Source organism: Oncorhynchus nerka, linkage group LG13 (assembly GCF_034236695.1).
Source record: "Oncorhynchus nerka isolate Pitt River linkage group LG13, Oner_Uvic_2.0, whole genome shotgun sequence".
Classification (NCBI taxonomy): Eukaryota; Metazoa; Chordata; class Actinopteri; order Salmoniformes; family Salmonidae; genus Oncorhynchus; species Oncorhynchus nerka.
Genome location: NC_088408.1, coordinates 7,111,076 through 7,183,164, shown reverse-complemented (window position 1 = coordinate 7,183,164; position 72,089 = coordinate 7,111,076). Strand labels below are relative to the sequence as shown.

Here is a 72,089-nt window from a genome sequence, read left to right as displayed (position 1 = left end):
GCTCTACCTACTGGCATGCTTCAAAAAAACTCCTACTCTACATTACTGTACTCTTCTCTACTGTACTCTACTCTACTGTACTCTACTCTACTGCACTGCACTGTACTCTACTGAACTCTACTGTACTCTACTCTACTGTACTATACTCTACTGCACTGCACTGTACTCTACTGTACTCTACTGTACTATACTGTACTATACTGTACTCTACTGTACTATACTGTACTCTACTGTACTGTACTCTACTGTACTATACTGTACTATACTGTACTCTACTGTACTGTACTGTACTGTACTCTACTGTACTCTACTGTACTATACTGTACTCTACTGTACTGTACTCTACTGTACTATACTGTACTCTACCACACTGCACTGTACTGTACTGTACTCTACTCTACTCTACTGCACTGTACTGTACTGTACTCTACTGTACTCTACTCTACTGTACTCTACTCTACTCTACTCTACTCAACTATACTATACTCTACTGTACTCTACTCTACTCTACTGAGCTGCACTGCACTCTACTTTACTGTACTATACTGTACTCTACTCCACTGTACTGCAATGTACTCTACTGTACTATACTGTACTCTACTGTACTCTACTGTGCTATACTGTACTCTACTGTACTCTACTCTACTGCACTGCACTGCACTCTACTCTACTCTACTCTACTCTACTGTACTGTACTGTACTCTACTCTACTCTACTCTACTGTACTGTACTATACTCTACTCTACTCAACTATACTGTACTCTACTGTACTCTACTCTACTCTACTGCACTGCACTGTACTCTACTTTACTGTACTATACTATACTGTACTCTACTCTACTATACTATACTGTACTATACTGTACTCTACTCTACTGTACTATACTATACTGTACTCTTCTCTACTCTACTGTGCTATACTATACTGTACTCTACTATACTCTACTGTACTCGACTGTACTATACTGTACTCTACTGCACTGCACTGCACTCTACCTTGACACTCTACCGCACTGTACTATACTCTACTGTACAATACTCTGCTGTACTCTACTCTACTGCACTATACTCCACTGCACGCTACTCTACTATACTATACTATACTCTACACTGCACTGCACTCTACTGTACTATACTATATACTGTACTATACTGTACTCTACTGTACTGTACTCTACTGTACTATATTGTACTCTACACTACACTACTCTACTCTACTGTACAATACTCTACCTCACTGTACTCTACTGTACTATACTGTACTGTATTCTACTCTACTATACTCTATTCTACTCTACTCTACTCTACTCTACTTCACTGTACTCTACTGTACTATACTGTCCTCTACTCTACTCTACTCTACTGTACTATACTGTACTGTACTCTACTCTACTGTACTCTACTCTACTGCACTGCACTGTACTCTACTGAACTCTACTGTACTATACTGTACTATACTGTACTCTACTGTACTATACTGTACTATACTGTATTCTACTGTACTATACTGTACTATACTGTACTGTACTCTACTGTACTATACTGTACTATACTGTACTGTACTGTACTGTACTGTACTCTACTGTACTATACTGTACTATACTGTACTCTACTGTACTGTACTATACTGTACTATACTGTACTCTACTGCACTGCCCTGTACTGTACTGTACTCTACTCTACTCGACTGCACTGTACTGTACTGTACTGTACTCTACTGTACTCTACTCTACTCTACTGCACTCTACTCTACTCTACTGTACTATACTCTACTGTACTATACTCTACTCTACTCTACTCAACTGTACTGTACTCTACTGTATTCTACTTTACTGAGCTGCACTGCACTCCACTTTACTGACCTAAACTATATTGTACTCTACTCTACTGTACTCTACTTCACTGTACTCTACTGTACTATATTGTCCTCTACTCTACTCTACTCTACTCTACTGTACTATACTGTACTGTACTCTACTCTACTGCACTGCACTGTACTCTACTGAACTCTACTGTACTCTACTGTACTATACTCTACTGCACTGCACTGTACTCTACTGAACTCTACTGTACTATACTGTACTATACTGTACTCTACTGTATTCTACTGTACTATACTGTACTCTACTCTACTGTACTATACTGTACTATACTGTACTCTACTGTACTGTACTATACTATACTGTACTGTACTCTACTGTACTATACTGTACTCTACTGCACTGCACTGTACTGTACTCTACTCTACTGCACTGTACTGTACTGTACTGTACTGTACTCTACTCTACTGCACTGCACTCTACTCTACTGTACTCTACTGTACTCTACTCTACTGTACTATACTCTACTCTAGTCTACTCAACTGTACTGTACTCTACTGTACTCTACTCTACTCCACTGAGCTGCACTGCACTCTACTTTACTGTACTATACTATATTGTACTCTACTCTACTGTACTGCAATGTACTCTACTGTACTATACTGTACTCTACTGTACTATACTGTACTCTACTGTACTCTACTTTACTCTACTTTACTCTATTCGACTCTACTGCACTGCACTGCACTCTACTCTACTCTACTGTACTCTACTCTACTGTACTCTACTATACTCTACTCAACTATACTGTACTCTACTGTACTCTACTCTACTGCACTGCACTGCACTCTACTTTACTGTACTATACTATACTGTACGCTACTCTACTCTACTGTACTATACTATACTGTACTCTACTGTACTCTACTGTACTCTACTCTACTGTACTATACTATACTGTACTCTCCTCTACTCTACTGTGCTATACTATACTGTACTCTACTATACTCTACTGTACTCTACTGTACTATACTGTACTCTACTGCACTGCACTGCACTCTACTCTGAGACTCTACCGCACTGTACTATACTCTACGGTACTATACTCTGCTATACTCTACTCTACTCTACAGCACTATACTCTACTGTACTCTACTCTACTCTACTATACTATACTCTGCGGTACTCTACTCTACTGCACTGCACTGCACTCTACTCTACTGTACTATACTATACTGTACTCTACTCTACTCTACTCTACTCTACTATACTGTACTCTACTGTACTCTACTCTACTGTACTGTACTATACTGTGCTATACTTTACTCTACTGCACTGCACTGTACTCTACTGTACTATACTGTACTCTACACTACATTACTCTCCTGTACTGTACAATATTTTACTGCACTGTACTCTACTGTACTATACTGTACTGTATTCTACTCTACTCTACTCTGCTCTACTCTACTCTACTTCACTGTAATCTACTGTACTATACTGTACTCTACTCTACTGTACTATACTATACTGTACTGTACTCTAATGTACTATACTCTACTCTACTTCCCTGTACTCTACTGTACTATACTGTACTTTAAGCTACTGCACTGTACTTTACTCTACTCTACTGTACTATACTATACTCTACTCTACTCTACTCTACTATACTGTACTCTACTGCACTGCACTGCACTCTACTCTGATACTCTACTGCACTGTACTGTACTGTACTCTACTCTACTGTACTATACTATACTATACTCTAACTCTACTCTACTATACTGTACTCTACTGCACTGTACTATACTCTACTGTACTATACTCTACTCTACTGTACTCTACTGCACCGCACTCTACTCTACTCTACTGTACTATACTATACTGTACTGTACTCTACTCTACTCTACTGTACTATACTGTACTCTACTGCACTGCGCTCTACTGTACTATACTGTACTCTACTCTACTGTGCTGTACTCTACTCTACTGCACTGTATTCTACTGTACTATACTGTACTGTATTCTACTCCACTATACTCTACTCTACTTTACTGTGCTGTACTCTACTCTACTGCACTGTATTCTACTGTACTATACTGTACTGTATTCTACTCCACTATACTCTACTCTACTCTACTTCACTGTACTCTACTGTACTATACTATACTCTGTTCTACTCTACTTTACTATACTGTACTATACTGTACTGTACTGTACTCTACTCTACTCTACTCTACTCTACTCTACTGCACTGCAATGTACTCTACTCTACTCTACTGTACTCTACTGTACTATACTCTACTGTACTCTACTCTACTCTACTTCACTGTACTATACTGTACTCTACTCTACTGTACAATACTGTACTGTACTGTACTGTACTCCACTATACTCTACTCTACTCTACTGCACTGCACTCTACTCTACTGTACTCTACTCTACTCTACTGTAATATACTCTACCCTACTTCACTGTACTCTACTCTACTTCACTGTACTCTACTGTACTATACTGTCCTCTACTCTACTCTACTGTACTATACTGTCCTCTACTCTACTCTACTGCACTGCACTGCACTGCACTGTACTCTACTGTACTATACTCTACTCTACTTCACTGTACTCTACTCTACTCTACTGCACTGCACTGTACTCTACTGTACTATACTGTACTCTACACTACACTACTCTACTGTACTGTACAATACTCTACTGCACTGTACTCTACTGTACTATACTGTACTGTATTCTACTCTACTCTACTCTGCTCTACTCTACTTCACTGTACTCTACTGTACTATACTGTACTCTACTCGACTGTACTATACTATACTGTACTGTACTGTACTCTACTATACTCTACTCTACTCTACTGTACTCTACTCTACTGCACTGCACTGTACTCTACTTTACTCTACTGTACTATACTCTACTCTACTTCCCTGTACTCTACTGTACTATACTGCACTTTAAGCTACTGCACTGTACTGTACTCTACTCCACTGTACTATACTATACTATACTCTACTATACTGTACTCTACTGCACTGTACTGCACTCTACTCTGAGACTCTACTGCACTGTACTATACTCTACTGTACTATACTCTACTGTACTCTACTGCACTGCACTCTACTCTACTGTACTATACTATACTGTACTGTACTGTACTGTACTCTACTCTACTGTACTATACTATACTCTACTGCACTGCACTCTACTGTACTATACTGTACTCTACTCTACTCTACTGTGCTGTACTCTACTCTACTGCACTGTATTCTACTGTACTATACTGTACTGTATTCTACTCCACTATAATCTACTCTACTTCACTGTACTCTACTGTACTATACAGTACTCTGCTCTACTGTACTTTACTATACTGTACTATACTGTACTGTACTGTACTGTACTCTACTCTACTGTACTCTACTCTACTGCACTGCAATGTACTCTACTCTACTCTACTCTACTCTATTGTACTATACTCTACTGTACTCTACTCTACTCCACTTCACTGTACTATACTGTACTATACTGTACTATACTGTACTGTACTGTACTCTACTATACTCTACTCTACTCTACTGCACTGCACTCTACTCTACTGTACTCTACTCTACTCTACTGTAATATACTCTACCCTACTTCACTGTACTCTACTGTACTATACTGTACCTTACTCTACTGCACTGCACTGTACTCTACTCTACTCTACTCTACTCTACTCTACTGCACTATACTATACTGTACTGTATTGTACTGTACTCTACTCTACTGCACTGTACTCTACTCTACTGTACTATACTCTACTCTACTGTACTATACTCTACTCTATGGTACTGTACTGCACTGTACTCTACTGCACTGTACTCTACTCTACTGTACTATACTGTACTGTACTGTACTCTGCTCTAATCTACTGTACTCTACTCTACTGTACTATACTCTACTCTACTCTACTTCACTATACTCTACTGTACTATACTGTACTGTACTCTACTGCACTGCACTGTAGTCTACTGTACTGTACTCTACTCTACTTCACTATACTCTACTGTACTATACTGTACTGTACTCTACTGCACTGCACTGTAGTCTACTGTACTATACTCTACTCTACTCTACTTCACTATACTCTACTGTACTATACTGTACTGTACTCTACTGCACTGCACTGTAGTCTACTGTACTCTACTCTACTCTACTTCACTATACTCTACTGTACTATACTGTACTGTACTCTACTGCACTGCACTGTAGTCTACTGTACTGTACTCTACTCTACTGTATTCTACTGTACTCTACTGTACTGTACTCTACTGCACTGCACTGTACTCTACAGTACTATACTATACTGTACTGCACTGTACTGTACTGTACTCTACTCTACTCTACTGCACTGCACTGCACTGTACTCTACTGTACTATACTCTACTCTTCTCTACTGCACTGTACTGTACTCTACTCTGAGACTCTACTGTACTGTACTGTACTGTGCTCTACTCTGCTCTACTCTACATTACTCTACTGTACGCTACTCTACTGTACTCTACTGTACTCTACTCTACTGTACTCTACTGTACACACAAAGACACCATAGCCTTCATAGCATTGTAGTATTATATAGTATTTGAACAACGACTGCACAATATATTAAGGAAATTACAACTGCATTACATTATCTACTTTACAACCCTCTTCAGTACTCCTTTCAGAGAGAACAGACTAGATATCTGCTAGACCATTCAGAGGCTTTTATGTACCACGATGATGATGATGAGCCGAACACATGGACCTTTTGTCTGCTATCGTCTGTCTACCCTGGCTGCTGTCTGAGTGCTGATGCTCCTCTGATCCAGACAGCAGTAGACGACCACAGAGCCAGACTCCAAACAAACGCTTCACAGTTAGAGCTTTATGTCAAGTCAGACAGTGTTTTTGTTTGTTAAGTTAAAACATGTAATTCCATGGAACTGTTGCCAGAGAGTATATTCCATACTCTATACTCTTAACATTTTACAACCGTTATGTTGGGATGAGATTTTGGGCAAAGTTGAAGTGTCTCTCACGTCATGTCAGTTGGGCTAGAGCACCCTCTAGTGGCTCGAAGGACAAAATTTGAAATTGATTACTACCTGCGATTACATACAGATGCTGGGAGATGACTTCAGAGGTTTGGACCAAGAGTAGCACAGAGTTAAGATCAGTAAACTTTTTAAGTTTCTTCTCAGAGATTTCCTCATGTAAAAAGATCTACCACTTGAGAGAGAGAGAGAGAGAGAGAGAGAGAGAGAGAGAGAGAGAGAGAGAGAGAGAGAGAGGTGGCATTGAGCAGAAAGGTCCTCCTCGCCATTTCCCAGAGGCCTTTGCTTCTCCAGCCCAATAGAGGAAACATGGTTAACATAATTTTTATTTCAAAGAGTATGATTGAGACACTTCTGATTTTGAAACAATTTGGCTTGTTGGTTAGTACTGAATGGCTTGTTGGTTAGTACTGAATGGCTTGTTGGTTAGTACTGAATGGCTTGTTGGTTAGTACTGAATGGCTTGTTGGTTAGTACTGAATGGCTTGTTGGTTACATTTACATTTACATTTAAGTCATTTAGCAGACGCTCTTATCCAGAGCGACTTACAAATTGGTGCGTTCACCTTATGACATCCAGTGGAACAGCCACTTTACAATAGTGCATCTAAATCTTTTAAGGGGGGTGAGAAGGATTACTTTATCCTATCCTAGGTATTCCTTAAAGAGGTGGGGTTTCAGGTGTCTCCGGAAGGTGGTGATTGACTCCGCTGTCCTGGCGTCGTGAGGGAGTTTGTTCCACCATTGGGGGGCCAGAGCAGCGAACAGTTTTGACTGGGCTGAGCGGGAACTGTACTTCCTCAGTGGTAGGGAGGCGAGCAGGCCAGAGGTGGATGAACGCAGTGCCCTTGTTTGGGTGTAGGGCCTGATCAGAGAATGGAGGTACTGAGGTGCCGTTCCCCTCACAGCTCCGTAGGCAAGCACCATGGTCTTGTAGCGGATGCGAGCTTCAACTGGAAGCCAGTGGAGAGAGCGGAGGAGCGGGGTGACGTGAGAGAACTTGGGAAGGTTGAACACCAGACGGGCTGCGGCGTTCTGGATGAGTTGTAGGGGTTTGATGGCACAGGCAGGGAGCCCAGCCAACAGCGAGTTGCAGTAATCCAGACGGGAGATGACAAGTGCCTGGATTAGGACCTGCGCCGCTTCCTGTGTGAGGCAGGGTCGTACTCTGCGGATGTTGTAGAGCATGAACCTACAGGAACGGGCCACCGCCTTGATGTTAGTTGAGAACGACAGGGTGTTGTCCAGGATCACGCCAAGGTTCTTAGCGCTCTGGGAGGAGGACACAATGGAGTTGTCAACCGTGATGGCGAGATCATGGAACGGGCAGTCCTTCCCCGGGAGGAAGAGCAACTCCGTCTTGCCGAGGTTCAGCTTGAGGTGGTGATCCGTCATCCACACTGATATGTCTGCCAGTTAGTACTGAATGGCTTGTTGGTTAGTACTGAATGGCTTGTTGGTTAGTACTGAATGGCTTGTTGGTTAGTACTGAATGGCTTGTTGGTTAGTACTGAATGGCTTGTTGGTTAGTACTGAATGGCTTGTTGGTTAGTACTGAATGGCTTGTTGGTTAGTACTGAATGGCTTGTTGGTTAGTACTGAATGGCTTGTTGGTTAGTACTGAATGGCTTGTTGATTAGTACTGAATGGCTTGTTGGTTAGTACTGAATGGCTTGTTGGTTAGTACTGAATCACTTGTTGGTTAGTAATGAATCGATTGTTGGTTAGAACTGAATCGATTGCTCGTTAGTACTGAATCGATTGTTGGTTAGTACTGAATCGATTGTTGGTTAGTACTGAATCGCTTGTTTGTTAGTACTGAATCGCTTGTTGGTTAGTACTGAATCGCTTGCTGGTTAGTACTGAGTTGTGTGATCTCAAGTCCAAAATGGTCTCTTTCTCTCTCTGATTCAAAACCTGACTAAAAAACCCAACTAATCAACTTTCACTTATTAACCTAAACAGATGGGACATGTCTCTGATAGGACATATCTCTGATAGGACATACCTCTGATAGGACATATCTCTGATAGGACATACCTCTGATAGGACATACCTCTGATAGGACATATCTCTGATAGGACATACCTCTGATAGGACATACCTCTGATAGGACATATCTCTGATAGGACATACCTCTGATAGGACATACCTCTGATAGGACATACCTCTGATAGGACATACCTCTGATAGGACATATCTCTGATAGGACATACCTCTGATAGGACATACCTCTGATAGGACATACCTCTGATAGGACATATCTCTGATAGGACATACCTCTGATAGGACATACCTCTGATAGGACATATCTCTGATAGGACATACCTCTGATAGGACATACCTCTGATAGGACATACCTCTGATAGGACATACCTCTGATAGGACATACCTCTGATAGGACATATCTCTGATAGGACATACCTCTGATAGGACATACCTCTGATAGGACATACCTCTGATAGGACATATCTCTGATAGGACATACCTCTGATAGGACATACCTCTGATAGGACATACCTCTGTGACGCTGACACTGTCTTCACAAGCTCTTCTGTGTGCGTGCATGCTCACAATTATCAATTACCCATTGAGGAAGGGAGGGAACATCATTGAAGGATGCCAGGGACTGAGTTAACAACCTAAAATATCTCAGCATGAGGGGAAAAGACAAAGAGATCTCATTCCCTCTTCTCGTTTTTTTTTTAGGTTTTCAAAATAATTCCCAGGCCCATTTTGGGGCCATTTTCAGTTGTGATCATTCCAAACCAGCACAAAGCAAAGAGCCAAACATATGAAAGAAGACTTCGCTGGGATCAAGCGGTTGGAGCACCTAGAAAGGAAATTAATGTGGGAAATGATTTATACGGAATCAGGTGAGTGTTCCCATAACGTACATGGTGGGACAGCGGAGGTCCCAGATACCTAGATGGACGACGACCACACAGGGAGAAAATGATTATTTAATGTAGACGAATGATCACTGGCATAGTACCACAAACAACAACAAAGACTGGCTAAGGAGCTACAGTATGTCAACACAAAGACACTCCTTGAGAAATCACTGTGGTTTAACGTTCCTTTGCCAGATAACTGTGGTTTAACGTTCCTTTGCCAGATAACTGTGGTTTAACTTTCCTTTCCCAGATAGCTGTGGTTTAACTTTCCTTTACAGATAGCTGTGGTTTAACTTTCATTTCCCAGATAACTGTGGTTTAACTTTCCTTTGCCAGATAACTGTGGTTTAACTTTAATTTGCCAGATAACTGTGGTTTAACTTTCCTTTCCCAGATAACTGTGGTTTAACTTTAATTTGCCAGATAACTGTGGTTGAACTTTCCTTTGCCAGATAACTGTGGTTTAACTTTAATTTGCCAGATAACTGTGGTTTAACTTTCCTTTGCCAGATAACTGTGGTTTAACTTTAATTTGCCAGATAACTGTGGTTTAACTTTAATTTGCCAGATAACTGTGGTTTAACTTTCCTTTGCCAGATAACTGTGGTTTAACTTTCCTTTGCCAGATAACTGTGGTTTGACTTTCCTTTGCCAGATAACTGTGGTTGAACTTTCCTTTGCCAGATAACTGTGGTTTAACTTTCCTTTGCCAGATAACTGTGGTTTAACTTTCCTTTCCCAGATAACTGTGGTTTAACTTTCCTTTAACAGATAACTGCAGAGATAAAGGAGACAACACTCTGTGCACGAGAAAGATGAGAGAAAGAGAAGGATAGCAGCAGACAATAGTCACAAAGTGGAAAGACGTAAAAAAACATGTTTTTGCTAATATATTGAGAAAGAAAAATACTGAAATATCTAATTTTATAGCTAGTGAAATGCCATTCCTGCCCCATGATTGGGTCTAGACTAAAGTTCCATCTGACCTTTGACCTTAGAAGGAGATCTGAGAAATGTAACCAGCCAGTGGATACAGTATATTCTAGGAAAATAGATGAAACGATGCTGATGCTCTGTAAATACAACAACGTAGAGGACCTTACAAAATAAATATGCCGGAAAGAATGGATTTCATCAGGGATCATGGTTTGAGGTTCCTGAGTGTGCGGGAATCCTGACGGGACTCGGGGGTTGAAAGATGGACTCGTTTGGAAACTCTCTATTGGAGTAATGTCCCTGGAATTTCTAGTAAAGTGGATTTTTGTTATGCATTCCAAATTGCACCCTATTCCCTATATAGTGCGTTACATTTTGATCAGAGCCCTATGGGTGTCACTTGGGACTCAGACTTTGGCTTTGGTTCAGCTGATATGGAACAAGTCCACCTATCCTCGATGGTACAAACGATGGCGTATCGTTTACTAATTTATCTAGAAATGAACTAAATGCTTCTCGCTGAAGTACTATTGTGAGCAGCGATAAGGATACGACAGGGATGGGATAGCAGGCACTGCTTGGGGTCTGGTTTGTGTCAGACATGTTTCAATTTACAATACCTTTGATGTTCCACTAGAGGGAGTACTGTCTATTTTAAAAGGACAGTAAAGCAGCAGTTGATCGGTCCACCTTCGTTACCAAGTTAATTAATTACTGACGCCGCAGATGTTCTACCATTTTCCTCTAACAACAGTGATTAACGCAATCAGATCAATAAAAATCACCTCAAGAGTAATTGTATGCTATCAAAATAGCCTACAAGCAACATTGTAGCCTATTTTGATCCTTAGATTTTGATCCTGAGATTACTCGTTGGTTATTACTGCATTGTCGGAACTAGAAACAAGCATTTCCTTACACTCGCATTAATATCTGCTAACCATGTGTATGTGACAAATAAAATGTGATTTGAAGTAATAATAAAGTCATACAACTAAACTGTATCACTTTTAAACTATTAAAAAATATATAAAATATGATAAACGTTCAGAATTACATATGATATGACACATTGTATTGAACTGATAACAGGTTATATTTTGAGATTTGAGAACTTCTACACAGAATAGAGTTATGGTCATATGGGATAGATAACCTGTGGTCCTTCCTCCATCAAAACGTCACAGCCGTCGGTATAAAACAAACGCGAGCCCGTGCTGGAGGGCGCACAGCTCTGCAACGTGACGTTAGCCGGGCACTGTTAGGAGAAGGTGCGTGCGGGTCAGTGGCACGAAGTTGTTCATGACAAATACAAATAGAAAAAGGAAGGATGCGCAGTTGTGGGGCGAGTCGGGCGACCTAAGTGAACGACAAGGGTTAAATAGAAGAATGAGAAAGAAAAGTCAATAGGCGGTATGCGTTCAGTTACTAGAATGATGATTGAGACCGTTAGATTTTAGTTTGGCCCGCGCTTGGGATTTTATTCATTTGGAACGGCTGGGCGATAGATTTCTGATGGCTGAATACACACCTGGATTTCTATGGATCACAAACCAGCGAACATCCTTCCCCGGGAGAGAACATACGTGTATGACGAAGCCAAATGAAAGTGCGAGAAAATAGTTTTTGTAAACTGCTATGAAGTTGATTTTGAAAGTTTAAACATACTTTTACGCTTAAGGAAACTTGGGAAATAGTCACTGGTGGGAATCCGTTATTAGACTAAATTTGTTTTACCTAAAGTGGTTCACGAACCAAGTGCATCATTGAGCAACAGAAACATGTATCTCGGTAAAGCTCTTCTGTTGGTGCTTCTCCTAAACTACACGACTACCAGTCTTTCTCTGTCAACCTGCGCCACGGTGGATATCGATCATGTGAAGCGGAAGAGGTTCGAGGCGATACGGGGACAGATACTGAGTAAGCTCCGGCTGACCAGCCCGCCACACTCCCTGGGACCCAGTCAGGTCTCCTACCAGATCCAGTCGTTGTATAACAGTACCCGGGAGCTGCTTGAGGAGTTGGGGAGAGACGGGCAGCAAAGTTGTGGCCAAGACAACACGGAGACCGAATATTATGCCAAAGAGATATACAAATTCAACATGGTCCAGGGACCGCCAGAAAATAGTAGGCTAAGTCGTGTTATGTTATATTCATCTTAATGCTCTTTTGGTTGAAAAGCTATTTTATATTGTTATGTTTTGAGAAACTCTTATTGATGATAGTTGGGTGCTCCATTACGCACGAGATCAATGAACAGAGAACGTGCCAAATGCGTAATTTTGAAAACTTCCACGTGATCACAAGAGGGAGGGCTGTTACCTGAGTGAAGATCATACAATTAGTGGTTTATCTATTTGTCATGACAATGATGGGTCCTATCTGGGCTTTACATAGTTGATAGTTGACAACGGATATGAACCGATCAACTCTGACCCATCGGGCCTCGGGACCCCAATGGGTGCACGTTTTTCTTTCTCCCCCCCCCCCATAACACTACAAAGCTGCTGATTTAAAATGATTAAAGCTTGATTAAAAGTGAATTATTTGAATCAGTTGTGTAGTGCTGGAGGAAAAACCAAAATGTGCACCCCATTGAGGTCATGAGGACTGAGTTTGGGAAACCCTGTGAGTACCCAGCTGGAACCCTGTGAGTACTCAGATGGAACCCTGTGAGTACCCAGATGGAACCCTGTGAGTACCCAGATGGAACCCTGTGAGTACCCAGATGGAATGTGTCAGAAACGATCTGTTTAAGATCTCCTTAGATGTGCTAACTTCTGTTCACTTTATTGGCCGTATTCAGGAACGTGTCTAGGACTTCAGTGAGATGTGGGACTAGTAGAAGCTATGTTGTGGATGAACCTGGAAGTTGCCTCAGCTCTTTCCCCCAACCTATTTCAATCCAGAAGACTCACGTTTTGTGTAGTCGTTCCTACTCCTCCTATCTCACTCTTTCCCTCTTCCCTCCCTCTTTTTCCCCATGGACCCAGTCCCTCTCACCAGATGTGTCCGTTTTAGTTTCAGCCAGGCCCAAATGAGAGGGACATCTGCCCAAGCTGATTGGAACAGGGCTGGGGAAGGGAAGGGGAAGCCTTGCTGAGGGGAGACATGAAGCCTTGCTGAGGGGAGATAGGAAGCCTTGCTGAGGGGAGACAGGAAGCCTTGCTGAGGGGAGACAGGAAGCCTTGCTGAGGGGAGACAGGAAGCCTTGCTGAGGGGAGATAGGAAGCCTTGCTGAGGGGAGATAGGAAGCCTTGCTGAGGGGAGACAGGAAGCCTTGCTGAGGGGAGACAGGAAAAGTTAACATGGAGACAGGAAGCCTTGCTGAGGGGAGACAGGAAAAGTTAACATGGAGACAGGAAGCCTTGCTGAGGGGAGACAGGAAGCCTTGCTGAGGGGAGACAGGAAGCCTTGCTGAGGGGAGATAGGAAAAGTTAACATGGAGACAGGAAAACATAGCTGAGGGAAGGACAGTGAAAGTTAACATGGAGAAAGAAACAGTTAGCAGATGGAAGGACCTCCTCCACTCCTTAGTCAGAGAGCCACTCCCCACCACACACTATCTCCCTTTCCCTATCTCACCTAATTATCACCTTTATAGACATCCACTCCCCACCACACATTGTGAGGTCTGAGTAACAATTTCTGAGAAGAGAGGTGACAGGGAAGGGGGGTAGAGAGGTGGGGGGCGGGGGTAGAGAGGTGGAGGGGTAGAGAGGGAGAGGGAGGGTTAGTGTTTTTAAGTGTGGAAGAATTTGAAGAAGGCCTCTTGGGTCGACGCAAAGCCCATTGCATCGTGGTCCCTTTGAAATCAACAAGTGTTGTAGTAAAATGCCTCCCCCTCCCTCCATATAAAGTGCTCCTGACCAAAAAGCAACACAACATGGACAGATTGCTGCCTTTAGCTCCTACTACATCCTGAAGCCCAGTTAAAAACACAATGTAAACAAACATAATGAGTGATGCATATTGAGGAGGCTCCAGGGTGAAGGTTCTTCTAGGGACAAATCTAGGATCAGATTCCCATCCCTTAATCCTAACTTTAACAATTAGTGGGGGGTGGCGTGGGACTAAAATGCTAAACTGACCCAAGATCGGTGTCTAGAGGCAACTACACCCGACTCCCATTTAGGATACAACATTCCTCTTGTTTACAAAAGCTCTATAGCGTTGCAGTTTTTCCCTGGGGGGTCAAAGGTCAAACTTACCTTAATGATCTCGATCGACATCGATTGACGATCTTCCTCTTTAGCCACTTGGCTCATCCTAATAAACTATTATCCCTTATAGTGTATAGAAAAAAAGTGACAATAGTCATCTGTAACAGTATAGGTTGAAGTTTAGATTTGACTGAATATTCACTATGATTACTTTCATATGATCTCATACTCTGTATGAAAAGACGATTGTCAAACCCACCGAAATGCAAAAGATTCACATAATCTTGTTGTGGTTCTTTATTTAACCAGAGGTCACACATTGAGATTTGCATTTCTTTTTTTCCCAGGTGAGCTCTGACTAAGAGTGCTGCATATACATGATATACAACACAACATAACTAACTATAAATGAAAGTTAAAAACAGTGCAAAGTGCAAAAGAGAGCTTTAAAAGAGCAGGTTCAGTTGTCAATAGCGTCATCATGTGTAACGGATGTGAAACGGCTAGCTTAGTTAGCGGTGCGCGCTAAATAGCGTCATCTTGTGTAACCGATGTGAAACGGCTAGCTTAGTTAGCGTCATCATGTGTAACCGATGTGAAACGGCTAGCTTAGTTAGCGGTGTTCGCGCTAAATAGCGTCATCATGTGTAACGGATGTGAAACGGCTAGCTTAGTTAGCGGTGTTCGCGCTAAATAGCGTCATCATGTGTAACGGATGTGAAACGGCTAGCTTAGTTAGCAGTGTTCGCGCTAAATAGCGTCATCATGTGTAACGGATGTGAAACGGCTAGCTTAGTTAGCGGTGTTCGCGCTAAATAGCGTTTCAATCGGCGACGTCACTTCCTCAGAGAGGAAGATACCCCAGTTTTTTGTAAATGTCTTCCAATGCCAGGAAGGCTGTCTTGACACTGCTGTAGGAGCTAGTCTTTACACCTGAGAATTTCTAGTGACTTGAATTACTCAAAAAACACCAGTTCAACATTGTTATACAGTGGGAAGAAGAAAAAAAGGTATGTGAACCCTTTAGAATGACCTGGATAAATTGGTCATAAACCTTTATCTGATATTCATCTAGGTCACAACAAATAGACAAACACAGTCTGCTTAAACTAATAACACACAAACAATGATATGTTTCCATGTCTTTAATGAACACACCATGTAAACATTCACAGTGCAAAGTTGGGAAAAGTATGTGAACCCTTGGATTTAATACCTGGTTGACCTTCTTTTGGCAGCAATAACCTCAAGCAAACGTTTTCTGTAGTTGCAGATCAGACTGGCACAACAGTCAGGGGGAATTTTGGAACATTCCTCTTTACAAAACTGTTTCAGTTCCACAATATTCTTGGGATGTCTGGTGTGAACCACTCTCGAGGTCATGCCACAGCATCTCAATCAGGTTGAGGTCAGGACTCTGACTGGGCCACTCCAGAAGGAGTATTTTCTTCTGTTGACGCCATTCTGTTGTTGATTTATTTCTGTCTTTTGGGTCGTTGTCCTGTTGCATCACCCAACTTCTGTTGAGCTTCAATTAGCAGACAGATGACCTTACATTCACCTTCAACATGTCTTAATAAACTTGGGAATTCATTTTTCCATCGATGATGGCAAGCTGTCCAGGCCCTGAGGCAGCAAAGCAGCCCCAAACCATGATGCTCCCTCCACCAGACTTCACAGTTGGGATGAGGTTTTGATGTTTGTGTGCTTTGCCTTTTTTTTCACACATAGTGTTGTGTGTTCCTTCCAAACAACTCAACTTTAGTTTAATCTGTCCATAGAATATTTTGCCAGTAGCGATGTGGAACATCCAGGTGCTCTTTTGCAAACTTCAGACATGCAGCAATGTTTTTTTTGGACAGCAGTGGCTTCTTCCATGGTGTCCTCCCATGAACACCATTCTTGTTTAGTGTTTTACGCATTGTAGATTCGTCAACAATAACGTTAGCATGTTTCAGAGATTTCTGTAAGTCTTTAGCTGACACTCTAGGTTTCTTCTTAACCTCATTGAGCATGCTGCGCTGTGGTCTTGCAGTCATCTTTGCAGGACGGCCACTCCAAGGGAGAGTAGCAACAGTGCTGAACTTTCTCCATTTATAGACACTTTGTCTTACCGTGGACTGACTTTTAGAGATACTTTTGTAACCCTGTCCAGCTTTATGCAAGGCAACAATTCTTAATTGTACGTCTTCTGAGATCTCTTTTGTTGGAGGCGTGGTTCACATCAGGCAATGCTTCTTGTGAATAGCAAACACACATTTTGTGAGTGTTTTTTTTATAGTGCAAGGCAGCTCTAATCAACATCTTCAACCTCATCCTATTGATTAGACTCCAGGTTAGTTGACTCCTGACTCCAATTAAAAAAGTCATTAGCCTTTAGGGGGTTCACATACATTTTTCCAACCTACACTTTGAATGTTTAAATTATGTATTCAATATAGACAAGAAAAATAAAATAATTTGTGTGTTATTAGTTTAAGTACATTGTGTTTGTCTATTGTTGTGACTTAGATCAGATCAAATGTTCTGTCAAATTTATGCAGAAATCCAGGTAATTCAAAAGGGTTCACATACTTTTTCTTGCCACTGTGGTGCCATTGGCCAATCTGGTACCCCTGATTGTGGAAATAAAGAGAGCCGATATCATGATGACATTATATTAGTGTTAAGATGAACCTCCCTTTGCCAGATGAACTTCACCAGGTGCACAAACTTCCTCATATAAAGAGAATCTTTGAAGTTATTGACCCTTGACCCTTGATGCTTTCTACCTGACGAGATCTGTTCAAAGCCTTTTCTACTTCAGACCAGACCCCTCCTACTTCTGACCAGACCCCTCCTACTCCAGACCAGACCCCTCCTACTTCTGACCAGACCCCTCCTACTCCAGACCAGACCCCTCCTACTTCTGACCAGACCCCTCCTACTCCAGACCAGACCCCTCCTACTTCTGACCAGACCCCTCCTACTCCAGACCAGACCCCTCCTACTTCTGACCAGACCCCTCCTACTCCAGACCAGACCCCTCCTACTTCTGACCAGACCCCTCCTACTTCAGACCAGACCCTCCTACTTCAGACCAGACCCCTCCTACTTCAGACCAGACCCCTCCTACTTCAGACCAGACACCTCTTACTTCAGACCAGACCCCTCCTACTTACATTTACATTACATTTAAGTCATTTAGCAGACGCTCTTATCCAGAGCGACTTACAAATTGGTGCATTCACCTTATGACATCCAGTGGAACAGTAGTGCATCTAAATCTTTTAAGGGGGGTGAGAGGGATTACTTTATCCTATCCTAGGTATTCCTTAAAGAGGTGGGGTTTCAGGTGTCCCCGGAAGGTGGTGATTGACTCCGCTGTCCTGGCGTCGTGAGGGAGTTTGTTCCACCATTGGGGGGCCAGAGCAGCGAACAGTTTTGACTGGGCTGAGCGGGAACTGTACTTCCTCAGTGGTAGGGAGGCGAGCAGGCCAGAGGTGGATGAACGCAGTGCCCTTGTTTGGGTGTAGGGCCTGATCAGAGCCTGGAGGTACTGAGGTGCCGTTCCCCTCACAGCTCCGTAGGCAAGCACCATGGTCTTGTAGCGGATGCGAGCTTCAACTGGAAGCCAGTGGAGAGAGCGGAGGAGCGGGGTGACGTGAGAGAACTTGGGAAGGTTGAACACCAGACGGGCTGCGGCGTTCTGGATGAGTTGTAGGGGTTTAATGGCACAGGCAGGGAGCCCAGCCAACAGCGAGTTGCAGTAATCCAGACGGGAGATGACAAGTGCCTGGATTAGGACCTGCGCCGCTTCCTGTGTGAGGCAGGGTCGTACTCTGCGGATGTTGTAGAGCATGAACCTACAGGAACGGGCCACCGCCTTGATGTTAGTTGAGAACGACAGGGTGTTGTCCAGGATCACGCCAAGGTTCTTAGCGCTCTGGGAGGAGGACACAATGGAGTTGTCAACCGTGATGGCGAGATCATGGAACGGGCAGTCCTTCCCCGGGAGGAATAGCAGCTCCGTCTTGCCGAGGTTCAGCTTGAGGTGGTGATCCGTCATCCGCACTGATATGTCTGCCAGACATGCAGAGATGCGATTCGCCACCTGGTCATCAGAAGGGGGAAAGGAGAAGATTAATTGTGTGTCGTCTGCATAGCAATGATAGGAGAGACCATGTGAGGTTATGACCGAGCCAAGTGACTTGGTGTATAGCGAGAATAGGAGAGGGCCTAGAACAGAGCCCTGGGGGACACCAGTGGTGAGAGCACGTGGTGTGGAGACGGATTCTCGCCACGCCACCTGGTAGGAGCGACCTGTCAGGTAGGACGCAATCCAGGCGTGGGCCGCGCCGGAGATGCCCAACTCGGAGAGGGTGGAGAGGAGGATCTGATGGTTCACAGTATCGAAGGCAGCCGATAGGTCTAGAAGGATGAGAGCAGAGGAGAGAGAGTTAGCTTTAGCAGTGCGGAGCGCCTCCGTGATACAGAGAAGAGCAGTCTCAGTTGAATGACTAGTCTTGAAACCTGACTGATTTGGTTCAAGAAGGTCATTCTGAGAGAGATAGCGGGAGAGCTGGCCAAGGACGGCACGTTCAAGAGTTTTGGAGAGAAAAGAAAGAAGGGATACTGGTCTGTAGTTGTTGACATCGGAGGGATCGAGTGTAGGTTTTTTCGCTCTCTTGAAGACGGAAGGGACGTAGCCAGCGGTCAGGGATGAGTTGATGAGCGAGGTGAGGTAAGGGAGAAGGTCTCCGGAAATGGTCTGGAGAAGAGAGGAGGGGATAGGGTCAAGCGGGCAGGTTGTTGGGCGGCCGGCCGTCACAAGACGCGAGATTTCATCTGGAGAGAGAGGGGAGAAAGAGGTCAGAGCACAGGGTAGGGCAGTGTGAGCAGAACCAGCGGTGTCGTTTGACTTAGCAAACGAGGATCGGATGTCGTCGACCTTCTTTTCAAAATGGTTGACGAAGTCATCTGCAGAGAGGGAGGAGGGGGAGGATTCAGGAGGGAGGAGAAGGTTGCAAAGAGCTTCCTAGGGTTAGAGGCAGATGCTTGGAATTTAGAGTGGTAGAAAGTGGCTTTAGCAGCAGAGAGAGAAGAGGAAAATGTAGAGAGGAGGGAGTGAAAGGATGTCAGGTCCGCAGGGAGGCGAGTTTTCCTCCATTTCCGCTCGGCTGCCCGGAGCCCTGTTCTGTGAGCTCGCAATGAGTCGTCGAGCCACGGAGCGGGAGGGGAGGACCGAGCCGGCCTGGAGGATAGGGGACATAGAGAGTCAAAGGATGCAGAAAGGGAGGAGAGGAGGGTTGAGGAGGCAGAATCAGGAGATAGGTTGGAGAAGGTTTGAGCAGAGGGAAGAGATGATAGGATGGAAGAGGAGAGAGTAGCGGGGGAGAGAGAGCGAAGGTTGGGACGGCGCGATACCATCCGAGTAGGGGCAGTGTGGGAAGTGTTGGATGAGAGCGAGAGGGAAAAGGATACAAGGTAGTGGTCGGAGACTTGGAGGGGAGTTGCAATGAGGTTAGTGGAAGAACAGCATCTAGTAAAGATGAGGTCGAGCGTATTTCCTGCCTTGTGAGTAGGGGGGGACGGTGAGAGGGTGAGGTCAAAAGAGGAGAGGAGTGGAAAGAAGGAGGCAGAGAGGAATGAGTCAAAGGTAGACGTGGGGAGGTTAAAGTCGCCCAGAACTGTGAGAGGTGAGCCGTCCTCAGGAAAGGAGCTTATCAAGGCATCAAGCTCATTGATGAAGTACCAGACCCCTCCTACTTCAGACCAGACACCTACTACTTCAGACCCCTCCTACTTCTGACCAGACCCCTCCTACTTCAGACCAGACCCTCCTACTTCAAACCAGACCCCTCCTACTTCAGACCAGACCCCTCCTACTCCAGACCAGACCCCTCCTACTTCTGACCAGACCCCTCCTACTTCAGACCAGACCCTCCTTCTTCAGACCAGACCCCTCCTACTTCAGACCAGACCCTCCTACTTCAGACCAGACCCCTCCTACTTCAGACCAGACCCTTCCTACTTCAGACCAGACCCCTCCTACTTCAGACCAGACACCTCCTACTTCAGACCAGACACCTCTACTTCAGACCAGACACCTACTACTTCAGACCAGACCCCTCCTACTTCAGACCCTTCCTACTTCAGACCAGAACCCTCATACTTCAGAGCAGACCCCTCCTACTTCAGACCAGACCCCTCCTACTTCAGACCAGACCCCTCCTACTTCAGACCCCTTCTACTTCAGACCAGACCCCTACTACTTCAGACCAGACCACTCCTACTTCAGAGCAGACCCCTCCTACTTCAGACCAGACCTCAACTACTTCCTCAGACCAGAGTAACTGTGAGTCACACCAGAATAAGTGTTTTAGAGGGAGGTGAGAGACTGAGAGGACTGGCTTCCTGTGTTTGCAGAGAGGCGTATTTCCCATAAAGTACTGCGGTCAAGACCTAGCTGCTGAACAGATACAGCAAAAAGAACCCAAAACAAAGGTAGGGAATAGGGTGCCATTTGGGATGGAGCATAGGTCTCTCTCTCTGTCTCTCTTTCTCTCTGTCTCTCTATCTGTGTCTCTCATTCTGACTCCTCTCTATCTCTCTCTCTCTCTTTCTGTCTTTTCTCTCTCTCTCTTTCTCTCTCTTTCTGAAGAAGTTTCGCTTTCGGTGGATCTGCTGTTGACATCCCGAGCCAGTGACGTCACTCCTTTCCTTTCCCACCTCTTTAGTGTGGTGTGGACAAACACGTTAGCTCCTGACAGCTCTGCTGAAAGGCTTTAGGTACACTGTTGACATTTGGCGGATCTAAGGCTAGTGTCTGCATCGACAGGGGAGGGGAGACTACAGGGCAGGGAGACTACAGGGCAGGGGAGGGGAGACTACAGGGCAGGGAGACTACAGGGCAGGGAGACTACAGGGCAGGGAAGACTACAGGGCAGGGGAGGGGAGACTACAGGGCAGGGTAGACTACAGGGTAGGGGAGACTACAGGGCAGGGGAGGGGATACTACAGGGCAGGGGAGACTACAGGGCAGGGAGACTACAGGGCAGGGGAGGGGAGACTACAGGGCAGGGACACTACAGGGCAGGGAGACTACAGGGCAGGGGAGACTACAGGGCAGGGGAGACTACAGGGCAGGGAGACTACAGGGCAGGGAGACTACAGGGCAGGGTAGACTACAGGGCAGGGGAGACTACAGGGCAGGGGAGGGGAGACTACAGGGCAGGGAGACTACAGGGCAGGGAGACTACAGGGCAGGGAGACTGCAGGGGAGGGGAGACTACAGGGCAGGGAGACTACAGGGCAGGGGAGGGGAGACTACAGGGCAGGGAGACTACAGGGCAGGGAGACTACAGGGCAGGGAAGACTACAGGGCAGGGGAGGGGAGACTACAGGGCAGGGTAGACTACAGGGTAGGGGAGACTACAGGGCAGGGGGAGACCACAGGGCAGGGAGACTACAGGGCAGGGGAGGGGAGACTACAGGGCAGGGACACTACAGGGCAGGGAGACTACAGGGCAGGGTAGAATACAGGGCAGGGGAGACTACAGGGCAGGGAGACTACAGGGCAGGGAGACTACAGGGCAGGGTAGACTACAGGGCATGGGAGACTACAGGGCAGGGGAGGGGAGACTACAGGGCAGGGAGACTACAGGGCAGGGTAGACTACAGGGCAGGGGAGACTACAGGGCAGGGGAGGGGAGACTACAGGGCAGGGAGACTACAGGGCAGGGAGACTACAGGGCAGGAGACTGCAGGGGAGGGAGACTACAGGGCAGGAGACTACAGGGCAGGGGAGGGGAGACTACAGGGCAGGGAGACTACAGGGCAGGAGACTACAGGGCAGGGAGACTACAGGGGAGGGGAGACTACAGGGCAGGGAGACTACAGGGCAGGAGACCACAGGGCAGGGAGACTACAGGGCAGGGAGACTACAGGGCAGGGGAGACTACAGGGTAGGGAGACTACAGGGCAGGGAGACTACAGGGCAGGGGAGGGGAGACTACAGGGCAGGGTAGACTACAGGGTAGGGGAGACTACAGGGCAGGGGAGGGGATACTACAGGGCAGGGGAGACTACAGGGCAGGGAGACTACAGGGCAGGGGAGGGAGACTACAGGGCAGGGACACTACAGGGCAGGGAGACTACAGGGCAGGGTAGACTACAGGGCAGGGGAGACTACAGGGCAGGGAGACTACAGGGCAGGGTAGACTACAGGGCAGGGGAGACTACAGGGCAGGGGAGGGGAGACTACAGGGCAGGGAGACTACAGGGCAGGGAGACTACAGGGCAGGAGACTGCAGGGGAGGGGAGACTACAGGGCAGGGAGACTACAGGGCAGGGGAGGGAGACTACAGGGCAGGGAGACTACAGGGCAGGGAGACTACAGGGCAGGGAAGACTACAGGGCAGGGGGGGAGACTACAGGGCAGGGTAGACTACAGGGTAGGGGAGACTACAGGGCAGGGGAGGGAGACCACAGGGCAGGGAGACTACAGGGCAGGGGAGGGGAGACTACAGGGCAGGGAGACTACAGGGCAGGGAGACTACAGGGCAGGGAAGACTACAGGGCAGGGGAGGGGAGACTACAGGGCAGGGTAGACTACAGGGTAGGGGAGACTACAGGGCAGGGGAGGGGAGACCACAGGGCAGGGAGACTACAGGGCAGAGGAGGGGAGACTACAGGACAGGGACACTACAGGGCAGGGAGACTACAGGGCAGGGTAGACTACAGGGCAGGGGAGACTACAGGGCAGGGAGACTACAGGGCAGGGTAGACTACAGGGCAGGGGAGACTACAGGGCAGGGGAGGGGAGACTACAGGGCAGGGAGACTACAGGGCAGGGAGACTACAGGGCAGGGAGACTGCAGGGGAGGGGAGACTACAGGGCAGGGAGACTACAGGGCAGGGGAGGGGAGACTACAGGGCAGGGAGACTACAGGGCAGGGAGACTACAGGGCAGGGGAGACTACAGGGGAGGGGAGACTACAGGGCAGGGAGACTACAGGGCAGGGAGACCACAGGGCAGGGGAGACTACAGGGCAGGGGAGACTACAGGGCAGGGGAGACTACAGGGTAGGGGAGACTACAGGGCAGGGGAGACTACAGGGCAGGGGAGGGGAGACTACAGGGTAGGGGAGACTACAGGGCAGGGGAGGGGAGACTACAGAGCAGGGGAGGGGAGACTACAGGGTAGGGGAGACTACAGGGCAGGGCAGGGTAGACTACAGGGTAGGGGAGACTACAGGGCAGGGAGGGGAGACTACAGAGCAGGGGAGGGGAGACTACAGGGCAGGGAGACTACAGGGCAGGAGACTACAGGGCAAGGGAGGGGAGACTACAGGGCAGGGAGACTACAGGGCAGGGAGACTACAGGGCAGGGAGACTACAGGGCAGGGGAGGGGAGACTACAGGGCAGGGAGACTACAGGGCAGGGAGCCTACAGGGCAGGGAGACTACAGGGCAGGGTAGACTACAGGGTAGGGGAGACTACAGGGCAGGGGAGGGGAGACCACAGGGCAGGAGACTACAGGGCAGGGGAGGGGAGACTACAGGGCAGGGACACTACAGGGCAGGGAGACTACAGGGCAGGGTAGACTACAGGGCAGGGAGACTACAGGGCAGGGAGACTACAGGGCAGGGTAGACTACAGGGCAGGGAGACTACAGGGCAGGGGAGGGAGACTACAGGGCAGGAGACTACAGGGCAGGAGACTGCAGGGGAGGGAGACTACAGGGCAGGGAGACTACAGGGCAGGGAGGGGAGACTACAGGGCAGGAGACTACAGGGCAGGGAGACTACAGGGCAGGGAGACTACAGGGGAGGGAGACTACAGGGCAGGGAGACTACAGGGCAGGAGACCACAGGGCAGGGAGACTACAGGGCAGGGGAGACTACAGGGCAGGGGAGACTACAGGGTAGGGGAGACTACAGGGCAGGGAGACTACAGGGCAGGGGAGGGAGACTACAGGGTAGGGGGAGACTACAGGGCAGGAGGGAGACTACAGAGCAGGGGAGGGAGACTACAGGGTAGGGGAGACTACAGGGCAGGGCAGGGTAGACTACAGGGTAGGGGAGACTACAGGGCAGGGGAGGGGAGACTACAGAGCAGGGGAGGGGAGACTACAGGGCAGGGAGACTACAGGGCAGGGAGACTACAGGGCAGGGGAGGGGAGACTACAGGGCAGGGAGACTACAGGGCAGGGAGACTACAGGGCAGGGGAGACTACAGGGCAGGGGAGGGGAGACTACAGGGCAGGGGAGACTACAGGGCAGGGAGACTACAATTACTGAGCTCGGTCCTCCCTATGCCTGTTTCTTGCAAATAAACTGCCCTACTGTCTGTCTCAAACAACCTGCCCTACTGTCTGTCTCCTCTCTGTCTCAAACAACCTGCCCTACTGTCTGTCTCCAACAACCTGCCCTACTGTCCGTCTGCCACAACCTGCCCTACTGTCTGTCTCCTCTCTGTCTCCAACAACCTGCCCTACTGTCTGTCTCCAACAACCTGCCCTACTGTCCGTCTGCCACAACCTGCCCTACTGTCTGTCTCCAACAACCTGCCCTACTGTCTGTCTCCAACAACCTGCCCTACTGTCCGTCTCCAACAACCTGCCCTACTGTCTGTCTCCTCTCTGTCTTCAACAACCTGCCCTACAGTCCGTCTGCCACAACCTGCCCTACTGTCTGTCTCCAACAACCTGCCCTACTGTCCGTCTCCAACAACCTGCCCTACTGTCTGTCTCCTCTCTGTCTCCAACAACCTGCCCTACTGTCTGTCTCCACTCTGTCTCCAACAACCTGCCCTACTGTCCGTCTCCTCTCTGTCTCCAACAACCTGCCCTACTGTCTGTCTCCTCTCTGTCTCCAACAACCTGCCCTACTGTCTGTCTCCAACAACCTGCCCTACTGTCTGTCTCCTCTCTGTCTCCAACAACCTGCCCTACTGTCTGTCTCCAACAACCTGCCCTACTGTCTGTCTCCTCTCTGTCTCCAACAACCTGCCCTACTGTCTGTCTCCTCTCTGTCTCCAACAACCGGCCCACTGTCTGTCTCCTCTCTGTCTCCAACAACCTTTCCTACTGTCTGTCTCCTCTCTGTCTCCAACAACCTGCCCTACTGTGTGTCTCCTCTCTGTCTCCAACAACCTGCCCTACTGTCTGTCTCCAACAACCTGCCCTACTGTCTGTCTCCTCTCTGTCTCCAACAACCTGCCCTACTGTCTGTCTCCTCTCTGTCTCCAACAACCTGCCCTACTGTCTGTCTCCACTCTGTCTCCAACAACCTGTCCTACTGTCTGTCTCCAACAACCTGCCCTACTGTCTGTCTCCTCTCTGTCTCCAACAACCTGCCCTACTGTCTGTCTCCTCTCTGGCTCCAACAACCTGCCCTACTGTCTGTCTCCTCTCTGTCTCCAACAACCTGCCCTACTGTCTGTCTCCTCTCTGTCTCCAACAACCTGCCCTACTGTCTGTCTCCTCTCTGTCTTCAACAACCTGCCCTACTGTCTGTCTCCAACAACCTGCCCTACTGTCTGTCTCCAACAACCTGCCCTACTGTCTGTCTCCTCTCCGTCTCCAACAACCTGCTCTACTGTCTGTCTCCAACAACCTGCCCTACTGTCTGTCTCCTCTCTGTCTCCAACAACCTGCACTACTGTCTGTCTCCTCTCCGTCTCCAACAACCTGCCCTACTGTCTGTCTCCTCTCCGTCTCCAACAACCTGCCCTACTGTCTGTCTCCTCTCTGTCTCCAACAACCTGCCCTACTGTCTGTCTCCTCTCCGTCTCCAACAACCTGCCCTACTGTCTGTCTCCTCTCCGTCTCCAACAACCCGCCCTACTGTCTGTCTCCTCTCCGTCTCCAACAACCTGCCCTACTGTCTGTCTCCAACAACCTGCCCTACTGTCTGTCTCCAACAACCTGCCCTACTGTCTGTCTCCTCTCTGTCTCCAACAACCTGCCCTACTGTCTGTCTCCACTCTGTCTCCAACAACCTGCCCTACTGTCCGTCTCCAACAACCTGCCCTACTGTCTGTCTCCTCTCCGTCTCCAACAACCTGCCCTACTGTCTGTCTCCTCTCCGTCTCCAACAACCCGCCCTACTGTCTGTCTCCTCTCCGTCTCCAACAACCCGCCCTACTGTCCGTCTCCTCTCCGTCTCCAACAACCTGCCCTACTGTCTGTCTCCACTCTGTCTCCAACAACCTGCCCTACTGTCTGTCTCCTCTCCGTCTCCAACAACCTGCCCTACTGTCTGTCTCCTCTCCGTCTCCAACAACCTGCCCTACTGTCTGTCTCCAACAACCTGCCCTACTGTCTGTCTCCAACAACCTGCCCTACTGTCTGTCTCCTCTCTGTCTCCAACAACCTGCCCTACTGTCTGTCTCCACTCTGTCTCCAACAACCTGCCCTACTGTCCATCTCCAACAACCTGCCCTACTGTCCGTCTCCTCTCCGTCTCCAACAACCTGCCCTACTGTCTGTCTCCACTCTGTCTCCAACAACCTGCCCTACTGTCTGTCTCCACTCTGTCTCCAACAACCTGCCCTACTGTCTGTCTCCTCTCTGTCTCCAACAACCTGCCCTACTGTCTGTCTCCTCTCTGGCTCCAACAACCTGCCCTACTGTCTGTCTCCTCTCCGTCTCCAACAACCTGCCCTACTGTCTGTCTCCAACAACCTGCCCTACTGTCTGTCTCCTCTCCGTCTCCAACAACCTGCCCTACTGTCTGTCTCCAACAACCTGCCCTACTGTCTGTCTCCAACAACCTGCCCTACTGTCTGTCTCCTCTCCGTCTCCAACAACCTGCCCTACTGTCTGTCTCCTCTCCGTCTCCAACAACCTGCCCTACTGTCTGTCTCCTCTCTGTCTCCAACAACCTGCCCTACTGTATGTCTCCTCTCTGTCTCCAACAACCTGCCCTACTGTCTGTCTCCTCTCTGTCTCCAACAACCTGCCCTACTGTCCGTCTCCAACAACCTGCCCTACTGTCTGTCTCCTCTCTGTCTCCAACAACCTGCCCTACTGTCCGTCTCCAACAACCTGCCCTACTGTCTGTCTCCTCTCTGTCTCCAACAACCTGCCCTACTGTCTGTCTCCACTCTGTCTCCAACAACCTGCCCTACTGTCTGTCTCCTCTCTGTCTCCAACAATCTGCCCTACTGTCTGACTCCAACAACCTGCCCTACTGTCTGTCTCCTCTCTGTCTCCAACAACCTGCCCTACTGTCCGTCTCCAACAACCTGCCCTACTGTCTGTCTCCTCTCTGTCTCCAACAACCTGCCCTACTGTCTGTCTCCACTCTGTCTCCAACAACCTGCCCTACTGTCTGTCTCCTCTCTGTCTCCAACAACCTGCCCTACTGTCCGTCTCCAACAACCTGCCCTACTGTCTGTCTCCTCTCTGTCTCCAACAACCTGCCCTACTGTCTGTCTCCACTCTGTCTCCAACAACCTGCCCTACTGTCTGTCTCCTCTCTGTCTCCAACAATCTGCCCTACTGTCTGACTCCAACAACCTGCCCTACTGTCTGTCTCCTCTCCGTCTCCAACAACCTGCCCTACTGTCCGTCTGCCACAACCTGCCCCACATGACCTTCCCTACTGTCCTAAAGGTCTCTTCTCTGTGTCCTACAGATGACCTTCCCTACTGTCCTAAAGGTCTCTTCTCTCTGTCCTACAGATGACCTTCCCTACTGTCCTAAAGGTCTCTTCTCTCTGTCCTACAGATGACCTTCCCTACTGTCCTAAAGGCATCACCTCCAAAGTTTTCCGTTTCAATGTGTCGGCCATGGAGAGGAACTCCACCAACCTGTTCCGAGCTGAGTTCCGTGCTCTCAGGGTTCCAAACTCTGCTGCCAATAGGAACGAACAGAGGGTCGAGCTCTACCAGGTGTGTAAAGGTACCCCTCCGTCTCTCCATGTCCTTCAGAGATCTTTAACTCCGCCTCACCCCCAAGAAATAACTGCATAGTTTTCTAAGGACCTGAAGCGAGGGGACCATCTCTCCCGGCGCCAACAAGATGGAGCCAGCAGAGATGGTCACTTCCGAGCCTGTTCACCCCGTTATCATCCAGATGGCGAGGTCAGTACAGGTGCATCAAACCTGGGACCGAGAGACTGAAAAACAGCTTCTATCTCAAGGCCATCAGACTGTTAAACAGCCACCACTAACATAGAGAGGCTGCTGCCAACATACAGACTCAAATCTCTGGCCACTTAAATAAATGGACTTAATAAAGGTATAACTAGTCACTTTAATAAATAACGCCACTTTAATAATGTCTACATATCCTACATGACTCATCTCATATGTTTATACTGTACTCTATTCCATCTACTGCATCTTGCCATTACCACACAGCCATCAGTCATCCATATATGTTCATATTCTTATTCATCCCTTTACATTTGTGTGTATAAGGTAGATGATGTGAAATTGTTAGATTACTTGTTAGATATTACTGCATTGCCGGGAACTAGAAGCACAAGCATTTCCCTACACTCGCATTAACATCTGCTCACCATGTGTATGTGACCAATACAATTTGATTTGACAATGATAAGTCTTTCCTCCTAGTTTGTGTGTGTTCCAAATGACACCCTATTCCCTATATAGTGCACTACTTTAGGCCAGATCCCTATGGTACCCTATTCCCTATATAGAGCACTACTATAGACCAGATACCTATGGTACCCTATTCCCTATATAGAGCACTACTATAGACCAGATCCCTATGGTACCCTATTCCCTATATAGTGCACTACATTAGACCAGATCCCTATTGGCCCTGATCAAAAGGTAGTGTACTGTAAAGGGACTAGGGTGCCATTTGGGATGTAACAGTTGTCAGGGTAGCCTAGTGTTTAGAGTGTTGGACTAGTAACCGAAAGGTTGCAAGTTCGAATCCCCGAGCTGACAAGGTACAAATCTGTCGTTCTGCCCCTGAACAGGCAGTTAACCCACTGTTCCTAGGCCGTCATTGAAAATAAGAATTTGTTCTTAACTGACTTGCCTAGTAAAATAAAGGTAAAATAAAGGTAAAATTTTAAAAAAATAAATTGATACTGCTAGAAGTCTTGCTCTTTAAGCAGGGGGCGAAAGAGTACAGTGCTCTAAGATGTGAGGGAGGGGCCTGGTAGAGGTAACACAGTGCTCTAAGATGTGAGGGAGGGGCCTTGTAGAGGTGACACAGTGCTCTGAGGTGTGAGGGAGGGGCCAGGTAGAGGTGACACAGTGCTCTAAGATGTGAGGGAGGGGCCTGGTAGAGGTAACACAGTGCTCTCATCTAAGATGTGAGGGAGGGGCCTGGTAGAGGTATCAGTGCTCTAAGATGTGAGGGAGGGGCCTGGTAGAGGTAACACAGTGCTCTAAGATGTGAGGGAGGGGCCTGGTAGAGGTAACACAGTGCTCTAAGATGTGAGGGAGGGGCCTGGTAGAGGTATCAGTGCTCTAAGATGTGAGGGAGGGGCCTGGTAGAGGTATCAGTGCTCTAAGGTGTGAGGGAGGGGCCTGGTAGAGGTGACACAGTGCTCTGAGGTGTGAGGGAGGGGCCAGGTAGAGGTGACACAGTGCTCTAAGATGTGAGGGAGGGGCCTGGTAGAGGTAACACAGTGCTCTAAGATGTGAGGGAGGGGCCTTGTAGAGGTAACACAGTGCTCTAAGATGTGAGGGAGGGGCCTGGTAGAGGTATCAGTGCTCTAAGATGTGAGGGAGGGGCCTGGTAGAGGTATCAGTGCTCTAAGATGTGAGGGAGGGGCCTGGTAGAGGTATCAGTGCTCTAAGATGTGAGGGAGGGGCCTGGTAGAGGTAACACAGTGCTCTAAGATGTGAGGGAGGGGCCTGGTAGAGGTATCAGTGCTCTAAGATGTGAGGGAGGGGCCTGGTAGAGGTATCAGTGCTCTAAGGTGTGAGGGAGGGGCCTGGTAGAGGTGACACAGTGCTCTGAGGTGTGAGGGAGGGGCCAGGTAGAGGTGACACAGTGCTCTAAGATGTGAGGGAGGGGCCTGGTAGAGGTAACACAGTGCTCTAAGATGTGAGGGAGGGGCCTTGTAGAGGTAACACAGTGCTCTAAGATGTGAGGAGGGGCCTGGTAGAGGTATCAGTGCTCTAAGATGTGAGGGAGGGGCCTGGTAGAGGTATCAGTGCTCTAAGATGTGAGGGAGGGGCCTGGTAGAGGTATCAGTGCTCTAAGATGTGATCGAGGGGCCTGGTAGAGGTAACACAGTGCTCTAAGATGTGAGGGAGGGGCCTGGTAGAGGTATCAGTGCTCTAAGATGTGAGGGAGGGGCCTGGTAGAGGTATCAGTGCTCTAAGATGTGAGGGAGGGGCCTGGTAGAGGTATCAGTGCTCTAAGATGTGAGGGAGGGGCCTGGTAGAGGTAACACAGTGCTCTAAGATGTGAGGGAGGGGCCTGGTAGAGTAACACAGTGCTCTAAGATGTGAGGGAGGAGCCTGGTAGAGTAACACAGTGCTCTAAGATGTGAGGGAGGAGCCTGGTAGAGGTATCAGTGCTCTAAGATGTGAGGGAGGGGGCCTGGTAGAGGTATCAGTGCTCTAAGGTATGAGGGAGGGACCTGGTAGAGGTAACACAGTGCTCTTCACACACAGCGTCACCTCCAAGACATTATTTAAAAAATATACATACAATTCAATAGCTTTTGTTTTGCTAAGGAGCATGATCGGTAGTGGACTTTTTTTTACATTTTCATATGGCCAGAAAGTTTAGTTTAGCATAGATAGGTTTACCATACTGACATCGACAATAAAAACAAGTTGCCTAGGATTCCACATCCCCATTTCTTTCAAACTTCAGTTTCAACTGAAGAAGGGGAGAGAGAAGATGATATCCAGCTTGTGGTTTGGTGGTGGGCAGCCGCCAGACCCTCACTCCAGCTCGCCAGGCCCGGAGAATGTGTACAGGGTCTGGCTCGGGGCAGGGGAACGCTAGGATAAAAGGAGACTCTTTTTCAATGTTTTACTATTTGTATGAAATTCACTGAGGAGGATGGTCCTCCCCTTCCTCCTCTGATGAGCCTCCACTGTTTGTTTTAATTGAGTCTGTTTTTGGATACCGATTCACTTTATTATTATTATTTTTTATTAAACTGAATGTAACGCAAACATTCTACAAGCATCTCTCCCTAAAGCCTCTGCTCTAGAAGATGCCATGCGGTGTCATGGCGGTAATGATGTCATTTTTGTCGAGCTTCTTTATGTTTCCTCTCTCAAAGTTGCTTAAAAACGTCTCCACTGGTTGCAACAACATCAGTAGTGACTCTGTATCGTTCGTATACAGTAAATTACCTTTTTTGGTTTTCAGATCCTGAGACCAGACGAGCACATAGCTAAGCAGCGCTACATCGGAGCCAAGAACGTGCTGACCAAGGGAACGCCAGAATGGGTCTCCTTCGACGTGACAGAGACGGTACGGGAGTGGTTGATGTACAGAGGTGAGGGTTTGATTCATTAATTGATTGTAGTGTTGAGAAATGTAGTGCGTTTTGAGGTCGGTTTGGGGTTTCAGCGAGAGAGAAGAAAGAAAAAAATACAAAAAATTATAATACATGAAATGCATTATGGGTTGAATGTTGTAACACAGAATAAAACCGTGAATAAAAGTCCCATGATGCTAGTGACTGGCCGTTACTGCTGATCACTCATTAACCTTCATTTATTCACATTACATTAATATAAAATGTCAGCCGTTGTGTTTATGACATTCGTTTTATTTGATGACTTTATTATTTAGTTCCCAAGTCATCATCTCATCTCTATAGAGCTGCTGTCTGTCAAAATCACTATTTTTTTTTAGTAGTTCTTCAAAGTAAATAAGTATACTTATATATATATATATACTTTTATGACTGCTGAGTACCACTTGTCAATCACTTAATGTATTTTCAGGCTCGTAATCCAACTGCTTTCTATCTCTCTCCATCTTCTCCCTGTCTCCATGTCAAGTTTATTAAGGTCCCGTGCAATGCATTCTGGTCATGGTAGATAATTAACACATTTTCAGCACTAAACAATGAATACTGAACAAATATATAACTGCAACATGTAACAATTTCAAACCATTTTATTGAGTTACAGTTAATATAAGAAATCAGTCAATTGAAAATAGATTCATTTGGCCCTAATCTATAGATTTCACATGACTGGGCACATGACTGGGCACATGACTGGGCACATGACTGGGCAGTCATGTGTGGGCCTGGCTCCCAAGTGGGTGGGCCTGGCCCCCAAGTGGGTGGGCCTGGCTCCCAAGTGGGTGGGCCTGGCTCCCAAGTGGGTGGGCCTAATCAGAATACGTTTTTACCCACAAAAGGGCTTTATTACAATGGTTCTCCTTCAATGTGACAGAAATACTCATCAGTTTCATCAGATGTCTGGGTGGCTGGTGAAGAAGCCAGATGTGGAGGTCCTGGGCTGGCGTGGTTACACTTGGTCTGCTGTTGTGAGGCCAGTTGAATGTACTGCCAAATTCTCTAAAACAACGTTGGTGGCGGCTTATGGTAGAGAAATTGACATTAAATTCTCTGGCAACTGTTCTGGTGGACATTCCTGCAGTCAGCATGTCAATTGCTCGCTCCCTCAAACTTGAGACGTCTGTGGCGTTTTGTTTGTTGTGTTTTGTTGTGGCCTTTTATTATCCCCAGCACAAGGTGAACCCGTGTAATGATTATGCTGTTTAATCAGCTTCTTGATATACCACACGTGTCAGGTGGATGGATTATCTTGGCAAAGGAGAAATGCTCAATAACAGGGATGTAAACAAATGTGTGCATAAAATTTTAGAGAATTAAGCTTTTTGTGCATATGGAACATTTCTGGGATCTTTTATTTCAGCTCATGAAACATGGGACCAACACTTTACATGGTTGCCTTTATATTTTTGTTCAGTGTAGAATATTGGCTTGTTGGAAACTACAACTCCCTACTACATTGCACAGTTCAGGCTGGATCTGATTTATTCCTAGAGAAACTACAACTCGCTACTACATCACACAGTTCAGGCTGGATCTGATTTATTCCTAGAGAAACTACAACTCCCTACTACATCACACAGTTCAGGCTGGATCTGATTTATTCCTAGAGAAACTACAACTCCCTACTACATCACACAGTTCAGGCTGGATCTGATTTATTCCTAGAGAAACTACAACTCCCTACTACATCACACAGTTCAGGCTGGATCTGATTTATTCCTAGAGAAACTACAACTCCCTACTACATCACACAGTTCAGGCTGGATCTGATTTATTCCTAGAGAAACTACAACTCCCTACTACATCACACAGTTCAGGCTGGATCTGATTTATTCCTAGAGAAACTACAACTCCCTACTACATCACACAGTTCAGGCTGGATCTGATTTCTCTCTACAGAAACTACACATCGAGCTCACAGAAGAAGAAAAAACGAACTAAATGGAATTCAAATAATTGAACCGACTTCCGTCGTTAAAAAAAAAAAAAGTATAATCTTTTGGTTAATCACTCAACACTAATTGATTGACATGATGAAACTACTTATCTTTCCCATGATGCCTCTCTCCTGTCAGCGACCAACCTGGGTCTGGAGATCAGCGTACACTGCCCCTGCCACACCTTCAACCCCAACGGCGACATCATCGACAATGTGAATGAAGTGCTGGAGGTCAAGTTCAAAGGTCAGCAGGCATAACATTATCTTCTTCGTGTGGTCCTTTTTGTTGTCGTTACACCACCCAATAACTGGCAATGAACCTCCACATACTGATAGCTTATTGAGCTGCTGCATCTGTGTTCCTTTTGACAAAGTGAACATTGAACTGACATTCCCCCCCCCCACAAAAAAAAACACTAAACATTTTTAAAACGGCTTTATAAGACACAAAGTGACGTCCTGGGGTACAGCACCTGTTGTCCTCAATCCCCCCCCCCCCCAAAAAAAAACACTAAACATTTTTTTAAACAGCTTTATAAGACACAAAGTGACGTCCTGGGGTACAGCACCTGTTGTCCTCAACCCGCCTTCAAACTGCTCCACCTTGACGGACGCCGCCTGTCCTGTCTGCAGTGCTCCACCAATAGGAGCAGGGCCTGGTTTGAGCCCGAGGCCATCCACCTGGTTAACAGGACCATCAAGGAATATATAAGGAACTTATTCTAGAGATAGTTTAGCCCTGACGTTAATTAACAACTGTGGCTTCCGTGAACTTGTAGTTTCTTAATTAAATTGCACCATGCACATTTTAATTGATGCCTTAAATTATATTTCTTATATTGTCTACGGTTGTCCTAATTTGAAAGCATCCTGTCAGTCCTGAACAAATCGCCCCTCTGGGATTAATAAAGTTGTAATTGTAATGACTGACCTTTTGACCTCTCTCTGCAGCGAAGAAACATACAAAATGTCTGCCCTGTAACATGTACTGGCTGATATGTAACGTCTCTCTGCTACAGGTATGGAAGGGGAGTATGAGGAGCCGGGTCGTTGGGACCTGGGTCGTCTGAAGAAGAAGAAGAAGAAGAAGAAGGAGCAGAAGGAGCCGTACCTGCCTCACCTCATCCTCATGATGATCCCTCCTCACCGCCTCGACTCACAGCCACGCAGACGCAAACGGGCCCTGGACACCAACTACTGCTTCTCGTAAGGACCCTTACGGAAACTGTTAGCACTTCTGTTTCCACCTATCGGTTGTCATGTCCTGAAAGGCGCCTTAGAAGTGGTTTATGGTAAAAATCTGTTGTAACATAAAACAACAATAGCAGATGAAGGTTCAATGAGCCAGCTAACCTTTCCCATACGTGCAATCTGAAACCATTCACGTGTTGGTTGATCAAGACTAGAAACTTTAATAACTTAATTGCAAATTCAACTGAGTCTAACTAAAGTTTTGTGTTGTTATTAACAAGAAAATCGTTGAGTTGTAACTGAACAGTTATCAAAGTTGACTACCTACTAGCTCATTGTTGTATAAGTGAGAAGGTATGAGTGAATCACTGCAGTTTGTTGTGCCCCCCCCCCTCCCCCCTCCCAGCACTGTTGAGGAGAACTGTGATTCACTGCAGTTTGTTGTGCCCCCCCCCCCCCTCCCAGCACTGTTGAGGAGAACTGTGATTCACTGCAGTTTGTTGTGCCCCCCTCCCCCTCCCAGCACTGTTGAGGAGAACTGTGATTCACTGCAGTTTGTTGTGCCCCCCTCCCCCTCCCAGCACTGTTGAGGAGAACTGTGATTCACTGCAGTTTGTTGTGCCCCCTCCCCCTCCCAGCACTGTTGAGGAGAACTGTGATTCACTGCAGTTTGTTGTGCCCCCCTCCCCCCTCCCAGCACTGTTGAGGAGAACTGTGATTCACCGTAGTTTATTGTGCCCCCTCCCCCCTCCCCCCAGCACTGTTGAGGAGAACTGTGATTCACCGTAGTTTGTTGTGCACCCCCCTCCCCCTCCCAGCACTGTTGAGGAGAACTGTGATTCACTGCAGTTTGTTGTGCCCCCCCTCCCCCCTCCCAGCACTGTTGAGGAGAACTGTGATTCACTGCAGTTTGTTGTGCCCCCTCCCCCTCCCAGCACTGTTGAGGAGAACTGTGATTCACCGTAGTTTGTTGTGCCCCCCCCCTCCCAGCACTGTTGAGGAGAACTGTGATTCACCGTAGTTTGTTGTGCCCCCCTCCCAGCACTGTTGAGGAGAACTGTGATTCACTGCAGTTTGTTGTGCCCCCCCTCCCCCTCCCAGCACTGTTGAGGAGAACTGTGATTCACCGTAGTTTGTTGTGCCCCCCCTCCCCCCAGCACTGTTGAGGAGAACTGTGATTCACCGCAGTTTGTTGTGCCCCCTCCCCCTCCCAGCACTGTTGAGGAGAACTGTGATTCACCGTAGTTTGTTGTGCCCCCCTCCCCCCCCAGCACTGTTGAGGAGAACTGTGATTCACCGTAGTTTGTTGTGCCCCCTCCCCCCCTCCCAGCACTGTTGAGGAGAACTGTGATTCACCGTAGTTTGTTGTTTCTCCCCCTCCCCCTCCCCCTCCCAGCACTGTTGAGGAGAACTGTGATTCACCGTAGTTTGTTGTGCCCCCTCCCCCAGCACTGTTGAGGAGAACTGTGATTCACCGTAGTTTGTGTGCACCCCTCCCTCCCAGCCCCCCTCCTCCCCCTCTCCCAGCACTGTTGAGGAGAACTGTGATTCACCGTAGTTTGTTGTGCCCACCCCCTCCCCCCAGCACTGTTGAGGAGAACTGTGATTCACCGTAGTTTGTTCCCCCCCCCTCCCCCCTCCCAACACTGTTGAGGAGAACTGTGATTCACCGTAGTTTGTTGTGCCCCCCCTCCCCCCCCAGCACTGTTGAGGAGAACTGTGATTCACCGTAGTTTGTTGTGTCCCCCCTCCCCCTCCCAGCACTGTTGAGGAGAACTGTGATTCACCGTAGTTTGTTCCCCCTCCCCCTCCCAACACTGTTGAGGAGAACTGTGATTCACCGTAGTTTGTTGTGCCCTCCCTCCCCCCAGCACTGTTGAGGAGAACTGTGATTCACCGTAGTTTGTTGTGCCCCCCCCCCCTCAGCACTGTTGAGGAGAACTGTGATTCACCGTAGTTTGTTGTTCCCCCCCCCCCCCCAGCACTGTTGAGGAGAACTGTGATTCACCGTAGTTTGTTGTGCCCTCCCTCCCCCCCAGCACTGTTGAGGAGAACTGTGATTCACCGTAGTTTGTTGTGCCCCCCCTCCCCCCAGCACTGTTGAGGAGAACTGTGATTCACCGTAGTTGTGTGCCCCCCTCCCCCAGCACTGTGAACCCCCCCCCCCTCCCAGCACTGTTGAGGAGAACTGTGATTCACCGTAGTTTGTTGTGCCCCCTCCCCCAGCACTGTTGAGGAGAACTGTGATTCACCGTAGTTTGTTCCCCCTCCCAGCACTGTTGAGGAGAACTGTGATTCACCGTAGTTTGTTGTGCCCTCCCCCCTCCCCCAGCACTGTTGAGGAGAACTGTGATTCACCGTAGTTTGTTCCCCCCTCCCAGCACTGTTGAGGAGAACTGTGATTCACCGTAGTTTGTTGCCCCCCCCCCCCAGCACTGTTGAGGAGAACTGTGATTCACCGTAGTTTGTTGTGCCCCCCCCAGCACTGTTGAGGAGAACTGCTGTGTTCGTCGTCTCTACATCGACTTCCGTCGGGACCTGGACTGGAAGTGGATCCACGAGCCTAAAGGATACTTCGCTAACTACTGCTCTGGACCCTGCCCTTACCTGAGGAGCTCCGATACCACACACACACAGGTGAGGGCATTCTGACACCACACACACACACACACACACACACACAGGTGAGGGCATTCTCACACAACACAAACACACACACATACAGACTCACACACAGACTCACACACACACACAGGTGAGGGCAATTGTGGTTATTTGCGCCAAGGCTATAATGACAACAAAATGCAGGCTAGCCAGGTAGCTGCTCAATCGCCCATGTAAGGTAGCTAAGGGGAGACTCAACAAAATTACATCATACACAGGACTCAACCAGAATAAAATTGAGCCAGGATTGATTTATTTACGCAATTTAGTAGTAACAGTTGCATATTTATCCACATTTCAGCTTCCACATCAGAAACACCAAAATGTCTCGTTCACAGCCTAAAATGAACACCTGTCCCCTGTGGGTATATTTTGGTGGGTAACATGTCTATTTCACCAGCCTTGTTGGTGGGAAGTCAGGGCTCCACTGTGCGAGCGTTTCACTTGTGTTTGTGAATAAAAATAGTGAAATATGATCACATTTATAGCAAAAAAAATAAACGCTGCAGTAACTGTTTTCAAAGTATTTCCGCCATTTTGTTTCATAGCTGGTAAAGTTAATCGCACAAAATCGAAATGACAGATGCTATACAGCCAATCCCACCTCGCGCTGCAACACTGTCTGGCTGGGAGCGGTGCGCACCTGAAGAGCTGAGTGAAAGATTCGTTTTTAGAAGCGTTGCGCACAGGAATAAAAATGTGTTTAATTTACTTGAAACTAAAGTCTACTGAAGTGAGACTTTGTCCTTGTTTTTCTTAGCTATTTACATTTATTTTTAGTTCACAAGCAAGGTTGTTTTTCTATGCTTAAGTTTCAACTGCTAGAGAAGAGAAGACAGTGTTTCTACTAGTCAAACTCCATCTCACAGGTACACACATGACTGGAGTCACGTTACCGCGGTAACCTCCCGCTCTTAAAGGGGCAGGTGAACATTTTGTCTCTGTGATATTTTAGTTAAGACTCAGGTCACAAATTTTTTTTTAAAACTATTCAATAGATCACATTTACTTCTTACTGGTAATACATTTATGATAGAAAGAATGTTCATCTGTTTTTTTGTTGTGTGCTTTGTTGAAAAAATGTAATTGCCCCAAAAATATTTTGGTTGGTAAAAAATCTGAATGGCTGGTAGACCAAAAAAAGTATATTTTATACCCTCATCTCTTTCTTGTTCCTTTATAGCTGCTGAGCCTGTATAACACTCTGAACCCAGAGGCTTCAGCCTCTCCCTGCTGCGTTCCCCAGGACCTGGAGCCTCTTACCATTCTCTACTACTCTGGACGCACCCCTAAAGTAGAGCAGCTGTCCAACATGATCGTCAAATCCTGCAAATGCAGCTGAGGAGGCCAGGAGTAGGCCCGAAGCCTGGGAGTAGAGTAGAGGGGAATGGCCCACGTAGGTGATCTGTATTGGGACATTAGAGCCAGCTGGCCTGCCTACCTGTGGAGGACTAGACTACTACCATCCAGGCTATTTGTATTAATCAACAGACTATGTGGCCTAGCGCTTAACACCACTTGAACTGAAGGGCCCCATCCTTGTGTAAGGAGGACATACTATGCTAGACTTTGGGATCTGAACTTCTTCATTCTTTTGATTTGTTCAGTTTAGAGTTAGTAGTTTCCTTTTACAGTCTTCTAACTGGGTTTCCTTCCCTTCCTACAAACAAACTGAGTTTCCTTTCCTTCCTACAAACAAACTAAGTTTCCTTTCCTTCCTACAAACAAACTGAGTTTCCTTTCCTTCCTACAAACAGAGTTTCCTTTCCTTCCTACAAACAAACAGAGTTTCCTTTCCTTCCTACAAACAAACAGAGTTTCCTTTCCTTCCTACAAACAAACTGAGTTTCCTTTCCTTCCTACAAACAAACAGAGTTTCCTTTCCTTCCTACAAACAAACTAAGTTTCCTTTCCTTCCTACAAACAAACAGAGTTTCCTTTCCTTCCTACAATCAAACTGAGTTTCCTTTCCTTCCTACAATCAAACTGAGTTTCCTTTCCTTCCTACAAACAAACTGAGTTTCCCTTCCTTCCTTCCCTTCCTACAAACAAACTGAGTGTCCTTCCCTTCCTACAAACAAACTGAGTTTCCCTTCCTTCCTTCCCTTCCTACAAACAAACTGAGTTTCCCTTCCTTCCTTCCCTTCCTACAAACAAACTGAGTTTCCTTCCCTTCCTACAAACAAACTGAGTTTCCCTTCCTTCCTTCCCTTCCTACAAACAAACTGAGTTTCCTTTCCTTCCTATAAACAAACAGAGTTTCCTTCCTTCCCTTCCTACAAACAAACTGAGTTTCCTTTCCTTCCTATAAACAAACTGAGTTTCCTTCCCTTCCTACAAACAAACTCGGTTTCCTTTCCTTCCTTCCCTTCCTACAAACAAACTGGGTTTCCTTCCTTCCTTCCCTTCCTATAAACAACTGGGTTTCCTTCCTTCCTTCCCTTCCTATAAACAACTGGGTTTCCTTCCTTCCTTCCCTTCCTACAAACAAACTGGGTTTCCTTCCTTCCTTCCTACAAACAAACTGTGTTTCCTTTCCTTCCTACAAACAAACTGTGTTTCCTTTCCTTCCTATTAACAAACTGTGTTTCCTTCCCTTCCTATTAACAAACTGTGTTTCCTTCCCTTCCTATTAACAAACTGGGATTCCTTCCTTTCCTTCCTATTAACAAACTGGGATTCCTTCCTTTCCTTCCTATTAACAAACTGGGATTCCTTCCTTTCCTTCCTATTAACAAACTGGGATTCCTTCCTTTCCTTCCTATTAACAAACTGGGATTCATTCCTTTCCTTCCTATTAATAAACTGGGATTCCTTCCTTTCCTTCCTATTAACAAACTGTGTTTCCTTCCTTCCTATAAACAAAATGGCTTCCCTTCCCTTCCTACAAACAGTGGGCATTATTATCATAACACAAAGGAGAAAGGACAGACTAGCTGCCGTATCCAATGACATACACTACTGTTCAAAGGTTTGGGGTCACATTGAAATGTCCTTGTTTTTTAAAGAAAAACACATTTTTTGTTCATTTAAAATAACTTCAAATTAATCAGATATACAGTGTAGACATTATTGTAGCTAGAAACGGCAGATTTTTTGTAATAGAATATCCACATAGGCGTACAGAGGCCCATTATTCTCAACCATCACTCCTGTGTTCCAATGGCACGTTGTGTTAGCTAATCCAACTTCATCATTTTAAAAGACTAATTGATCATTAGAAAACCCTTTTGCAATTATATTAGCAAGCACAGCTTAAAAATGTTGTCCTGATTTAAAGAAGCAATAAAACTGGCCTTCTTTAGACTAGTTGATTATCTGGAGCACCAGCATTTGTGGGTTTGATTACAGGCTGAACGTGGCCAGAAACAAGGCACGTTCTTCTGAAACTCGTCAGTCTATTCTTGTTCTGAGAAATGAAGGCTATTCCATGCGAGAAATTGCCAAGAAACTGAAGATCTCGTACAACGCTGTGCACTGCTCCCTTCATAGAACAGAGCAAACTGGCTCTAACCAGAATAGAAAGAGGAGTGGGAGGCCCCGGTGCACAACTGAGCTTGAGGACAAATACATTGGTGTCTAGTTTGAGAAAGACGCCTCACAAGTCCTCAACTGGCAGCTTCATTAAATAGTGCCTGCAAAACACCAGTCTCAACGTCAACAGTGAAGAGGAGACTCCGGGATGCTGGCCTTCTAGGCAGAGTTCCTCTGTCAAGTGTCTGTGTTCTTTTGCCCGTCTTAATCTTTTCTTTTTATTGGCCAGTCTGAGAGATGGCTTTTTCTTTGCGATTCTGGAGTCGCCACTTCATTGTTGACGTTGAGGGTTTTCTAATGATCAATTAGCCATTTAAAATTATAAACTTGGATTAGCTAACACAACGTGCCATTGGAACACAGGAGGGATGGTTGCTGATAATGGGCCTCTGTACGCCTATGTAGATATTCCATTTAAAAAATGCCGTTTCCAGCTACAATAGTCATTTACAACATTAACAATGTCAACATTGTATTTCTGATCAATTTGATGTTATTTTAATGGACAAAAAAAAGAGAGCTTTTCTTAAAATAAAACAAGTGACCCCTAAACTTTTGAACGGTAGAGTAGCTTCATTCAGGCAGAGGGGAAGGAGAAAGACAGACTGTGACAAAGCGATAGAAAAGACTGACTTCTTTTTTGGGGGGTGGGGGGGGGGGTTGTTTCTATGGCAACTGGAGTGGAAGGAGAAGGGACCTTTTTAATAACAAACCTCAAAAAACCAACAAGCTGCTCTCTTTGAAGACTTTCTCGACAGGTTTGAATAAATAAAATAAATAAAAGATAAAAAAAGGGACCCAAACACAATATGCTGGAAGACATTGATCTGAAAAACTATTACGTAACAGATTATGTGAGTTATATATTTTTTCTTTAAAATGGCAAATATTCTCTGGTGGTGTCATATGATTGATGTCATGTTAATGTGTATCTGTCTATTTGATTACACCATGATCCTCATCATATTGTTTTGCTGGTGATTTTGAATACCTACTCTATGGTCATGCCAGGTTTGCTATTTATGAGAAGATGAAACATTAAGCAAAGGCATGATAGCTGGCACAGTTGATCGTCTTGTATTTTTTTAAATATTTAAAAACAAATAAATTCCATCGGAGTAGTCAGCACATCAGAGTTATTATCTCCCCTGTAGCGAAGCCTCAACACCAAACCAAATCACAAGCCATGTTTGGGTTTGTTAAAAGTGCCTAGAGGTTACCGCCCACAATGCAACAGTCACATGACGACTTAGAGAAAGAGGACTTCCAGGACCCAAAAGCACATGTATAGCATGTGCCAGTGCCATTGAGGAATTTCACCATTTTAAAGTAGTCAACTGGGTGGGACTTCCTATGCAAACATTGACTTTGTAACTGTTTAAACAGCACACTCCATGTGGCAGTATACACCCTTTCAGTTCGTTTACCAACTCATAGACGTAGAAGAAGAAAATGTACTATTTCAAAATGGAGATGGCCTCAATGGCTCTGTCCGTACATAATGTCACAGACAGATACAATGTCGCGTCCTCTAAATATCTCTCTGCATTATGACAAAAAAAAGAGTGGTTGAATCCCAAATCACCCCCCCTTTCCCGCTCGCCACTTCGACCTCCTCCATTTTGAACACGTGTCCCAAAGCTGAAGGAGGGAAAATGATCGATGGAGTTGGGGCTAATTAGCCTGCAACGCTGCCGAATTCATAGCAAGGTGGAATCCCATAAGGCACTGTGTTATTTTTGAGTTTGCGCAATTTCACACAAAAGAATGGAGAGGCGTGCCTAATTATAGGCGTGCCTAATTGAGACTTGACACATGTAAATCAATCTTTAACTGTTACTGAGGTTTATATTTTGTAGACGACAGGGGATTCGTTCCTTTTAATTTCATGCTCATTTTATTATTTACAAGTGGAACATGAATTGCATGTTGGGTGGGGAGGAGAGGGAGGAGTGGGTAGGAGAGAGGAGTGGGGAGGAGAGGGAGGAGAGGGGAGGAGAGAGGAGTGGGGAGGAGAGGGAGGAGTGACATGGCAGCAGCTAGACAGTCTTTCTCCAAGTCAGCAGTAAGAGTGGTGTGAAGGCCAACCATCCCTCACTCCGTCTCCCCTTTCTCTCTTATTGGCTCCCCTGTCGTCTCTCTCCACCCTAGCGCCGGCCCAGCCATAGTGAGGAGCTATGTTATCTAGCCTTGAGATGACTAAACAGGAGAAGGAACTGTACAACAACACTTGTTCCAATGGAAAATTAGAAGGTCGATGGGCTAGATATGAAGCAATGGGATGTTTTTAATAATAAATGGTCACACTTTATTAAAACAACAGAAAGGCCTACAATAGCCTTGGTGAAAATGTTTGTTTAAGTCTCCTCTTTCCCAGGGTCTCTCCTCCTCCACCTGACTTTCCTCTCAACACATAATACAAACCCAGACGCCATTTTCTATTTTCTTTCTCTCTCCAATAAATTCCCCTTTGGCTGGTTTTCTCCCTAACAGCTTTCCCAGACCAGACCATTCCTAGCTCTACTACATTTAAAAAAATATATTATACAGAAGGTGTTTTAAAATCATTTATCTCATCTTCAGTGAACTGCTCAGAGAACAGTTTAGATATGATTTAATGTCCTCATTGGGGCAGCTTCAACAAACAGGGGAGATTAGCGCCGTCAGACTTATGGCAACCCTAATGCCTACATAGTGCACTACTTTTGACCAGAGACCTATGGGGACTATACATTTGGGACACAGTAAGTTCAGGGAATGAGAATAGCCCTTAGCCTTAGTGGTGAATGAAAATGGCCCATAGCATTAGTAGTGAATGGGAATTGCCCATAGCATTAGTAGTGAATGGGAATATCCCTTAGCATTAGTAGTGAATGGGAATGGCACATAGCATTAGTAGTGAATGGGAATGGCCCTTAGGATTAGTGGTGAATGGGAATGGCCCATAGCATTAGTGGTGAAGGGGAATGGCCCATAGCATTAGTGGTGAATGGGAATGGCCCATAGCATTAGTAGTGAATGGGAATATCCCTTAGCATTAGTAGTGAATGGGAATGGCCCATAGCATTAGTAGTGAATGGGAATGGCCCTTAGGATTAGTGGTGAATGGGAATGGCCCATAGCATTAGTGGTGAAGGGGAATGGCCCATAGCATTAGTGGTGAATGGGAATGGCCCATAGCATTAGTAGTGAATGGGAATATCCCTTAGCATTAGTAGTGAATGGGAATGGCCCATAGCATTAGTAGTGAATGGGAATGGCCCTTAGGATTAGTGGTGAATGGGAATGGCCCATAGCATTAGTGGTGAAGGGGAATGGCCCATAGCATTAGTGGTGAAGGGGAATGGCCCATAGCATTAGTGGTGAATGGGAATGGCCCATAGCATTAGTAGTGAATGGGAATGGCCCATAGCATTAGTAGTGAATGGGAATGGCCCTTAGGATTAGTGGTGAATGGGAATGGCCCATAGCATTAGTGGTGAAGGGGAATGGCCCATAGCATTAGTGGTGAATGGGAATGGCCCATAGCATTAGTAGTGAATGGGAATGGCCCATAGCATTAGTGGTGAATGGGAATATCCCTTAGCATTAGTGGTGAATGGGAATGGCCCATAGCATTAGTGGTGAATGGGAATGGCCCATAGCATTAGTGGTGAATGGGAATGGCCCTTAGCATTAGTAGTGAATGGGAATATCCCTTAGCATTAGTAGTGAATGGGAATGGCCCATAGCATTAGTAGTGAATGGGAATGTCCCTTAGCATTAGTGGTGAATGGGAATTGCCCATAGCATTAGTAGTGAATGAGAATGGTCCATAGCATTAGTGGTGAATGGAATTGCCCATAGCATTAGTGGTGAATGAGAATGGCCCATACCGTTAGCTACGTAGCTGTGAATGGGGCTAATGTGTACTGACAAGTGATCAGGGAGAATGTGGTCTCTGTTGGTCTCTGCCATCACTCCCTGTCCGAGCCAATCAGAGAGTGGAGTCGTGATGACAAAGGAAAAAGGCCACAAATAACACAAAGGCCAGTCATCTGGGTCTCAGGAGATGAGAACGTTTGGCGTCCAATGGATTTGCAGACAGCTGAGAACGTTTGGCGTCCAATGGATTTGCAGACAGCTGAGAACGTTTGGCATCCAATGGATTTGCAGACAGCTGAGAACGTTTGGCGTCCAATGGATTTGCAGACAGCTGAGAACGTTTGGCATCCAATGGATTTGCAGACAGCTGAGAACGTTTGGCGTCCAATGGATTTGCAGACAGCTGAGAACGTTTGGCATCCAATGGATTTGCAGACATCTGAGAACGTTTGGCATCCAATGGATTTGCAGACAGCTGAGAACGTTTGGCATCCAATGGATTTGCAGACAGCTGAGAACGTTTGGCGTCCAATGGATTTGCAGACAGCTGAGAACGTTTGGCATCCAATGGATTTGCAGACAGCTGAGAACGTTTGGCGTCCAATGGATTTGCAGACAGCTGAGAACGTTTGGCATCCAATGGATTTGCAGACAGCTGAGAACGTTTGGCGTCCAATGGATTTGCAGACAGCTGAGAACGTTTGGCGTCCAATGGGTTTGCAGACAGCTGAGAACGTTTGGCGTCCAATGGATTTGCAGACAGCTGAGAACGTTTGGCATCCAAGGGATTTGCAGACAGCCCCAGTGCTGTTGGATCAAATAAGACGGGTGGTGGTGCTCCATGGTTTCACAGCCAGACAAAACATCCCAGCCCTGACCTGACAGCCCCTGTTGAAGAATAGCCATGCTCAATACATGCATGGTTGGTCCTGAAACTCATGGTAAGAACCCCAAATAGCACCCCAAGGAACGCCTGATAGAACCCTAAATAGAACCCTATAGAACTCCTAATAGAACGGCAGGTAGCCTAGCGGTTAGAGCGTTGGACTAGTAACCGAAAGGTGGCTAAATTTAATCCCTGAGCTGACAAGGTGAAAATCTGTCGTTCTACCTCTGAACAAGGCAGTTAACCCACTGTTCCTAGGCTGTCATTGTAAATTCTTAACCGACATGCTTAACTGACATGCCTAGTTAAATAAAGGTTCAAACAAAATAGAAATCTAAATAGAAATCTAAATAGAACCCTATAAAACTCTAAATATAACCCTAAATATAGAACCCTATAGAACCCTACAGAACTCCAAATAGAACCCCATAGAACCCCAGATAGAACTCTAAATATAACCCTATAGAACTCTAAATACAACCCTATAGAACTCCAAATAGAACCCTATAGAACTCCAAATAGAACCTTGTTATAAAAAGACAGCTAGTGCCTGAAACCAACTCCTCTCCCCACAACTCTCCTGTTCCTTTCTTCCTTTTTAATACTAAACCAAAATAATCCAAAAGACAAAAACACCGCCCTCCATCCCATTAACCCCCCATGCCTACACCCCCTTTTACCATGAAACAAGAAAACACATTTATGAAATTCAGAAGCTGTCTGGTAAGATGTATGCACCATTTGTTCACACAAACTATCCTGGGAAGAAAGGAGGAAGAAAATAAATGAAAAATACCCCCCCCCCCCCAGAATCCCTCTCTTATTTTTCATCAGGCGCAAGGAAAAACTCCTGCTACTCAGCTTTGTGAGAATATGATGCCTGCTCCCTTTGGGCTTCAATCTGACCACGCACGCATGCACGCACGTACGCATGCACGCACGCACGCACGCTCACTCACTCACTTCTGGGGAGGCAGCATAGCATAGTGGTTAGAGCATTGGACTAATAACCGAAAGGTTGAAAGTTCGAATCCCGGAGCTGACAAGGTACAAATCTGTCGTTCTGCCCCTGAACAAGGCAGTTTAACCCACTGTTCCTAGGCTGTCATTGAAAATAAGAATTTGTTCTTAACTGACATGTCTAGTTAAATAAAGGTTCAAAAAAACAAACACCCCCAACCCTCCCGCTACTGAATGAGGAAGTTATGATCCAGCTCTGTTTCGGCTTCTAAGAAGCTCAACTTTTCCAAGACTCAACTCAACGATGATGAATTACGTGACATGTAAAACGAACCAAGGTTTGGAAAAGTCTCTGCAGAAATCACACTGACCACATTAACAGATGGTGAGAGGGGAGAGAGTGAGCGAGATGGAAGTAGAGAGACAAGGAGTGGGAGAGAAAGAGAGACAAACTGCTCAATATGACTGTTGCATATACAATCATCAGGTGCTTTCAGCCCGGTTCTCAGGCTCCAGGGTGGAAAGAGTTGTGTAATTTACACACAGCACCTGCATCTCGCAGCATGCTCTGTACAGTATGTAACGTAGCGACTCAGAACCACCAGGCCAGCTGGCTTGGAGCATCACCAAGGCAACAACCAAATGACACCCTACAACATCTATACTGCCCTATAGGCCCTGGTCAAAACAAGTGCACTATATAGGGAATAGGGTGCCATTTGGGAAGCAGACATTTCCTTACTATCGCTGCCGTTACATAACTGACCAAACCCATGAAGAACTCAAGCCAGCCTATTGCATCACACTCAAGGACACAAACACCCCCAAAACAAGTTAGCTAATTATTGCAATAAAATACAATTATGTGCTTTCGAAACCATTCTGATTTAACCAAATACAATAACACAGAAGAGCCATATCCAGAGTGGGTATGGCTCTTCTGAGGTGATCTCCCGAGGCCGTCTCTCCTATGTAGAGGTACAACAGATACATGTTGATATATTTTCTATCTGTAGTGTAACACACACACACACACACACACAGGGCCTCCACCATAAAAACCATAGAAACAGCTTCCATTGTCCTCCAAGGCCCATTAATCTGCCAACAGTTGGTTTAGGTTTACCTCTTCCTTCTCTCCAGCCGCCATTTTGTCCATGTTTAGTAGTGAACACTGACTCCATTACCTAAAGGTTAGACAGTAATGCTTAGCCTCCCATGTATAAATGTACAGTGAACAGGGGAATATAGTGAATAGGGTAAGGGAAGAACTCCAACTAAGTGAAGCATGCTGAAAATGATCCTGTGGAGTATATGTTTGTGTGTGTGTTCATTCACACTCCTGCATACATATGTACAATGTTTCAGCGACAGAGAGCATGTGCTAAAATCAAGTAGACGTGAACATTAATCTTCTCGGTAAGGGCTCCTCTTGGTAAGAGTCATCCTGGTAATGATCCTCTTGGTAATGACGCTCTTGGTAATGATACCACTGGTTGTGAACTTTAACCCTCTTGGTAATGAGCCTCTTGGTAATGGTTCTCTTGGTATTGAGCCTCTTGGTAATGGTTATCTTGGCAAGGGTTTTCTTGGAAATGAGCCTCTTGGTAATGATCCTCTTGGTAATGGTTCTCTTGGTATTGATTCTCTTGGTAAGGGTCTCTTGGTAATGGTTCTCTTGGTATTGATTCTCTTGGTAAGGGTCTCTTGGTAATGGTTCTCTTGGTAATGAGCCTCTTGGTAATGGTTATCTTGGTAATGGCCCTCTTGGTAATAGTTATCTTGGTAATGAGGCTCTTGGTAATGGTTATCTTGGTAATGAGCCTCTTGGTAATGATTCTCTTTGTAATGGTTATCTTGGTAATGAGCCTCTTGGTGTTGAACCTCTTGGTAATGATGCCCTGGTAATGAGCCTCTTAGTTTTGAACCTCTTGGTAATGAGCCTCTTGATAAAGAGTCTATTGGCAATGCTTCTCTTGGTAATGGGTATCTTGGTAATGGTTATCTTGGTAATGGCTCTCTTGGTAATAGTTATCTTGGTAATGAGGCTCTTGGTAATGACCCTCTTGGTAATGAGCCTATTGGTAATGATAACACTGGATGCTACTCCTAAACACTGCACAGACCTACTGCACAGACAATATAAGCAGGGAGTTGTCTTCAGAGGTGTGTGTGTGTGTGTGTGTGTGTGTGTGTGTGTGTGTGTGTGTGTGTGTGTGTGTGTGTGTGTGTGTGTGTGTGTGTGTGTGTGTGTGTGTGTGTGTGTGTGTGTGTGTGTGTGTGTGTGTGTGTGTGTGTGTGTGTGTGTGTGTGTGAGTGAGAGAGCAGACTCCAGAACAGGCAGGGTATAAACAGGTATTTGCCCTTGTATCTTGAAGGATGTTCTACCATTACAAATCTAGGATGGAAATCAAAAATGTAATCACAGGAAGAGGCTGGAGCCTGCCAACATCATTGTATTTGTTATAATAACAACAGGACAAACACACACATAGAGAAACAGACACATTTTAAAAGTGAGACCTCTTGACTGCTTCAGTTGGCAGCAGTACGGGCCATTGACTGCTGTAGGTCCTACTATGTACCAGCGGAGGCTGATGGGAGGAGCTATAGGAGGACCGACTCATTTTAATGGCTGAAATTGAATCTATAGAATGGAGTAAATGGTTCCCATTGGTTTGATACTGTTCCATTTAGTCCGCATCAGCCATTACAATGAGCCCTTCCTCCTATAGCTCCTCCCACCAGCCTCCATTGCTGTGTACATGTAATCACTCGAGTTGGAATGTGGATCAAAAGCTGACAACCCTCATTGACCTTCCCCTCTCAGACACTATTGATGGCTCATTGACCTTCCCCTATCAGACACTATTGATGGCTTGTTGACCTTCCCCTATCAGACACTATTGATGGCTCATTGACCTTCCCCTATCAGACACTATTGATGGCTCATTGACCTTCCCCTATCAGACACTATTGATGGCTCATTGACCTTCCCCTCTCAGAAAGTCTTTATGGCTCATTGACCTTCCCCTGTCAGAAAGTAATTATGGCTTGTTGACCTTCCCCAATCAGAAAGTCTTTATGACTCACTGACCTTCCCTCTCAGAAAGTCTTTATGGCTCATTGACCTTCCCCAATCAGAAAGTAATTATGGCTCGTTGACCTTCCCCAATCAGAAAGTAATTATGGCTCGTTGACCTTCCCCAATCAGAAAGTAATTATGGCTCGTTGACCTTCCCCTATCAGACACTATTGATGGATCATTGACCTTCCCCTCTCAGAAAGTCTTTATGACTCACTGACCTTCCCCTCTCAGAAAGTCTTTATGGCTCATTGACCTTCCCCAATCAGAAAGTAATTATGGCTCGTTGACCTTCCCCAATCAGAAAGTAATTATGGCTCGTTGACCTTCCCCTATCAGACACTATTGATGGATCATTGACCTTCCCCTCTCAGAAAGTCTTTATGGCTCATTCCCTACAGTGTACTACTTTAGAACAGAGAACAATGAGCCCTGATCAAAGGTAGTGATTAGATTGTTGTTGCGATTAGATTGATTAGGATCCCATTAGCGACGCCAATGACAACAGCTAGTCTTACTGGGGTCCGACTTATAACGAAAAAGACATTTCGGACAAAATACTTTACAATTTACATACATTTAAAAACATGGACCGATATCTGTGTGTGTGCGTCTATTCGTTACACATACTGTACATACATACAACAAGTAGGTCACATGAGGGAGAGGTGTTATTCCGTTTCTTTATTTGTTTTTGAAACCAGGTTTGCTGTTCAAATATAATGCTCTTAGTTTTAGAGATGTTCAGGACCAGGTTATTACTGGCCACCCATTCCAAAACAGACTGCAACTCTTCGTTAAGGGTTTCAGTGACTTCATTAGCTATCCTTACCGATGCGTATGTGGTTGAATCATCCGAATACGTGGACACACATGATTTGTTAAATGCCAGTGGCAGTTCATTTGGTAAAAAATAGAAAACAGTAGAGAGCCTAGAGAGCTGCCCTGTGGTACACCACATTTTTACATGTTTGACATTAGAGAAGCTTCCATTAAAGAAAACACTGAGTTCTATTGGATAGAATGAATCCACAATATTTCAGAGATGGAAAAGACATGACAGATATGTGTTTTCAACAACAGGTTATGGTCAACAATATCAAAGGCTGCACTGACATCTAACAGTACAGTGCCCACAAACTTCTTATTATCAATTTCTTTCAACCAATCATCAGTCATTTGTGTCAGCGCAGTACATGTTGAGTGCCTTTCTTTATAAGCACGCTGAAAGTTTCTTGTTAAATTTGTTTGCAGAGAAGTAGCATTGTATTTGGTCAAACACTATTTTTTTCAAACAGTTTGCTAAGAACTAGCGGCAAGCTGATAGGTCTGCTGTTAGAACCAGCATAGACCGGTTTACCACTCTTGGGTAGCGGAATGACTTTGGCTTCCTTCCAGGCCTGATGACAAAGATTTTATTCCAGGCTCAGATTAAAGATATGACAGATAGGAGTGGCTATAGTCAGCTACCATCCTCAGGAGCTTTCCATCTAAATGGTCAATGCCAGAAGATGTGTTATTATTGATCGACAAGCTTCCCCACACTACTAACTTTACAAATTTCTAACTTGCAATGGTTTTCTTTCATTATTTGTTTTTTAATGAATTAATACGATGGCTCACTGTTTATTGTTGGCATTTCCTGCCTAAATTTGCCCACTTTTCCAATGAAGTAATTATAAAAAAATTATTGCCAGTATCAAATGGTTTTGTGATGAATAAGGCATCTGATTTGATGAAAGAAGGAGTTGAATTTGTCTCTAACCATAATTTCACTTAAAATAATCCAAATGATTTTTTCCATCATTCTTTATATCATTGACTTTGGCTTTATAATGCAATTTATTCTTCTTTTAGTTGAGTTTAGTTACATAATTTCTCACTTTGCAGTCAGTAAGCCAGCCAGACTTATTAGCCACTCTTTTTGCCCCATCTCGTTCAACCATACAGTTTTCAATTCCTCATCAATCCACGGAGCCTTAACAGTTCTAACATAGCTCCTGTAGTGTTTGTAAACACCCTGGTAGGTTGATGAAAAACCTGAACCAGATTCCAGGCACTGGTTACAGTAAGAAGCTTCCTCTTGAGCGGACAGCTTGATGAAAACACGTCAATATTCAGGTCTCCGAGAAAGTAGACCTCTCTGTTTACATCACATACACTATCAAGCATTTCACACATATTATTTAGATACTGACTGTTAGCACTTGGTGGCCAATAGCAACACCCCAAAAGAAAAGGCTTTAGATGTGTCAGGTGAACCTGCAACCACAACACTTTAATAACACTCGACATAAGAGCTTCTCTAAGCATTTCAGGGATATTGCTCTGAATTTAAAAAGCAACACCTCCCCTATAAGAATTCCTGTCTCTTCTATAGACGTTATATAATTGTATTGCTACTATCATCAAATTATTTATCTAGGTAAGTCTCAGAAATGGCTAATGTATTAATGTTATCGGATGTTAGCAAGTTATTGATTTAATGAACCTTATTTCTAAGGCTACACATATTAATATGGACTATTTCCAGCCCTTTCCTGGGAAGCTGATCAGAGATGGACATGCCATGGAAAAGAGAAAACAAAGCAAGAGAAGAAAATATACATTCAGGAGTCCAGTTGGTGTGTGTAAGTGTATGTGCTGTGGAGTTGAAGCTATGAGCCCATAGGCTTGGCTCTCTCATCCCTTCCAATCTTTTTGGAGGGAGAGTGGAAAATGAGAGTGTCATAGCGGATGTAAGCAATGTCACCACGCTCTCCGACAGCTTTCATGGCTGGGATAAGTTCTTTCCTCTTCTGGCACACAGCTTCAGGATAGTCCTCATTGAGGAAGATATACGTCCCTCTCGAGTTCTTGGCTCTTTCCAGAACAGCTACTTTGTCCTTGAACGTCAGGAACATGTGTTGGCCTGGGCCTGTCACCCTGGCTGGTGGTGAGTTTTCCACTCCACCTTAATCTTCCTTCCATCTTCAGTTTCTCCGAGATTATTTCCCTCACTGTTATCGTGGATTCACATACAGAACTGATGTCATCTCTCAATAACTTGCTGTCATTTTGCCGTTCTCATGTTAAACCCTTGTGTAGTCTTAACATTCTGTATACTCAAAAATTAACCTGACTTCACTAAACCCCTAAAATAAAGCAGCTTAATTGAATTTTAAACCCCAAATCTATTTTGCATGAAGAAATAAGCTGTCATTCATCACAAACTTTGTGAATATCTGGGGTTTTCCCTCTTCACAATGCAGACAGACTGCATTTAAATCAGTGGACACCACTCATTAATTATTACAACACACCTGCCATAATTGTTTTCTTTACTAAAGTAGAGGTTTATTATTATTATTGCTAAAGGTACTGCATAGGTGTAAAAACATTTTAAAGCAAAAGATAGCATGTGTATAGTCTAAGAAGTAGCAGAAATGTGCAAAAAGTAGTTTTGAATGCATTTTATTGAAGGGGAAAAATAACAGTCTTGAACTTTTTTGGCAACATAGTGATATATTCTTATATATTGTACAATGAGGAATTCAACTACAAAATACTAGTCTTCTCCCATGTTTGTAACCATTGCCACCACCCACAAGGTGTATAAACAACAACAATAAATAAGATTAAAATAAGATAATAGATCCAAACAAAAATGTGAAGAACATAAATCAATCAACTCTAATTAGCACATGTAGGACAGTATGCAAGTGTGTGTACATGGACTTTGCTGATGTATTTCTCACATGTGCAGCACATAGTATTTGTTTTACAGTCCTTCTTTGGGGGAATTGGCATCTCCTCCTCTTGCCTGCCCCAGCTGCAGCCTCAAATGGATCAGGACAAGATTCAGCCCCCTGAACAGCTTTCACAAGCGCTGCAGAGGCTGCTGTGCGGTGGAGGCGCTCCCTTCTTTGGATGTGTGGGGTTACAAGTGCCTTTCCTAGCTGCTCCAGGAACACCCTCCTCTTGTTCTACTTATCAGGCATCCAGGTAAGGTTGATCTTGTTCCATATCACAAAGGCATTGTATGAGGACATATTAATGATATTATGGAAGATGATCAGGGGCCAGCGGGCAGTCATCCTCCTGCAGCTGTAAGTTCCAATCACCTTGTCCAGGTTGTCCACACCTCCTTTGTTTTGGTTCTCGTCCAGGATGATGGCTAGCTTCCTGTCCTCACAATCACTGAACTTGTTTTTTTGTTCATCCTCAATGGCACTCACGGCTGCTTTGGTCTTGTCATGGTAACAACGTAGGTAATGCTGTTACTCCTCGCAGTTCCAGACAGGACAGGTCGCAGGGAAGATTGGAAACAACGACAACAAACAGCAAGGATCTAGACCGCCACAAGCACTGGACAATACGCGATCCCAGCCACAATGGCTAACCGCGTCGTGGGCTTTGTTCAATTCCTCAAGAAAACCGTGATAGCTTTATATGCAGCTAGCTAGCGGCTAGGCTAGCTGCTACGCCAAACAGCTCCTCAGACCCGGCCTTGGTCAGCAGGATCACATGACAGATAGTAATGGTCCCAGCAACTGATGTCAACTTTCCAAAAACAACAAACTTTCCAAATAAACTAGCCGAGCTCTTCCTCGTTCCGCGTTCAACAGGAAGTGCACTATACGGGGAAGGGGGGGGGGGCATTTGAAATGCAGTCAGAACGACTTTAGCTGTATGAAATCAAACGTTTACTTCCATTAGTCTTAATCTTACAATGGACATTTCCATTTCTAAAGTCGCTCTGGATAAGAGCGTCTGCTAAATGACTTAAATGTAAATGTATAGTGATGTTGTTTTAGCAATAGTGGTCACATTATTACAACACACCTGTCATAAAACAACTAAATAAATCGTGCTTTACATTCAACTATACAATACCGCCCTTTCCCAACTTAATCAGGACAAAAATCATATAGTCAGATAGCTGGTTGCTCCCACACTGTGTTTTGCCAAACTGTAAACTGAAAGAAGCCTTTATCTGAGGAACCACCCTATGACAAACATACACACACACACACACACACACACACACACACACACACACACACACACACACACACACACACACACACACAAGAGAGGATGATTTACTGTGCATAATAACTGTCATGCTGCAAACCTGTCCACACTGTAACCAACATGGGTGGTCCCCTCTAGAGTTCCCACTACACACACATACACACACACACATATACACATACATACACAGATACAAACAGACATACACTACGCACACTCACACACACTATACACACACCACAAATATGGGACAGCAAGTGGGACCTGGTAGAGAGAGGATAAGGAAAAGAGGCTAAAATATAGACTAGATTAAAAAGACTAGGATATAGAGACTAGGATATAGAGACTAGATTAAAAAGACTAGGATATAGAGACTAGGATACAGAGACTAGGATATAGAGACTAGATTAAAAAGACTAAGATATAGAGACTAGGATACAGAGACTAGAATATAGAGACTAGGATACAGAGACTAGATTAAAAAGACTAGGATATAGAGACTAGATAACAGAGACTATATTAAAAAGACTAGGCTATAGAGACTAGGATACAGAGACTAGATTAAAAAGACTAGGATATAGAGACTAGGATATAGAGACTGGTATATATAGATTTAAAAAGACTCGGATATAGAGACTAGATTAAAAAGACTAGGATATAGAGACTAGATTAAAAAGACTAGGATATAGAGACTGGGATATAGAGATTAGGATATACAGACTAGATGGAAAATACTAGGATATAGAGACTAGGATATAGAGACTAGGGTATAGAGACTAGATTAAAAAGACTAGTATATAGAGACTATGATATAGAGATTAAAAAAGACAAGGATATAGAGACTATGATATAGAGATAAAAAATACTAGGATATAGAGACTATGGCATAGAGACTAGATTAAAAACACTAGGATATAGAGACCAGATTAAAAAGACTAGGATATAGAGAGTAAAATATAGAGACTAGATTTAAAATACGAGGATATAGAGACTAGATTAAAGAGACTAGATTAAAGAGACTAGATTAAAAAGACTAGGTTATAAAGACTAGGATATTGAGACAAAGATATAGAGACTAGGATATAGAAAATATATAGACTATGACATAGAGGATATAGAGACTAGGATATAGAGAATAGGGTATAGAGACTAGGATACAGAGACTAGGATACCGAGACTAGGATACAGAGACTATGATATAGAGACTAGGATATAGCAGATGTAGAGACTAGGATATTGATGATATAGAGACTAGGATATAGAGAATATAGAGACTAGGGTATAGGGACTAGGGTATAGAGACTAGGGTTTGGAGACTAAGATATATAGACTGAGAATGAGAGACTGAAATATAGAGACTAGGACATAGAGGAAATAGAGACTAGGATATAGAGGATATAGAGACTAGGATATAGAGACTAGAAAATAGAGACTATTATACAGAGGATATAGAGCCTAGGATATAGAGACTAGGATATCGTTAGGATATATAGTCTAGGATATAGAGACTAGGATATTGTTAGGATATAGAGTCTAGGATATAGTAGCTAGGATATAAAGTCTATGATATAGAGTCTTGGATATAGAAGCTAGAATATAAAAGCTAGGATATAGTCTATGTGATACGCACTGACCATAGTTTGCTTTGTATGTTTCTATGTTTTGTTTGGTCAGGGTGTGATCTGAGTGGGCATTCTATGTTGGATGTCTAGTTTGTCCGTTTCTGTGTTTGGCCTGATATGGTTCTCAATCAGAGGCAGGTGTTAGCCGTTGTCTCTGATTGGGAACCATATTTAGGTATCCTGTTTTGTCATTGTGGGTTGTGGGTGATTGTCTATGTTATGTTGCTTGTTAGCACAGTGTTTCAGTAGCGTCACGGTTGTCACTTTGTTGTTTTGTATTTGAAAGTGTTACGTTTTTCCATTAAAATGACGAACACTTACCACGCCGCATCTTGGTCCGATCCTTACTCCTCTTCAGACGAAGAGGAGGAAATCTGCCGTGACACTATGATATAAAGACTAGGATATAGAGACGATGATATAGAGACTATGATATAGAGACTATGATATGGAGTCTAGGATATAGAGACTATGACATAGAGACTATGATATAGAGACTATGATAAGGAGACTATGATATAGAGACTATGATATAGAGACTAGAATATGGCGACTAGGATAGAGACTCGGATATAGAGACAAGGATATAGAGACTAGGATATAGAGACTATAATATGGAGTCTAGGATATAGAGACTATGATATAGAGACTATGATATAGAGACTATGATATAGAAACTAGGATATAGAGACTAGGATATAGAGACTAGGATATGGAGACTATGATATAGAGACTAGGATATAGAAGCTAGGATATAGAGACTATGATATAGAGACTATGGCATAGAGACTATGATATAGAGACTATGATATAGAGACTATGACATATAGACTAGGATATAGAGACTAGGATATAGAGACTAGGAGATAGAGACTATGATATAGAGACTATGAAATAGAGACTATGATATGGAGTCTAGGATATAGAGACTATGATATAGAGACTATGACATAGAGACTATGATATAGAGACTATGATATAGAGACTATGATATAGAGACTATGATATGGAGTCTAGGATATATAGACTAGGATATAGAGACTATGACATAGAGACTATGATATAGAGACTAGGATATAGAGACAATGATATAGAGACTAGGATATAGAGACTAGGATATAGAGACTATGATATAGAGACTAGGATATAGAGACTAGGATATAGAGACTATGATATAGAGACTAGGATATAGAGACTAGGATATGGAGACTAGGATATAGAAGATAAGATAAAACCTTGGTTATTGACAGGAAATGGAATGACCCAGAACTTACTTTCGTACACACACTCCGTCTTTCTCCCCACCCTCTCTCCCTCCCTGACTGGGAAATGGGAATTAGGAGGCGTCGGGCCCTTCCATTGAAGCCACATGCTTTAAAGAAACAGCCTTGTTTCTGTCACAGAAAGAGTTTGGGCGATTCCCTTGTTGTGTAATTTGGCCAGATGTTCACTTATAAAGTCATAACCTAGTGTGGGAAACCTCTCTCTCTCTCTCCCTCTCTCTCTCTCTCTCTCTCTCTCTCTCTCTCTCTCTCTCTCTCTCTCTTATATACCGAGAGCTTCTGGTCAGCGGGGTGGTGGCACCGGGATCCTCATCTCTCCCAAGTGGTCATTCTCTCTTTCTCCCCTTACCCATCTGTCTATCGCCTCCTTTGAATTCCATGCTGTCACATTTACCAGCCCTTTCAAGCTTAACATCCTTATCATTTATCGCCCTCCAGGTTCCCTCGGAGAGTTCATCAATGAGCTTGATGCCTTGATAAGCTCCTTTCCTGAGGACGGCTCACCTCTCACAGTTCTGGGCGACTTTAACCTCCCCACGTCTACCTTTGACTCATTCCTCTCTGCCTCCTTCTTTCCACTCCTCTCCTCTTTTGACCTCACCCTCTCACCTTCCCCCCTACTCACAAGGCAGGCAATACGCTCGACCTCATCTTTACTAGATGCTGTTCTTCCACTAACCTCATTGCAACTCCCCTCCAAGTCTCCGACCACTACCTTGTATCCTTTTCCCTCTCGCTCTCATCCAACACTTCCCACACTGCCCCTACTCGGATGGTATCGCGCCGTCCCAACCTTCGCTCTCTCTCCCCCGCTACTCTCTCCTCTTCCATCCTATCATCTCTTCCCTCTGCTCAAACCTTCTCCAACCTATCTCCTGATTCTGCCTCCTCAACCCTCCTCTCCTCCCTTTCTGCATCCTTTGACTCTCTATATCCCCTATCCTCCAGGCCGGCTCGGTCCTCCCCTCCCGCTCCGTGGCTCGATGACTCATTGCGAGCTCACAGAACAGGGCTCCGGGCAGCCGAGCGGAAATGGAGGAAAACTCGCCTCCCTGCGGACCTGGCATCCTTTCACTCCCTCCTCTCTACATTTTCCTCCTCTGTCTCTGCTGCTAAAGCCACTTTCTACCACTCTAAATTCCAAGCATCTGCCTCTAACCCTAGGAAGCTCTTTGCCACCTTCTCCTCCCTCCTGAATCCTCCTCCCCCTCCCACCCCCCTCCTCCCTCTCTGCAGATGACTTCGTCAACCATTTTGAAAAGAAGGTCGACGACATCCGATCCTCGTTTGCTAAGTCAAACGACACCGCTGGTTCTGCTCACACTGCCCTACCCTGTGCTCTGACCTCTTTCTCCCCTCTCTCTCCAGATGACATCTCGCGTCTTGTGACGGCCGGCCGCCCAACAACCTGCCCGCTTGACCCTATCCCCTCCTCTCTTCTCCAGACCATTTCCGGTGACCTTCTCCCTTACTTCACCTCGCTCATCAACTCATCCCTGACCGCTGGCTACGTCCCTCCCGTCTTCAAGAGAGCGAGAGTTGCACCCCTTCTGAAAAAACCTACACTCGATCCCTCCAATGTCAACAACTACAGACCAGTATCCCTTCTTTCTTTTCTCTCCAAAACTCTTGAATGTGCCGTCCTTGGCCAGCTCTCCCGCTATCTCTCTCAGAATGACCTTCTTGATCCAAATCAGTCAGGTTTCAAGACTAGTCATTCAACTGAGACTGCTCTTCTCTGTATCACGGAGGCGCTCCGCACTGCTAAAGCTAACTCTCTCCTCTGCTCTCATCCTTCTAGACCTATCGGCTGCCTTCGATACTGTGAACCATCAGATCCTCCTCTCCACCCTCTCCGAGTTGGGCATCTCCGGCGCGGCCCATGCTTGGATTGCGTCCTACCTGACAGGTCGCTCCTACCAGGTGGCGTGGCGAGAATCTGTCTCCTCACCACGCGCTCTCACCACTGGTGTCCCCAGGGCTCTGTTCTAGGCCCTCTCCTATTCTCGCTATACACCAAGTCACTTGGCTCTGTCATAACCTCACATGGTCTCTCCTATCATTGCTATGCAGACGACACACAATTAATCTTCTCCTTTCCCCCCTCTGATTACCAGGTGGCGAATCGCATCTCTGCATGTCTGGCAGACATATCAGTGTGGATGACGGATCACCACCTCAAGCTGAACCTCGGCAAGACGGAGCTGCTCTTCCTCCCGGGAAGGACTGCCCGTTCCATGATCTCGCCATCACGGTTGACAACTCCATCGTGTCCTCCTCCCAGAGCGCTAAGAACCTTGGCGTGATCCTGGACAACACCCTGTCGTTCTCAACTAACATCAAGGCGGTGGCCCGTTCCTGTAGGTTCATGCTCTACAACATCCGCATAGTACGACCCTGCCTCACACAGGAAGCGGCGCAGGTCCTAATCCAGGCACTTGTCATCTCCCGTCTGGATTACTGCAACTCGCTGTTGGCTGGGCTCCCTGCCTGTGCCATTAAACCCCTACAACTCATCCAGAACGCCGCAGCCCGTCTGGTGTTCAACCTTCCCAAGTTCTCTCACGTCACCCCGCTCCTCCGCTCTCTCCACTGGCTTCCAGTTGAAGCTCGCATCCGCTACAAGACCATGGTGCTTGCCTACGGAGCTGTGAGGGGAACGGCACCTCAGTACCTCCAGGCTCTGATCAGGCCCTACACCCAAACAAGGGCACTGCGTTCATCCACCTCTGGCCTGCTCGCCTCCCTACCACTGAGGAAGTACAGTTCCCGCTCAGCCCAGTCAAAACTGTTCGCTGCTCTGGCCCCCCAATGGTGGAACAAACTCCCTCACGACGCCAGGACAGCGGAGTCAATCACCACCTTCCGGAGACACCTGAAACCCCACCTCTTTAAGGAATACCTAGGATAGGATAAAGTAATCCTTCTCACCCCCCTTATAAGACTTAGATGCACTATTGTAAAGTGGCTGTTCCACTGGATGTCAGCACCAATTTGTAAGTCGCTCTGAAAGCACCTAAATGACTTAAATGAAATGTAATACACAATAAACAATCAAACAAAACATACACAATGTAAAAATCCCTAGCCTTTCTCCTAACTGACCCAGAGACAACAACATACCCAACCAACTTGGAGATTATTCCACATGACAGGGGCCTGGTAGAACAACTCTGTGGGTACACGTGGTGTCTCCATCATTAACCAACCTTGTGATCTAGTGTGGAGGGAGGGAGGGAGGGGGTTCCTTCTCTCCTGTAACCAGTACTGTCCAGCTCCACAGTATTGTGTTAACTGAACACAAACAGCAAAAATCCCTGTGGTCTGATTGGTCGATTTGTTGAGTGATTGATTGATTGATTGATTGATTGATACACACACTGTACATTTTAAAAACATTACAAGGATTTCACACAAAAGAATGTCTGAGAATTATTTTCGTTATGGTCCCTAAAGTCCATGGTGCAAAGAAAACATTACAACATTACACAGATACTAACCTGACGTACCGGAGTGTTTTTTTTCTTTCTGACTGGTCCTGACAACAAAACAGTCGGGGGAGGTTCTCTTCTGCACTGTTCAACCAATCCAGTTAACGTGGAGGAGGAGTTAAGGTGAAGCGTCATCTTGTTAAAGTCCGTAAAGGGTGAAGTTGCGTCCAATGCATCCGGTATCACGGTTCAGACTAAGTCCCAGATACAGACACAGGAAGCAGATAGTACGAGTCTCAGAGTTTATTATAGTTCAAGGTGCAGGCCAAAGATCAAGGCAAGTAAAGAGTCGTAATCCAAATCAGAGTTAGGCAGGTTCAGGATGGCGGTCAGGACCAGGGTCATGACAGGCAGAAAGGTCAGAACTGGGAAGACTAAGAAAAACCTTTAACTAGAGCAGAGGAAACACGGGGAACACGCTGGTATTGTGGTGTTGTTTGTGGTGTTGTTTGTGGTGTTGTTTGTGGTGTTGTTTGTGGTGTTGATTGTGGTGTTGATTGTGGTGTTGATTGTGGTGTTGATTGTGGTGTTGATTGTGGTGTTGTTTGTGGTGTTGATTGTGGTGTTGTTTGTGGTGTTGATTGTGGTGTTGTTTGTGGTGTTGTTTGTGGGTGTTTTGATTGATTGTGGTGTTGATTTTGTGTTGATTGGTGTTTGTGTTTGTGGTGTTGATTGTGGTGTTGATTGTGGTGTTGTTTGTGGTGTTGATTGTGGTGTTGATTGTGGTGTTGTTTGTGGTGTTGTTTGTGGTGTTGCCATCTGACGAAGGGAGGCCCGTGATGATGTCCAAGGATACTGTAGATACAGACACATTAAATACAGATTGTACCAGTTGATCAGTTCTGCACTCTGGCACACACAGATGAGAGTACTCTGAAATCAGAGTAGATAGGCAGATTACATTTGCAAACACAAGAGATATGCTAACTGTATAACAGACTGTTTCATTCGCTGCCGTCCAGGCTTGAGGCATGCTACTAATTTCTCAGATACGTCATCATACTTACTGTTATCTTTTTGTAAAACAACTGGTTACAGTAAAAAGCCAACCTGGATACTAAGGAGATCCTGAGGTAAGTCAACGAGTACCAACAGCTGTACGTTACAAAGGAACAACATACTCCTTCATGGAAAGATCAGAAGAAATTTAACCCGAAAAAAAAAAGAAAAAAAGATTAATCTACAGACAAGGACGATTAACTTACCGTTAAAGTAGTTAAAGTAGAGATAATCCAGAGGGCGCGATCAGAGAAGTCATGAAATCCACCTTGAATCTTCCTATAGAGACTGTAAACAAGGTGGCTTTCCACCGAGTACTCAGACTTGGAGCTCGGAGCGACAAGACCAAGGGTCCCAGAAATTTGAACACAACCAACAAAAGGAGCTGATCAAAATCAGGGGATAGGAGCTTAAAAGGGGCCAAACTGTCACAATTACTAATTTCCAAGGGTGATAAACGAACGTCGTAAGAGACCGTATCCGGTACAAAGACAACAAAGGGAGAAGGGTAAGCGTGCCTTTATCATTGTGGACAAACTCTTTATAGATGGACAGCTATTCCGAGGCAGCTCCATAACACCTTGGTTGTACTAAATTCTACAGGGACTTCAGGTTACGAGAAAAAGAAAGTATGGGAACGGTTTAAAATATCTGAACATTATGAACTGGATATGAACACACACGTACTCAATTACATGTTTGCTGCTTACACATGCGGACTTATACACACAAACACACACCTGATCTTTCTCTCTTTTCTCTTCTCTCCCTCTATTGTACTGTTTTATAACTGAACTTGTTTATTGTTTTTGATGCTTGGAATTTAGAGTGGTAGAAAGTGGCTTTAGTCTTTTGTATGTATTTGTCTACAAGGTATTATATGTTTACAACCATCAAGGGGAAGATATCAGAATAGGGGCATTGGGGAATAGTAACATATTGTACAGAATACATTTGTACTGTAGCGAAGCCGTCTCTAGAGTAATGCAAGGTCTCTTTCATGATCACGTGAAGCATCAGTTGCTATGGAAACGCTGGGATGTGTTTTTCAATGACGTTAAAGGTAATTATGGTGCAACTAATGATGGATGATACGATATGGATTACAATTATCATCATGGATATTAAGGCAACTACATGTTACACACAGACACTCAACCATGCAAATTGAGTTATTATTTATTTGGAATTCAGACATTATAGTCTTACTCTTATACAGACATCATACACATTCTCACTAAATCACATCCAATATCATACACGTCAACTTACTCAGATTTGTTACACACATAATATCATGTCTCAATTTTCTAACATCTGTGGCATTGGCTCACAGGCAAACAGGCAAGGGAATAAAACAAATATAGGTTGAATTCTAAATATCGGACATTTGAAAGCTCTAGTTTTGACCGTCATAATACCTCTGATGGCAGTAACTTTACAAGCACTAATTATGGTCCATTTAGACTGAGAATAGTATCTAGTTATGGTAAGGGAAATAAGTATAGCCAGTTATAATTGTAAGGGTTTGGCAGATTATAAAAAAGAAGTTCAGTCTTTACATGGCTAAAAGAAAAGGAATATAACATATACTGTTTACAGGAAACTCACTCTACATCCTTAGATGAAGTTGTGTGGAAAAAGGAATGGGTTGGTGAAATAATTTTCTTTCATGGACAAAGGAACTCAAAAGGTGTGATGATATTAATTAACAAAAATGTTGATATGAATGTGCAAATAGTCATGAATGATTCACAAGGAAGGTGGATCTTTTTGAATATAGAAGTGGACGAAAAATAAAGTTGGCTCATTAATCTATATGGTCCAACTCAGGATGATCCATACTTCTTTCGAAAACATTTATACCAATTTATTGAAATTACAGGCAACAAATGATCTAATCATTATGGTAGGAGACTATAACACAGTGTTAAGACCTCAATGGACCGTAAAGGTAATCACTTTACAAACTATCATCACCCTGCCCTTCAGGAAATCACTCTACAAACTATCACCACCCTGCCCTTAAGAAAATCACTATACAAACTACCATCACCGTGCCCTTAAGGAAATCACTACACAGATATCTGGAGACTAAAAAACCCAGACCTAGTGAGATATAGTAGTAGGCTTGTTTACCAACAATGACGAGACAGCCTACAGGGAGGAGGTGAGGGCCCACGGAAGGTGGTGTCAGGAAAATAACCTCACACTCAACGTCAGCAAAACAAAGAAGATGATCGTGGACTTCAGGAAACAGCAGAGGGAGCACCCCCCTATCCACATCGACCGGACAGTAGTGGAGAAGGTGGAAAGTTTTAAGATCGTCGGCATACACATCACGGACAAACTGAAATGGTCCACCCACACAGACAGCATGGTGAAGAAGGCGCAAACACTGACAAACTTTTACAGATGCACAATTGAAAGCATCCTGTCGGGCTGTATCACCGCCTGGTACGGCAACTGCTCTGCCCCCAACCACAAGGCTCTCCAGAGGGTAGTGAGGTCTGCACAACGCATCACCTGGGGCAAACTACCTGCTCTCCAGGACACCTACACCACCCAATGTCACAGGAAGGCCAAAAAGATAATCAAGGACAACAACCCCCCGAGCCACTGTCTGTTCACCCCGCTATCATCCAGAAAGTGAGGTCAGTACAGGTGCATCAAAGCTGGGACCGAGAGACTGAAAAAACAGCTTCTATCTCAAGGCCATCAGACTGTTAAACAGCCATCACTAACATTGAGTGGCTGCTACCAACATACTGACTCAAATCCCGAGCCCGAACTCCCGAACTCTTACAGATTTTCCACGTGGACGGGGACAATGGAAGTTTGATCAAACTTATTTTTAACTAAGACAAAATAATTCATAACTGAAATTTTCCAGTATAATACAGGTTCAGCAAATCCCCTTATTGTTTGGGAGACCTTTAAATGTACCTTCAGAGGTCATTCAATTCAATATTTATCAATAATAAAAAAGCAGTTTCTGGCTAAAGAGACAAGACTAACAAGGGAAATCCATGAACTAATAGTACAGGTAGATAGCAATAAAAACGATACTACAGAGATACAAAATAAGTTAGAGGAAAAACAAAAGGAACTTGAGGAACTTATTCAAGAATGATCTAATGTAATCTGAAGCTATTACAAAAATAAAACAAACTGGATGGACAAAAATGCACAAAATCCTTCCTGAATCTCCAATACAGCAACGCTAACAAAAATAATTTGCAGGAACTCGTTACTGAAGGAGTCATCTATGATTCTCAGAATTATATTTTAAAAGAGGAAGCTAATTATTTTAGGCAGATGTTCTCTTTTCCATCTCATCCTCTCCCATTGAATGAAGATCACTGTAAGAAATTCTTTCCAAATAATTTTTTTTTTTAAATGGAAAATTTAACAAATGTACAGAAAAATCAGTGCGAAGGCCAAATTAGGAAGAACTTTTTGAGGCTATTAAATCCTTTCATTCTGGACAACTCCCAGGGCTTGATTGCATACCTGTAGAGGTATATCAAGCCTTGTTTGATATACTAAAAGCTCCATTGTTATATTGTTTTAACTACTCCCATAGAAATGGTAGTCTGTCAGGTACTCAGCAGGAAGGTCTGATTTCTCTATTTTTAAAACAAGACCTAGATGGCAACAATAAAGACCCAGTTTATCTATAAAAAAACTGGAGGCCCCTTACACTTCAATGTTGTGATGCAAAAATACTAGCGAAATGCATAGCACTCAGAATTAAAAGGGTTTTACCAGGTATTGTTCATCCTGATCAGACAGGTTTTTTACATGGACGATACATTGGAGATAATATGAAATAATTACTAGAAACAATAGAACATCATGAAACATCTAAGAAGCCAGGCCTGGTATTTATAGTGGATTTTGAAAAGGCATTTGATGAAGACTGGATTTGATTTATAAATGCCTGGATTGTTTCAAATTCGGTAAATCTCCTATAAAATGGATGTATAGCAACCCCAGGTGTAAAATAATAAATAACAGCAACTTATCAGAGAGTTTTGAATTGTCAAGAGGAGTTAAACAAGGGTGTCCGCTGTCACCATATCTATTCGTTGTGGCCATCGAAATGCTAGCTATTAAAATCAGATCCAATAACAACATTAGAGGATTAGAAATCCAAGGCATAAAAACAAAGGTGTCCATGTATGCCGATGACTCAAGTTTTATATTAAGTCCCCGAGCTAGATCCCTGCAATGTCTCATTAAAGATCTAGATAACTTTTCCGGACTCTCTGGACTAAAACCTAATTATGATAAGTGTACAATATTACGTAACTTTTACATTACCCTGTAGTTTACCTATAAAATGGGCTGATGGTGAAGTAGACATACTTGGTATTCAAATCACAAAAAATATAAATAAGCTTTCCACAATGAATTTCAATATAAAACTTGTAAAAATAGACAAGATCCTGCAACCATGGAGAGGTGAATAACTGTCTATTTATGGAAACTTGCCCTGATTAACTCCTTAGTCATATCTCCAATTACTCACTTACTTATGGTGCTGCCCACTCCTGATGATTCGTTTTTCAAATCATTTGAGCAAAAGATATTTAGCTTTATCTGGGACACTAAACCAGACATTTACATACATTTACATTTAAGTCATTTAGCAGACGCTCTTATCCAGAGCGACTTACAAATTGGTGCATTCACCTTATGACATCCAGTGGAGCAGCCACTTTACAATAGTGCATCTAAATCTTTTAGGGGGGGAGAGAAGGATTACTTTATCCTATCCTAGGTATTCCTTAAAGAGGTGGGGTTTCAGGTGTCTCCGGAAGGTGGTGATTGACTCCGCTGTCCTGGCGTCGTGAGGGAGTTTGTTCCACCATTGGGGGCCAGAGCAGCGAACAGTTTTGACTGGGCTGAGCGGGAACTGTACTTCCTCAGTGGTAGGGAGGCGAGCAGGCCAGAGGTGGATGAACGCAGTGCCCTTGTTTGGGTGTAGGGCCTGATCAGAGCCTGGAGGTACTGAGGTGCCGTTCCCCTCACAGCTCCGTAGGCAAGCACCATGGTCTTGTAGCGGATGCGAGCTTCAACTGGAAGCCAGTGGAGAGAGCGGAGGAGCGGGGTGACGTGAGAGAACTTGGGAAGGTTGAACACCAGACGGGCTGTGGCGTTCTGGATGAGTTGTAGGGGTTTAATGGTACAGGCAGGGAGCCCAGCCAACAGCGAGTTGCAGTAATCCAGACGGGAGATGACAAGTGCCTGGATTAGGACCTGCGCCGCTTCCTGTGTGAGGCAGGGTCGTACTCTGCGGATGTTGTAGAGCATGAACCTACAGGAACGGGCCACCGCCTTGATGTTAGTTGAGAACGACAGGGTGTTGTCCAGGATCACGCCAAGGTTCTTAGCGCTCTGGGAGGAGGACACAGTGGAGTTGTCAACCGTGATGGCGAGATCATGGAACGGGCAGTCCTTCCCGGGAGGAAGAGCAGCTCCGTCTTGCCGAGGTTCAGCTTGAGGTGGTGATCCGTCATCCACACTGATATGTCTGCCAGACATGCAGAGATGCGATTCGCCACCTGGTCATCAGAAGGGGGAAAGGAGAAGATTAATTGTGTGTCGTCTGCATAGCAATGATAGGAGAGACCATGTGAGGTTATGACAGAGCCAAGTGACTTGGTGTATAGCGAGAATAGGAGAGGGCCTAGAACAGAGCCCTGGGGACACCAGTGGTGAGAGCACGTGGTGAGGAGACAGATTCTCGCCACACCACCTGGTAGGAGCGACCTGTCAGGTAGGACGCAATCCAAGCGTGGGCGCCGGAGATGCCCAACTCGGAGAGGGTGGAGAGGAGGATCTGATGGTTCACAGTATCGAAGGCAGCCGATAGGTCTAGAAGGATGAGAGCAGAGGAGAGAGAGTTAGCTTTAGCAGTGCGGAGCGCCTCCGTGATACAGAGAAGAGCAGTCTCAGTTGAATGACTAGTCTTGAAACCTGACTGATTTGGATCAAGAAGGTCATTCTGAGAGAGATAGCGGGAGAGCTGGCCAAGGACGGCACGTTCAAGGGTTTTGGAGAGAAAAGAAAGAAGGGATACTGGTCTGTAGTTGTTGACATCGGAGGGATCGAGTGTAGATTTTTTCAGAAGGGGTGCAACTCTCGCTCTCTTGAAGACGGAAGGGACGTAGCCAGCGGTCAGGGATGAGTTGATGAGCGAGGTGAGGTAAGGGAGAAGGTCTCCGGAAATGGTCTGGAGAAGAGAGGAGGGGATAGGGTCAAGCGGGCAGGTTGTTGGGCGGCCGGCCGTCACAAGACGCGAGATTTCATCTGGAGAGAGAGGGAGAAAGAGGTCAGAGCACAGGGTAGGGCAGTGTGAGCAGAACCAGCGGTGTCGTTTGACTTAGCAAACGAGGATCGGATGTCGTCGACCTTCTTTTCAAAATGGTTGACGAAGTCATCTGCAGAGAGGGAGGAGGGGGGGAGGGGGATTCAGGAGGGAGGAGAAGGTGGCAAAGAGCTTCCTAGGGTTAGAGGCAGATGCTTGGAATTTAGAGTGGTAGAAAGTGGCTTTAGCAGCAGAGACAGAAGAGGAAAATGTAGAGAGGAGGGAGTGAAAGGATGCCAGGTCCGCAGGGAGGCGAGTTTTCCTCCATTTCCGCTCGGCTGCCCGGAGCCCTGTTCTGTGAGCTCGCAATGAGTCGTCGAGCCACGGAGCGGGAGGGAGGATCGAGCCGGCCTGGAGGATAGGGGACATAGAGAGTCAAAGGATGCAGAAAGGGAGGAGAGGAGGGTTGAGGAGGCAGAATCAGGAGATAGGTTGGAGAAGGTTTGAGCAGAGGAAGAGATGATAGGATGGAAGAGGAGAGAGTAGCGGGGGAGAGAGAGCGAAGGTTGGGACGGCGCGATACCATCCGAGTAGGGGCAGTGTGGGAAGTGTTGGATGAGAGCGAGAGGGAAAAGGATACAAGGTAGTGGTCGGAGACTTGGAGGGGAGTTGCAATGAGGTTAGTGGAAGAACAGCATCTAGTAAAGATGAGGTCGAGCGTATTGCCTGCCTTGTGAGTAGGGGGAAGGTGAGAGGGAGAGGTCAAAAGAGGAGAGGAGTGGAAAGAAGGAGGCAGAGAGGAATGAGTCAAAGGTAGACGTGGGGAGGTTAAAGTCGCCCAGAACTGTGAGAGGTGAGCCGTCCTCAGGAAAGGAGCTTATCAAGGCATCAAGCTCATTGATGAACTCTCCGAGGGAACCTGGAGGGCGATAAATGATAAGGATGTTAAGCTTGAAAGGGCTGGTAACTGTGACAACATGGAATTCAAAGGAGGCGATAGACAGATGGGTAAGGGGAGAAAGAGAGAATGACCACTTGGGAGAGATGAGGATCCCGGTGCCACCACCCCGCTGACCAGAAGCTCTCGAAAGTAAAGACAAAGTAAAACGTGTCTATCTATATATTGGATGGGTTGAGATTATTAAATATAAAAGCAACAAAACCTCTCTCTAAAAGCTTTACTTATTCAAAAGTTTTATTTGAACCCTAAATGGTTCTCAAGTAGATTACTAAGAAAAGCTCATCCATTGTTTAAAAATTGTCTTTTTTCCTTTGTGCAGATTGCCAGGTCTCATTTTCGATTAATTGAAAATTATACTTTTTTCAAAGTATCTCTCTTTTTCAAGCAAGCATTGCAGAGCTGGCTACAATATACATTTCTTCCCCCTGAAAAGATAGAACAAACATTATGGCTGAACTCCAAATGTGCTGGTTGATAAAATATCTGTATTTATGGGAAAGATGTTTGAAAAGGGTATTTTGTTCTTAAATTATATTGTAAATTGTAATGGTAGAGTTATGTCCTTCACGGAGTTATCAGAATTCAACCAATTGATTACAGAATTACCTCAATTCTGGAGGAGGCAGGTGGCAGCGGGAGGAGGTAGGGAACTAGTCTGTCTGCCCAATATAAAGGATCAATACTGGAGGAGGCAGGTGGCAGCGGGAGGAGGTAGGGAACTAGTCTATCTGCCCAATATAAAGGATCAAAATTGGCTGAGGAATAAAAATAAAAATACAAAAAAAATAGTATAAATAGGAAAGTATACCCATTCATTTGAGGACCTGGATATTGACAACTGTGCCATACAGATTGCAAAATAGTTGGGAAGATATTTGTGATGTACCAATTCAATGGTAAAGGGGGTATTCGTTGATATATAAAACAACGCAAGATTCAAGACTTTGTGCTTTTCAGCTAAAATTATTATATATAATTCTTGCCACTGACAAAATGTTGAATATTTGGGGCATAAAATCATTTTGGATATTCAATAAAACATTTTTTTAAACAAATGTTAAAAGATTGTAGCAGGTGTGTTCAGATTGTAGCAGGTGTATGGGTCTACACATGGGTCACATCTGTACAGATAGATAGAGGACTCTACCCACTGGGCACAGATATGGAAACAACGTTGATTCAACCAGAGTGTGTGCAGTGGGTAGTGCCAAAAAGGCCATTTTAACATGAGCAGCGCCATTGAGCTCTTTCACCATTTTGAAGTAGTCAACTGGGTGGGACTTCCTATGGTTTCAAGGAAGGACCACATTAATTATACTTGTGATCTAACATTCCATAACTGCAGGTGACAGTAAATCTCCAAACCTTGGCTTTATACCTGTTCAAACAACATCCTCCAGGTGGCAGTATGCACCCTTTCAGTTAGTTTGCCAACTCATAGTAGTAGTAGAAGAAGAACAGTGACCAGTTCAAATAGAGATGGCCTTAATGGCGCCGCCCATGCTTTATAACTATTGTATTGTATTTGTATACATTAAGGATGCCCAGGAGTTCCTACCAAGGCAGCAGCTACTCTTCCTGGAGTTTATTATAGATCCCCAGTAGTTCCTACCAAGGCAGCAGCTACTCTTCCTGGGGTTTATTAAGGATGCCCAGGAGTTCCTACCAAGGCAGCAGCTACTCTTCCTGGGGTTTATTATAGATCCCCATAAGTTCCTGCCAAGGCAGCAGTTACTCTTCCTGGGGTTTATTAAGGATGCCCAGTAGTTCCTACCAAGGCAGCAGCTACTCTTCCTGGGGTTTATTATAGATCCCCATTAGTTCCTGCCAAGGCAGCAGTTACTTTTCCTGGGGTTTATTAAGGATGCCCAGTAGTTCCTACCAAGGCA

At 45.3% G+C, this 72,089-nt stretch overlaps 1 protein-coding gene across 1 annotated transcript; it reads left to right on the top strand.

Moving 5' to 3' along the window:
* The first annotated feature begins 11,981 nt into the window (after window positions 1-11,981).
* LOC115122909 (transforming growth factor beta-3 proprotein-like) lies at window positions 11,982-42,838 on the top strand. The gene is made up of 7 exons (XM_065026163.1): window positions 11,982-12,872; window positions 28,627-28,790; window positions 32,221-32,350; window positions 34,465-34,572; window positions 35,348-35,534; window positions 38,003-38,156; window positions 39,367-42,838. The coding sequence occupies exons 1-7, from the start codon at window positions 12,527-12,529 to the stop codon at window positions 39,523-39,525; spliced, it is 1,248 nt and encodes a 415-aa protein (XP_064882235.1). The 5' UTR covers window positions 11,982-12,526; the 3' UTR covers window positions 39,526-42,838.
* Window positions 42,839-72,089: the final 29,251 nt, after the last annotated feature.

Excerpts from the sequence above, each read along its gene's own strand:
- LOC115122909 (XM_065026163.1), top strand. The coding sequence starts at position 12,527 with ATGTATCTCGGTAAAGCTCTTCTGTTGGTGCTTCTCCTAAACTACACG. Across the intron at positions 32,351-34,464 it reads GGAGTGGTTGATGTACAGAG|CGACCAACCTGGGTCTGGAG; the intron begins GTGAGGGTTTGA and ends CTCTCCTGTCAG. Across the intron at positions 35,535-38,002 it reads GACACCAACTACTGCTTCTC|CACTGTTGAGGAGAACTGCT; the intron begins GTAAGGACCCTT and ends TGCCCCCCCCAG.